This window comes from Lonchura striata, chromosome 3 (genome assembly GCF_050655825.1).
Source record: "Lonchura striata isolate lonStrDom1 chromosome 3, ASM5065582v1, whole genome shotgun sequence".
NCBI lineage: Eukaryota > Metazoa > Chordata > Aves > Passeriformes > Estrildidae > Lonchura > Lonchura striata.
Window position 1 is genome coordinate 35343397 of NC_140705.1, and position 58249 is coordinate 35401645.

Below are 58249 nucleotides of genomic sequence, written 5' to 3' on the forward strand. Positions count from 1 at the left end.
ACAGCTCTGGCCAGCTGGCCAATGTTCATAACTACCTAACATTTATCCCATCTAATTCCCAAAATGCAAGCAACTTTGCAGTTCATGCAGATCACTACCAGTTAATTTCTAGCAGAACAGCTCATCTAAGTGTTAATAGAAGCTGTCTTTGATTACCAGTATAGTCATGGAGATTTAGACTCCAGTTGAAGTAATTATTTCCTTGACTAGCATAGACAAAATGAAATGGTGCTAAAGATTAAAAATGCATGGAAGAATATTTTCATTAAAAACAGAATATAGACATTTACTAATTTTAATTAGAGTGGCATCATTTGCATTGCTCTAGTTAAATCTTTAATGGTATTTCTGGTATAAACAGACTTCCATTTATCATAAAATCTCCATATACATTTGCAGTGGTGAGATAAATCTTGACAGGATGCATTAGCTTGGTTTTAAATTTTTTTTAATGCTAATTTAATACATATTCAGTGTAAGTAGAAATTTAAACCCAGCTTTGTGGGGAATTAAATGTCCCTCCTCTAGAGCTGTTCTGTATTAGAGAATCTTTTTAACATTAACCAAAGGAGTTTCTTGCCCTGAAAAATATTTTCTGAGTTTTTAGGGTTTTCCCTACTTTCTATATTATGATGACATCAAGATCATGCCGAACTTATTGACAAAAACAAATATCAGCAGAAAAATTAGCTTTGCCTTAAACAAGCTGTAAATGCCAGCATCTGATTCTCTCTTTTGATAATGGCAAAAAACATATCTCTGATCCTCTGCATCTGTAGTCCATGGCTCACTACAGTATTTGGGGCTCTGTCCTCAGAACTTCTTGCCCTTGATGACTTCCATACCAATCCCCCCAGGGTCTCTTCTCCAGATATGTGCATAAATTTTGCCTGTGAACCGAGACCTTTTCCTGGCCCATGGGCATTTGCCACCAGCTATAATCCAGCTGCAGCAGCCATAGTCCACTCTCTTCACCAAGGAGCTCTTTACTTCATCACAGTCCTCTGCACACTCCTGGAGGTTCTCACATACACTTTTTGGGGAAACACCTCTCTCCAAGTGACCTTCCAAAGGGATAAACAAATTCCTATGGCACTGTCATTCTGCTTCTTTTTGTTCACTCACACATGCTGTCTTGGCATCTCTTTTACTTTTTACAAGCTCTAACAAGAGGTAGTAACTATTTCTGAGCACTGCTATGCCAGATCGTTTGGCAGTGTCCCAGGCTTCAGTGTGCTTGTGAGCAGAGGCTGTGCAGGTTCACCTATGAACTAAAGACCAAATTTTTTGTGCAAGCATGGTGATGGGCAACCCCATTTCTGCTGCACAAAGCTAGTGGCTGCACAGGTGTTGTCAGCTGCAGGTGGAGAGTAGAAACTGGTCTCCATGGAGTAAAACTACATGTGCCTTGTCTTCACTGAGCTTTGTGCAGAAGGATAGGAAGAGAGCTTGCAGAGAAACTGTCCCAGTGTAGAAACATTTCTGAGCTGAGGAAGGTGATGTTCAAGGAGAGACAGGAGAGAAAGATTGAAGAAGGGCAGGCTGGTCAGAAAAAAATATCTCTTCTTCCTTTCACACATCTTGGCAACCAGTATCTTCTGAGCTTGCATTTAAAGAACACCTTGTTTGAGATTTTTCTATATATTTATTAGGAAAAGAAAAAACTTCAGAATTATGGCAAAAGCTCTCCTTTCATCAGACACCATAGAGTGAATGAAAATATTTTGCTCAGCTCTCCCAGTTTCTTTTCTTTGCCAGTAGTAGTGAAATAACTCTCACAGACTCAAAAGGGATGCCTATGCTCGCCTGAAGATCTGAACCAGTTCCAGAGATTCCACTTAGATTTCATCTAGGTCCTCCCCTTTTTCTTGTAGATGAGAAAAAAGGTGATTAAGTACAGGTTCTGTGTGCACAGAACCCCAAAGGCAAGCAAATTTCACTACTTAGCTGTGTGCATCCCTTTCAGGCAGAGGGATGTTTCTGAATTTTAAAGTTTCTGAACTTTATCTCACTCCAGAGATACAGCTGTGACACTGCCAATACAGAGCAGCTTTCTCTTATCCATACTGTCAGAGAGACAAGCCTCACTTATTATCCATGTCCACACTATGGTTACATATTCCAGCACTAGGTGCTGGAAGATTATTGTGACATATTTTTGATTTCCTAAGTAGTACTGCATTAGTGATCCTAGAAAGTGCCCAATAGATAATTGTGGGACAACTGCCCTTCTGCCACCAACTCCAGGTACTTAAGCTATTTTTGCCTGACTACATTGCCAGACTTGTCAGCCCTGGACATCAGTGTGTCCTTGTGGTGGCAGCTGAATTTTGGGGGCTGCCATTTGCTGAGAATATCACCCAACAGGGGTGCAGGGAGGAGCCAGACAAGGCGGGCTTGGGTGTTGCTCACAATTTGTGACATCCCCCTTCCTTTTTGCTTCCTTAGGACTGACTCAACATCTCAGGAGGACCAAGGTCCTCCCAAAATAACATCTTCACCCACTGCTCAGCACTTTCCCAGAAGTGTTGTACCTGTTGTTCATGAGGCAGTAACAGCTAGACAAACAGCTCCTCTCTTTGTTGAAAAGTTCCCTCCTATGTTGCCATGGATATGATGATCTCTTTGCAAACTCTTTTTTTTTCCCTTTTAATGTGAGATCTCTACTATGATCCCTACATTTAGATCATACTAAATAATTTTTTTAATTAATTAATTACTATTCTGCATGTATCTTGTGATCACCAAACTGTTCTGCAATTTAGTTACTTCTGATTCACCTTCTGCCAGTCTTCCAACCAAATCATCACGTTAAAAGCAAGGAGAAGGAAAAGCTGATTTGGCTGAGTGGGTTTTTCACTTGTTTCCTGTTTCCTTGAGAGATATTTTGGGCTACAACAACAGAGTTGAAATGTATGTTGTGAACATAATTTACAAACATGTTCCCACATGCAAGTAAAAGAGATTCAGAACTTCATCAGCAATGCTGGAGAAAACGATCCATGTTAACTCTCCAACTTATTTATTCATCATCTGTGCTTGCTTACACAATGTATGGAAGGAACAAATTCTGAGAGCAATAAAAAATACATTCAGGTAAGAAAATGAAGCCTGAATTCCAAGTATCTAAGAAGAAGTCATTATGTGAGGGGATTATTTCTACTTTTTTGATGACTATGATAGGTGTGTATGTACAGACCTCCTTTAGATATTTTTCCTTTAGAAAATATCATCTAAGAGCAGTGTTCTCTCTCTGTTATTTGTTCTTGAGAGTCACTTTTCTCTGACAGACAGCTGCTTTTTAGGCAAGCAATATGTAACATCTGTGGGTGGATCTGAAGATTGAGCACATCTGCATTAGTGTCAGAGTGGCCAAAGACCACAGCAGAGCCACACTCACTTCTGCCTCTGTTGTGCTGCAGTCCCTGAAATGTTCTGCTTTGCTCTCACCCAAGGACTTGCTCCATTTCAAACTTTGCCTTTAAGATGCACCACACTGCAGTGGCAAACACCTTTACTCGTGACGTAAGGAGTAATTTGTTCACCATCTTCCTAGATAGAAGACTAAAGCTGGATTCCCTATTGTTCCTATCTGGTTGAGCAGGGAGAGAAGATAAACTTGGGTTTACAATACCTTTGTCATCAACAGGGAAGATGAGGAGAGACATATTTTATTTTAGAAATAGTTTGTGGGTTTGTACCCCAGATGCCGCCATCCACTCCCCCTGGGCTTTGGCACCAGGAGGAAACACCCCAGCCCGGCAGTCCTGTTGCTCTCCATGCAGGACAGGGCATCCAGAGGACATGGTGAGGGTCATTTGGCTCCAAACAAACACCAGGACATGGGAAGTCTGAGCTGAGCAGTCAGATGACTCAAATTGGTGTTTCTGTAACAAAAAACTGAACAAAGAGCAGAAGTGTGTGTGGGGGGGCAAGGGAGGGGGGCAGTTTTTAAAATACTGCTGTAACTTAAAAGAAAGTAAATGGTTACGGCGCTTTGTGCACTGCTATTTGCAGCATCATTAAACCTCCCCTGAAGCCTTGCTATTGGAAACTAAATTTAGCCAGGGCCCATTATGAACTCAGACAACTGTACAAAATTGCCTGCTTTTTTCATATAATGATGCCTAAAATATATAGACCTAGGTGCCTCAAATCAGGCATCTCCCTATTTACATTCCTAAATTAGAGTCCATGTGTTATTCATGGCTTGCTTACCTGTGACAAATAGATTAGGTTGTTCATACAACCCATCTTGTCCTTTCTCAAAGGAATTTATTGTCATTAAATATTCCTAATTCCCTTGCAGCACACTGAACTTTCTGGAATGTAAATCCATTCCAGAGGTTTTGACATTTCTACTTGTCTATCTCAGGTGGCACCTAAATATGAGAAAGGCAATAGCAAGAGTTGAGTTTTAAAAGTCCTACTAAATATTTATCCAAATTTAATCAATTGCTTTTCATGTTTCTATAAAAACTCAATATTGGAATCAGTAGGTGGTGTTAGCAGAAGGTCAAGTTATGAGTTTGCTGAGGGATTACCTGACTGCATCCAAAGAGCACAGTAAAGGAAAATGGGAAACATGTAAAAGTATTGGAAACACAGTGCAAGTATTTAAAATATATTTCAGAGATGAGGTGCCAGGATTTCTCCCTGCTACAGTCAGTCACCACTGAAAATGCACCTATAGCAAAATTTGATCTGCTTCAGCCACTTTGTTGGTAACTAAATTTTTGTTGTTCACTAAATAATGATGTAGCTTTGAGGTAGGAATACATGTTTTTTGGAAGAGAGGATATATTCTATCTTCCATGGTTTCTGGTGCTCCCCACTGTCCTGTGTGTCCCGGAGAACTCAGGTGAGCCATGCTGGTGGTCATCTGGATGCTTTTCCTTCACACCAGCATGGCTAAACAATGCACAACTGGGAAATGCATCTTTGGGCCCCCAGAGATAATAAGGGATGGAGGCTTTGCAGGGATAGCTCTACTGTGCTGCTTCTGGGATCTGCAAATTCCCTCCTTTGTGTTTGGATAGAATAAAATCCTTCCTAAATCTCAGTATTTCTTCCCTGACCTGTGATGTTGGACATTGGGACACAGATATGCTGATCATAAGGTCATGACCAGCTCCTATTGCTAGGGGCTTCCTGCCAGGTACATCTCTCCCTCTTTTTGGGATGGGATGTCTGCGTGCATTCTGTTCTGCAGGACTGGGGAAGCCTTCCATCTCCTCCCGGATGGACAACCCTATCTGAATTTCCTCCTCCCCATCAGTCCTCTCATTGCAACATCCATACCCAAATCTAGTATTTCTGATACAGTTGATGTAGGCAAGCTCAGCTTTATATACACTTACTGGTGGTGTGACTGAGGTGCTGTAGGGCTTCCAAGGCTGTGCTCCCAAAAAGTCCCCAGAATTCTCCTTTCACTTACCTGAGAATTTCAACCACTTCCCAGGTAATTCTCATCTCAACCACCTGCAAAACCCAGCCTTCTCTTGGGGCATCATCTGTGACTTGAGTCAGGTGCCTGTGCCACATCCACCATGTTCTCTGCCATTCCCAGCAGTGTCCCCAGTGCTGTTCACTCAGCCAGGACTGAGCTGGAACCCCATGGCTCCCTGCAGCACTGCAGGGAGAGGGTTAGATCTGTTCTTCCTTCCAGTTGGAGCAGGGCAGCAAAGCTTAGGGTGGGAAGGAAAAAAGAGATCATATAAATCCAGAAAAACATTACTATTCCATAAAATGAATGACACATTCCTTCACTTGCAACAGCTGACAGCAGCAGTTTGCACAGCAGGAGCAACTCCAGGCTGCAGCACACGACCAAACATAGAGGGCCAGTTGTTTCTCTTCTTGGTCAAGTACATGCTACTCTTCATACAGGAGGCTTGTTCTCCCCTCTTTGCAGCTACACACTGCTGAAACAGAAAGTATGGGCTTATAAATATTGTGTAATTGAACCTTACTCTGTGTACTGTATGCTGTCAGTGGCCTTTTCTCCCAGCCACACATCTTTCAGCACTTGCTGCTGTGATTCCACATTAATACCTCCAACTGCTGCTGGAATGTGCACTCACATCGGCAGCGCCTTCCAGCAATAGCACTATTAAAAATAATGAAATGTCAGGTTGTGCTACTGTGCATCTAGATCCATTATGGAAATGTGCTGCAGGACAGCAGCAGCCTGAGTTAGTCTTCCATTCAGCTTTCAGAGGGGAAGATTCAGAGAAAGACATCTGTGGTTTTAAACAGTGCCTGGTTCCTGTCCATGGCTGACCTTGCCTGAGCAGTGTTTCTCCCAAAAGATGTACAGGGCAACACTTTAGTGAAAGAGGTGCCAAACAAATCTTGCTTTTCTTACAGTCCTTCTGTTCTGTTGGTAGACAGAACCCCTGCTATTTTTATCCACCAGAAGTGTGTGAATTAAAATGAAATGAGAGGTTGTAGGCTCTAGAAGGAGCAGACTGGCATAAGATTTCAGGAGATTGGGATAAACAGAACTAATAATGTAGGAAATTAAAATGTAATGGACACTGTACAGTCAGTTTTAACTACTATTCACTATACTGCCAAACAGATCAATAATATTCTGTCATTACTGTTTTCCACTGCAGATAGATGGATTGTTGGGGAAGAAGCAACTAAATTATGTAAAAAATGCAAGGAGCACGAAGAGCCAGGTATCTGGAATTTCCATGCAACATATGTGCTTGAATTCTCTTAAAACAGACTAGCCTGATTGCACAGACAAGTTCATTTCCATCTATATTAATCCTCCCACTGGGAATTCTCCACCTGCTTCCTCTAAATAATCACAAGCTAAATGAGATGAGCCTCAAGGAATGCAGACTAGGCAAAGGAAACGCTGCTTGGTAGTGACGGGGTGTGAAATATCTCCAGAATTACATGCAGAAATGTTCTACCCATCCCATTTGATTTGAGTCGGTGCTGGTGTCACATGGAAAACAAACCTGGCTGTCCCTCTGCTATCCCGCAGCATCTCTTGTGACAAGGATGCCTGGGCTGTGTCACTTACCTGTGTGTTGCATCAATTACTCACACACACACACAGGTGGACAATAGGACCTAGCAGTGGCATATAAAAGACATAAATGGCATAAACAGTGGCACATAAAGTTATTTCTGAGCAATCTGGGATTCCAAAGAGAACCACCTTCAGATGTTTTTGTAGCTCCAGGACCATGACCCCCTTACTGAATAGGGCTGACTCATTGCCCATTCACTATGTCTGTGTGTGCAGAAGCAGAACATCAGAGCTGCATTGCTCTGCAAACACACTCTGTATTCCCTAGCCATAGCCATGAGCAAAACAAACTGATCACATGAGGGCCATGAGAAGGAAGCAAAGCTGTCAACTTGTCAGGGATTTTGACTGAGCAACGGCCCTCAGCAGCTGGGATGCACCTGGTAGCCCATGCAGATAATCAGGCAACCACCAGCAACAAACACAGCGCAAAGCAAACGTTCCCTGTGTGCTTGAGAAACTCGTGATCCATAAAAAGCCCCATTCCCAACAGTGATGTAGCTAAGCTGGGCTCTGTCATGTCAGAAAGTTTATAGAGGAGTCAGCTCAGCTAAGGGGGTCAGTGCTGTCATAAAGAACAGCAGAATTGCAGCAGGTAAGTAACTTCTTGCATTATCTGATGGTGATGGGAGTACTTATTTGCCCAACCCCACCTGGAAACATGAGAAGGATATAATTTCTTGATTACTTGCAGCTGCTGTTCTGAAAACAATTAGTACATATGTGTTCTCAAAAACTCTGTATATCTCCTTGGCCATACATTTTTCTACACTGTCAGGTCCTAATATATCTTCAAGTTTTGGTGACGAAACCCTGAAATACAGTAACCCTCTAACTGGGCATTGCCACCTTTGTTATGTTTTAGGTAATGTGAAACATTACATAAATATTTGTTACAGAAAAGACAGGAATAGAACACATGATGCCTGAATGGAAATGGTCTTTGCACAACTTGTTCCAAGTGTGTGATCCACAACCCCTCAAACTAAGCAAGTTTTTTTAAAAATTTCAGCAGGCTTTGGGTGCAACTTGCCATAAAAGCACATGAAATTAAATTAATTCAACTCAGGCAACTATATCAGATGTCAGATTGAAACATAATTATAGCCATTGAATGCCACCTTCATTTTATCTTTTAAACACATAGTGAAATACATCCCTATTGGAGGATCATATTATCCCTTCCTCTATGTATCACCCCTCAACATCACCAGTTAATCCTTTGATACTGGCAGTTTTCAAACAGCATCCCAAATCCCCATTACAATCAGCCTAAGAACCATGCAACATCCCTAGCTAACAGCAACCTAAGCTAAAGTTACAGCACCGACACAAAAACACACTGTCATAAAATTTACAGTGATCACAGGCACACCCCCAGGAAGCAGGATAGATATAATTAAAGAACTGCTGTGGGATATGATAGCAAAAATAAGTCAAAATTTGGGGAAGTTCTCTGGGGAAAGAGTAACACAATGACTTTACTCATAAGGATTTTATCAACAATAGCTATTGCCTGCAGACAACTTGAAATATGAGCTGCTTTGTGTTCTGAGTGTGAAACTGATTTTGCTTTTCACCACTTCAGACACATTTTTTCTTTTCTGTGTAATTTCTATGTGTTCCTATTTTGAATCATAACAGAATACTATTATTTGCTTGATGTCTCCACAAATATTTGTTATTTCCAAGGTTTTAAGATACTGTTTCAGTTATTTCTTATCTAGAAATATGAAAATGATTTATGTGCATTTCTTTGTGGTTTGTCAGAATAACACTAAATTACAGAAAAATAAAAGCAGGGGAGATCATCCAGTCACTGTACAATAAGGGACTAAATTGCATATTTCAGTGCACTCCTGTTTTAGCAGGGAAATTCTGAGTGTGTTCAGATATACTGACTGCTGTACTGGACTCTCCCCATACATACAAAATCACTAAATAACTGATAAATTTGAATGAATTCTTAACAAACTTGGAGTTTAAATATTGACTGGATAGTCATAAGCAAAGGGTTTGTCGGAGACATCCTCTTCTGTTCACTCTATTGTAAATAAAAAAAAAGATCCCGTAATTAATTTTGGGTGGCATCTAAACAAGAAGTACTTAGTTCTCTGTCAAGAACAGTCTGTGGTTTGTGTTTGATCACAGTTTAATCAACACTGGGGTCTTTTATCCAGTCCAAACAGGAGCCCACACAACTCCCGTGCCAATAGTGAGTATAATATTGAAAATCAAAATTACAGGTACATTTTATGAAAGTTTGAAACCCCTTTACCATATTTACATGTTTTAACATCTTCTTCCAAATATATATATGCCAGAAAAACTTACATAATGGTTCACCAACTTCCCATCTCTTTTAAGAAACACTCTAAAACAAACAGCAGAAGTGAACGCATCTTCACGCAGCCTCTTTGGGTAATCTGAACCCTCTGCCCTGTGAAAGAAGTGGGGTCCTCAGGCAGTGCCTGGCAAAGAGGCACTGCAGCACCATTGCCCCAGGGAAGCTGGGCTGAGGCAAGTTGTGACAGACGGCTTGCAGAGACCACATCTCAGAAGTGAGATTCAGGGGAGTTGAAGCTTGCATGCTGTAGAGCACAATACCAACCAGACAGGCTCTAATCAAGTCAAAAGCCTGTGACAAACACCAGCCTTGGTGGAGCATTGGTTGGGTTATATCATACTAAGATGCCGCTAAAGCATTAAGCAAAGCAGATTCCATACAAGCTGTGAGCAGTAAGAGAACTGCCTGTACAGGAACGAGCTACTGAAGTTTGGGAGGTGCTACAAGACAGCATCCTGCTAAATATGCCTGCAAAATAACCAAGGGAGAGTGATGGAGTAAGTGGGGCATTTGCTGAACACTTACTAGTGCCACTGAGAGAGATGGCAAGAACATACCCTAAGTAAGGCACACACATAGGATAATAGATTATTATTTTGAGCATTGTACAAATAAAAAAGTCACAAACAGACTTTGCTCCAGCACAGCAGAGCCAGAACGTGCTGTGCCCGTAGCATGCCACAGACATTAACACTTTGTCTGCTGGATGTGAGTGGGTTGGTGCTCTGTCCTCTGGCCTGTGCTCCCAGACTGGCCTTTGCTGCTGAGCTGAGGCTGCAGTTGCTCCGCTTGGAGCAAGAAGACATCACTGACAGCACCAAGCAGCACATCACAGCTCCAGGGTGTCTGAGGCTGCAGTACTGACATGTAGACAAGGAAGGACCAGAGAAAAACAGCAAACTAACGATCAATTGACACTTTCTCGCTGAGGAGTATGATTCTGCCAAGTTCTGAATTTCAGTAGATTCATTAGGACAGCATTTCTGAAAGGGCAGCTCTGCTTTTCCCTACAGAAATAGTATCTGTTTATACCTCAGGCTCCTACTAACAGCCAGGGACCACCCAAGAATAACATAAGCCTGAGAATATTTCTGAGAAGTTTAAATATAAAATTACACATTATTTACACTAGTATTTTTGGTATCATCTGTCAACTGTTAACTGCAGAAATTAATCCAAATAAATGAGGATGCTGTTTTGTTAATTTGCTTATGAGAAGTAATTGCAGTGCAGTGGATTACTGGTTACTGACAGCACAACAGATCATCTTTTCAGAGGGAATTATCTCCTTAGGAAGGCAACAGGGTGTCATGCAGGGCTCAGAAAAAGGCAGTTTTGAGAAAAGGACTAAAAATGACTATGGTGAATCTGCTGAGTCTCTCTTAGAGTATCTCATCATACCCAGCACAAGGTGCTTCAGAGAGAGCTGCAAGAGCCCTTAAAATTGGATTTGAATCACTCTAGTGCTGAACAAGAACCTGTTTTAGAGTGGTTCTGTTGACACCTGTTTCTGAGCAGTCAGCCACCACATAAAGATGGACAAGTGGGTGGGAGCAGCCACCTGCCAGTACAAAACAGCACCTCTGGAACCTGCTTGAACAACATTTCTCTATTCCCTCCTAGATTAGCATCATTCTGCTGCCCTGGGATTAAGCACTGCGTTTGTTTGCTAGAAAACTGCAAAACAACTCAGATTTGCCCCCAGCTAGGGTTGTATAGGTTAGGCAGGAAAGTCTCAAGAGGTTCTTGATCTCCACTAGGTCATGGCTACCAGAATTACTCAAAAGAAGTGAGATTCATTTCACTTCACTGTACATATCTAAACGTTAATCATCTTTACCTAAGCAAGTCACCCTGGGCTCCCTTCTGACTCAGTGGAGAGAAATGGGCCCCTCCAAAAGGCAGCTCATTTCATCTTCCCCTAGAGGATGCCTAAGATGGATGAGATGAGTTGCCTTCTGGAGGTGTCTATTTCTCTCCATTAGCTATACAGAAAGCCTGAGGTGGTGTGCTTGCACTCTGATGATTAACTCACAATGTCAGAAGCTAAAGGCAGATGAATCCCACGTGCACTGCATCAGCATTTGAGCAGCCAGCCCTGCAGACAGAAGGGATGGGGTTACAGAGCACACTGTTGATAGCCACTCTGGTGGCTCCTTCCAGCCCTGCAGAGACATGCCTGGTGACATGTCCAATGACCACCTAGGAAGGAAATAGCAACCTAAATGCAAAGAATGGATCAGGAAATGAGAAGGGCAATATATTAAAGAAAGAAAAAGACATGTGCAGATAGCAAACAGTCCGTTATTCCCTGCTGGGTGTCTCCTATCCAAAACATCATGGCTCAGCATGACCAGTTATATCTGAATGATCCAGAACTGAAGTATGACTGTCTTGTGGTTAGCCCACAAGATGGTCCACACTACTTTTCCCAGTACATCCACAGTTCTGCCATGATGGAAATTTGGTAGACTGAACAGATGTATGCACACATACCTCAATGCATATTGTCTTGTCTGAAAGGCACATTTCTTTCCATGGCAAGACATTTGTGATATCTGATAGGAAGCAACTCAGCAGGCTTTACATCTACCTAGAAACACACCCAAGAAATCACTGATCAGGTTGGAGGAGTATTGCTGGGATGCAGTAAGAGATGGTCCAGTTATGGTGATTTCTCCCCACCATGCAAGCTGAGTACTTGTCCCCAGTACCACTTAGTAGAAATTAAAGAGTCCTCTTATCACTGCTCAGAGCTGGGCAGATAAGACACAAAACTCTCTTGAGTACCAGCCTGGTGCCATAATTACTGACTAATGCTGTCTCTGTAGCCTGTCACAAGAACAGTTTTTGGCAGTCATTTCAGCTCCTTTCACAGTCACATGAAATTAATTTAATTAGTTTTTAAAATCTAAGGAATAATGGGATTTAATTGACTTAATGTGAAACTTTCTGGGCTGTCACTCCACCCAGCTTCCGATCAACTTGAAATCATTCAGCTGTGAGTGACTGATGTTTGTGCTTTTCATTGAGAACACTTTGTTTCAGTTAAAATCCTTCATTCCATGCTTAATTTTTGCATAAAATTATTTTTATTTTGCAGTCTGTGTTTTCATTGTCTGGTACCGTGGATGAAGGGCTCTCCATGTGGTATTGATACAGCCAGCTCCTACTGCTGGAAGTTTGTTTTACCAGTAGCTGCAGTATTTTAGGGGAAGATGGGTGAGATGTAGAGTTGCTGCCTGTGACACATGTCAGAGCAAGTTGTTTTACAGAACCATGCACATATCTAAATACATCCTAATCATGATGATGGCCCTGCTGAAGATTATGGCCCTGCTATGGCTGATGTATGAACACATATCAGCCTTATCATCCTCCTCTGACGCCCAAATAGAAGAGATGTCAGAAACTTTCTGAAAAGTCTGAGACAGAAACTTTATTCAGCACTGATGACCATAAAAAATGCTTGGGAATCTCATTCCTTTGTTGTTCAAAATTTGAGAAGCGTATTAGCACATCATTGATGAGATCCAGAGATTGCTCTTTATCTATGTCATCTTCCATTCTCATTTTAGATCATGGAGCCCTCCAGCAGTCTTGAATGCACTTCACGAGAAAGCACCAGTACAGAGTTCTTTAATTTTTCTGTCCCATTGGTAAAGTGGGAGAGACAGGAACAGAGAGTTAGATTTTTAAACCACCACTCCACATAAAAACACAGGTTTCTAAAGCTATACATAATAATACCATTTCTGATTAGGGACAATCTCATTAGAATAAAGCAGAGGTTCTTTTACTTCTTGTTTTCCTAGCGTCCCATGCATCCTTCCTTCCTTAGAAAAGCAGAAGCTTTTTAAGACTCTCCTGTGGGATTTTTATACTAATTATTTGGTATGTGAGGAAGCTTCCATCCTACCTATTTTGGTGGAAAATATAGCATCGAAGTTGCATCTGACAAAGTTAACATTACTAGTAGAAATTATGTCATTCTCAGAGGGAGCTACTTGATTTTTAGTCATTGATAACCTCTAAACTCTCTCTGTGGTACTTTCATAGGATATGCTTCGCTCTGTACAGCGTATACATGGCAAAACTGAGCCACTCCACTCCCGTGTGCTCAGACAGCGTGGACGCAGCGCTACAATCCCAAAACACGCTCGCAAGTCCACATGGTTCTCACTCCAGCTCCGCCTGTCCCAGGAGCCGTCTCCTGCATTGGTCAGCACCGGGTGATCAGGGACGGGCTGTGAAGAGCGGGCAAGCCCCAAGCAGGCTCTCCCGGTTCCCAGACAGTCCCCGCACCAGGTACCAGCCCTGGAAGCGCGCTGCCGCTGGCGCAGCTCTCTCCGTGCGGCTGAGCTCCAGCCAGGAGCGGGCTGAGCCACGCCGCAGCTGGGCTCCAGCCGGGGCGGCAGCCGCGGCCGCCCCCGCCCCGACAGGGCAGCGGCAGCGCCCCCGGCCCGGGCCGGGCGGCGGCCGCGGCCGTGCCTGGGCAGCGGCAGCAGCCGCGCCGGGCGGGAGCAGCGCCGGCGGCTTGGCCGCGGCGGCGGCACCGGGGCCGCTCGCTCCGCACGCCTCGGTGCCCGGAGGTGCCTCGGCGGGCGCGGCGGGGAGGGGCGGTGCCGTGTTGCCGCTGCCGCGGAACAGAACGGAGCTGCTGCGTCCTCATCCTCATCCTCATCCTCATCCCCATCCTCACCTCCCCTCCCCTCCCTCGGCGCGACCCCGCCGGCTCCCCCCGCCCAGGGGGGCGGGAAGGCAGCGGGCGCTGCCCGCGGTCGCGGCGCGCCCCGAAGCGGCTCCGCACGGCGTTTCCCCCACCCCGCCCGCTGCCGCCGATAAATCCCAGCGCCGGGAGCAGCGCGGCACTCGGCGGCTGCCGCGCTGCGGGGAGGCGGCGGAGCTCGGCCCCCTCCCCGCGGCGGACACCCCCAACAGGGGAGCAGGAGCCGCGGCATCGGAGCCCAGGTGAGCGCCCGGGGCCGGGGGCGGAGGAACGGGACGGCGCGGGGCTCGTAGGAGCTGCGGGAGTGTGCGGGGCGCTTCGTCTGATATTCCCCGCTGCTGCCTCGAGGCGACCGGCTGCGAGGGGAAACCCCGCTAGCACAGCGGCGGGCGGGCAGCAGGATGCTGCCCTTTGCTTTCTCTGTGAACCGTGAAGTTTTCCTTCGTGAGCTTTGAGGCGGGGTCCCGGAGGGCTCCTTGAGGGCTGTGGTACCGCGGGAAGCTCGGAGAGGGGTTCAGCGGCGGGCGTACCCCACCTAGAGCGGCTCCGCCGCGGCGCCCGGTGCTCCCGCGGTCCCGGTGAGCAGCGCGCTCTCTGGGGCTGTCCGGGCATCCCCAGTCTCTATTTGTGCTGCTGTGAGGTCCACTCTCAAGTACCCCTCAATAGGTACTTTCTTTCTCACATCGAAGTGGGGGCTGAATGGTGAAATGATGCACAGGATGTAAAAATAGTTATTCTCAGTACTGTACGAGGTAGATTATATTCCTTGCTTCAGGAATGGACCTCCGGGGGCATGAAATGCAGGTGTTGAACTGTTCATCAAGGACCTGAAAGTCCTTGTAACTCAAAACGAGCAGCAGGTGGAATCGAGACCTTCATTTGGCTACAGGCTGTACGGTCCTTCAGTATCTAGACAGGTGGCGAGCAGAGGGCTGGTTGATTTCATTGCTTGTAACAAACCTTACTAGTCAAGTTTGAGTCCACGGTGACTAAATGGCATGCTATTAACAGCATAAGGCATTTAATCTGTGTTTAGTTATTTCCTGGTGGCTGGGAATCTTACAGAAAAAATTCTGAAATGTCCCATTTCAAAGGATTGGAATTCCTTTCAAAAACTGGGGCTCTAATTTTAAAAAGGAAAAAAAAAAAAAAAGGAAAAACACATCGAATCTGCTCCTCTAATGATGCACTAATTTTCTATAGAGAGACCTGTAAAAACAACATCAACCCAGCAAAGTACTTGTTAAATTCAAGTGAGGGCTTACATACGATGAGCTTCAGTGGAATTACTCAGAAGCTAAAGGCAAGGCTGAAGGCAAACGTGCTTCTTTGATTCCCCAAACCAGGGCTTAAGTACTGTTCATTGAAGTATTCAGTTGCATGAATCACAGTCTTTCAAAAGTTCAAGGCAAATCAGGGAAAACATGGACTGAACAGCATTGTCAGCCTCTCTGCACAAGAACAAAGTAATCACCAGCCATGTGGATTTTTCCCGGGTTTTTTTAGGCAGTCTCTAAGTATAGAGTGAGCAGCTCTAGACTGTCTTGAAATGCGGATTACAATCTCCTAGGAGCCAGTAGCCCTCCATAATCATGGATTTGCTTCAACCTACCTTTGCATTTCAGTCATGTCTCAAACTTTGAGACTTGGAAGGGCACCTTTTATAGCATCTACCCAATTTTAAATATACAAGCACACAGAAAAGCTTTCTTAAAACCATGATCTCAAATTCATTTATAAGCACCAAAAGCATAGATTGTCGGGCACCAGATACATAGATAATTTTTGGGAACCAGAGCACTTGCCACCATGAAAAAAGGACAACATTATGTAATTAAGATGTCCGAAGAGTAAAATTTATTTCTAAATATCTTCATTCTTCTGTGAGATACTCTTGGATTCCTATGAAATTAGAGAAAATTGTACTTAACTGTTCCCTGTTTGTCCTCTATTGACAAAGTCCCGTGCATGCTGAAATAATCTGTATCCTTGGATATCTTCCCATTCCTTTCAGGATGCAGATAAACATGCCTGTCTTAAGAACTTTAATAAATTTAAGATGTATGTTTGCTTGTATTGTTATTTAACAACTTCAGGAGTGTACAGACAGAGGCAGTGTTGGTTTTGCTGTTCTGAGCTTCGGCCTGTTGCTGTTGATAATGTGCCTTTGTTACTGTTGGGGGCAGTTTTGGGGTTTCCTTTTCCTTTTTATTTTCTCTGTAAAACCCACCATCTTCACCAAATGGCCACCTAAAGACAGTTGATGTCAGCTTTAAAATTTGTGTTTCCCTGAACCTGGTATTTCTGCTGAAATCCTGGTGCCCCTTTCTGGCAATTGCATTAGTAAGTAAAGAGGAAAGTGGCAGCAGCCCCTTTCTGACTGAGGGGTTTGGATTTAGCATAACATCCCTGTAAGAATTATATGTTTAGGACGTAAGGGTCTCTTCCAGGACACAAAGGAAGCAGTCTCATATCTTAAAAAGGGAGAAAAAAAATCCCAACACAAACAGCAAGAAAAGCCTTATATCAGTTGAAAGTTGTTTGGAGAGTCATTGGTAAAACACATGGAGTACACCAGGAAAAAGAAAAAGGTCACCAGGCCAAACTCAACTCCATCTAATTAAGTCTGTCAAACTAATTCCTGGCACAACTTGACTGAAAATATTTCTCTGGATCTCCTTTGTAAAGTGACTAGTGTATTAAAAAGACAAGCACCTATTTCTCCACATGCTCATGTAAATATATCTGTCTACGAACAGCCCTGTCAACAGCATTTAGCCTGTGTAAAATGAAACACCTGCCCAAGATTTTACTTCTGCAAACAGCTGGTGGATTAGCCCTTCTAAACCTTTTTACACAGATGATTTTGTGCTCTTGACAGTCCTGGCAGTAATAAATGTGGGGTCTGTGGAGGTCACTATGGTGGGAAGTTCAGCAGGTACAGATGAGGTCAGAATTTTAATGTAGCTGAGGTGAAGTAGAGATGTGATCTGCAGAAGTGAGTTCAGGAAGGCCAGGTAGGGAGCATCATGCTGAGCTGGGAATTATCTGCTACACAAATGTAATATGGGAAGCAGCTTGCCTGGTAACACTTCTACTAGTAAAAAAAAGCAGTGCTGAGAGAAAGCCAGACCTTTAACAATGCTGCACAAGGAGGATTGCACCCTACAAAATATGTGGTGGGATTTGGTCCCACAGCTTGATGTTGATGGGGTCTTGGCTGAAGGAGTCCATCCACCACTTGGGACACAGCTGTCAATTACCTGGTGGGGGTGCAGGGAAGGACTTAAAAACATGGTCTGAGGGAGATTAATCAGGCTCTTTAACCTCAAGAGTGAACTGAAGCAGGACATGCTTGTAGGCCCAAGATTTATAAGTTTGCTCCAAAAGGAAGGGAGCTACCTGCTCCCTGTGCAGCCAATATGGACTCAAGCCCCTCTGTAACCATGGTGTTGGACCTGCTGAGAAACTTCCCATAGGGAAGCAGCAGCTGTACTCCTCTCCAGGCAAGGAAGCGCCCTGAAAGAGTGACAGGGTATATCCTTAGATCTGCTGGGCTTGGGTAGCACTTGGCAAAAGTGTGTTTGTAACAGGGAGCTATTCCTAAAAAGGGTTATTTTTCTTTAGTCCCACAGACAGCAAAGGCATCTTGGGCAAAACAAAGTTTGGGCCTCTACATTATTTAGAAACCGAATAAGCAAACTTGTCAGTCCCAACATCTAACTCCTCTGCTCATGTGGAACTATCCTTTTCCTTATTGTTTCCTCAAATCCAGAATGGGAACAAGGAGCCAAAATGCTGAAAGTAATGCTGTTGAAGACAAGGCTTAATCTTACAAATGGCAGTTGCCAAGGCTGTGGCTGATGCACAGGGCTTTCTAAATGCCAGTTTTCCCTCTGCTGTCTTTGCTGGCTGGATCCTTTTGCCCAGCTGGCAGACTCTTGGCAATACATCATCTGCCTGCTCTCCCTGGAACTGCAGGGAAACACCTCACCACATGACTGCTGGGGGCAGGGGACATGTCCTGCCTCTGCTCTGGACACCATCCACATTGCCAGAGCTTCCTTCTCCATGAACCCTAAGCACCCATTGCTGGGCATTTCCCTTCCCACAGGGCCTGTGGGACATGGGGTACAGCTTCTTCCTGCCCAGCCCCATTGCTGCAGAAAGACACAAAGGGACATCTCTTTTGGGAGCAGGCAAAGCAAGTATTTGTTGCAGAAGCTTATAACAAAATTGCCTTTCAGGGTCACCCGTGCTCTCCCAGGGGTCTGTTTGGGATCCTAAAAATTGAGTTTTTGGTAGCACCCAAACCATTATTCAGTCTCCCCGATAACTATCAAAATATATGCAGCGGTACCATATCAGCAGCTCATCAAATGCAATTTAAAATGTTTGGAGAGCAGTGTATTGCAAGTTCCCAGTATTGTCACTGGGTTGCTACCACTGGAAATCCTGTTCCTTTACACTTCTGGCCAAATGCCAAGGCTTCAGCCTGGCAGGGAACAGGATGCACTGAGACCTTTATCACTGCACTTGCCGAATTATCCCTTTTTCCCTGCAAGACTTTCCAAGTGCAGATATCCTGGAGGAATATCATGCTGACAGCTTCTAATTATGCTACTGGTTGATTTAACAATTTATGCTCTTTTAAGAGCTAGAAGTCAAGGAAGGCCAGGAATGATCCCTTCCCTGAGCCCACATCTCAGATGAAGTGGCATCTCTCTGGCAGAGCCTTTCAGGGGAGGGGAGTAACACACATCCTGTTCTCCAGGATGGATAGCCCCCAGTCCCAGCATGGGCTACATGAGCCTTTGGCTGTTTTCTGTCCCTCCAGATACCCTCTTTTTGCCTCTGGGTGGTTTTGCAGCTATCTCTGCTGTGGCAGTATCTCACAATTTGTGACAGGGCCTAAATACACTGACGAGCTCCAGATCCACCTCTTTTTTAATCTGCTTGAAAAGGTTTTGGTTTATATTTGTAGCATAAGCAGCACAAAAAGGCAAGATAGTTATAGACCGACACATTTATTTACTTTAATGTATTCCTCCCCACAAGCTAAATTAGACAGATTCTCCTATTAAGGTTTACTGGTTCTAGTTTACTTTGTTTCTTTTTTATAATCAAGCAGGCCACTATCTGCTACCCCAGACAGCGATTGTTACCTGCCCTGCTGTTCTGCTCTTTCCATTTTTTCTTTTATTTTTTTAAATACCATTACAAATACTCATAAATACCCATTTCAAACTAGGATAAGACTGTACAAATGGGGTCCCACATAGCAAAATACTCTCATGAACTGTGTCCCATGAGCTGGACCCTGTGCTGCTTCTGTCTTCCAGTGTCTTTCATGTAGGAGGCAAATTTGAAGCCAAGCATAAAAACTGAAAAGCACCATTCAGAAAGATTTATGATCCTGTTTCATTAGAGATGCATATGTGGAATTATTCCCTGCCTGAAAGCACTGACTCAGAGCTCACGTGTAAATTGCCAGGATAATTCCACTATTCTGTGTTTCACAGAATTGAATGTTCCATGCCTTGCTTCAAGTGTTTTGTTGATGAAAATCTTCCATTTTCTCTTGAGAGAGCTTTGTAGACCGTTGAGCTGTAAGTATATTGTCCTGACTCAAACACACAATGACTGCCAGTCAAATTAGTATCTTAATTTTAAACTGGACAGCTTTCTATCAACATCACTCTGATCTTGCAGTAATGCTTTTGAGTAGTAGCATTTCTCAGATGTGTGAAGTTCTGCATGAGGGGAAATACCTGGAACTTAGCAAAGCTGTGTCCATGCTGTGTCGTAGCTTCATATCCCAAAATATCCAAAGGTGCAAAACCTAAGTTGGCTGCCAAGCAAGAACCTGTCATGAAGTGTGGGTGATCATAATACCCAGGCACGACTCACATGTTTATACAGCAAATAACTTAATTTTGATCTATTTACAATGACATTTCATTAAAGGACATTAAAACAAAGTGCTTTTTAAATTGCTGAAATAGGTTAATAGTTAGCATCCAGTTTGGAAAGTGAGTGAGGTCTGAAATGGGTTACAAGCAGACACACAATATGTCTTATTTATTAGATATTTGCCAACTGATTATGCTAAACTTGTTAGGATCAGAACAGTCTGACCAGAGTGAAGTGGCCAACCTGGGTACATGCTGCACCCAGCTCTGTTTGACACAGCTTGCTGTGTTAGCTGTCTCTGCTGAGGTGGTTTTCCATACAATTCATCTTTCCCCGAGTTGTGACAGTTAAGTATCCACTTTTCCTGGTGAGATTAATGCCTTTCTAGCTGTTGTATTTCATAGGCCAGCATAAAGCAGGCATATGGTCTGGCAGAGCAGTAAATATTTGATAAAACTGCTTTGCACGGTGTGAGTGTGAACTTCACAGTGTGGAGACAGCTGAAAATCAAATTGTTCTGTGCACGATCTTCTTGAATTAAGAGCCCAGAGTATCACTGGTTTTGTTCACTGGACTGAAACAAAGGTCTGAAATTCCTGAATAATTGGACAAATTATACATTTGGGCTGGTATAAATAGGAACACTCACCTGAATTACAATTGAACTTTCCTGCTGCATGTGTATCTGAGCCTTTCTCTGGCTGAATCTCACACAGTAGCTGTTTGCTGAGCCTTACGAGAGTTTTCAAGGATATTAAAGCATACTGTGTTCCTCTGAAAACCAGCAATCATCCTGTCCATACTGGAATTACTCCCATGGGTCCTCGAAAAACTCAACCATTGAACACAAGGAAGGCCTGGGGGAGTTCTCATTAGCTAATTGAGCCTTTTGCTATTAGGGGGTCTCTGGTCTCCTTCTTTGGATATTTTCCAGTTGTCAGATAACACATGGACATAGAAGAAAAAGCCATCTCTTACAGGGGAGAACAAAACAAAGTTAGCAAGAAATAATAAACTCTTATTATAGTATGAGATATAGTATAGTGCTTCTTAGTTAGCTATCTAAGATCCTTACAATTTGTGCTTGAAGAAGACTTTCTGTGATGGGACTGTGCTGCCTGGCTGTACCTCTGTGGGATCTGTGGAGTCCAAAATGCTGTTTGGGCATAAGGACTACAGTCCTAGCTGCTCCTACTTGTGGAGAAGTTTGGAACAAGAAAGCAGAGAAATTCTTCACAGAATTTCTAGTATTATTATTGTTAAAGAAGTGAAGTCAGCCCTGTATTTAACCTTTTAGTTATGTTGATCTCTGTCCCATGGAGTTTGAAGCAGACATATACTTCCTCTTCTCCCTGGCAGCTGCAGAAGTGTCTGTGAAAGACACACAAAATGGAGAAATCTTCCATGAACAGCAATTGTGTCAAATATGCTCTGGAGCCTTCTCATATTAAATGGAAATTGACACTTCTTAATGACTTAATGTAGTCCAGTTGTCTCTTAGAAAAGGCTACAGTATTTAGCATCAAAATACCAGTTTTCAATCACTGTTGGTTTTAGGCTCTGACTTCTGATTAAACATACATACTAAGCTGCTAAGAGTAAACACATATCGTACAAAAGTAAAGCTTGCTTGTTCTCCAAGTGTTTGATAATAGAAGAAGTGTTTGCAGACACTTCACTAAAGAAAAAAACACACACACACAAAAAGAAAAAAGGGGAATACTTGTCATATTTCATAGAGTAGGAAAAAACATATAAAGAAAACTAGATACACTAGAGACTTGAGCACAGCTTGCTTTGAGACAAGTTTGATATGTGGGTGGGTGATAAATATACTGGGATTTACTGGTGGAGGTATTTGTAACTGTTTTCACTTGCTGTTAAAAAGCACAGCATGGATGTTTGGAAACTTACAATCCTGCAGTTTTTGCAAACTGTTCCTGTTAATAAGTGCTAGCAGAGAACTCTGCCCAGTGCTCATGAAGAGCAGCCAGAAGAACAAATGAGAACATCCTGGACGAGCCTTAGGGACATCCAAGCTCAGGGAGAGAGATGACCTTGAGGCTCGTGCTAAGGCACCACTTCACATTACCAGGAAAGCTTAAATCTAGAGCATGGGCAGGTCCAGACACCAGGGCCAGGGGAGGAGTAAGGACTTGGCCCAGTCACAGCAGTGTATTGGAAGAAAAAAATTGTGCCAATTTTCTTGAGTCCCTGCTATCTCTACAAACTCACTGCACATGCTTTGGAGTTTTGTCCATTCTACTGCAGCCAATAGAGGTCTGGGAACTGGTGAGCATGTAAAGGAATTTTTAATGTATATTCAGATAGGGAAGAAAAAGTTCCTTAAATGTCTTCCACAGCCTATTAAAACATTTAACTTTTCTTAAGCTCATTTACTTTATTCTTTGGTTGTGGAGGAAGTTTTCTAAGGTAAAATTCTATTGCCCTGGCTCCTTTATAGTTTAGGGAATTCAGAAGGTGTGACTAGATTCAAGCACAGGATCTTCCCCAAGATATTAATATGTGAAAGAGCTTTTGCATTACCTGTATATGAGATCCAGGCTTAAAATGATCCTGTAGCTTTTCATCATGGACAGAGTGAGCTGACAATCATCACCATCTGCTGGCCACACTCCACACCATTCAGTAAGGCTTGTGACCAGGGGACAAGTATCTCATTGTTCCCTGTCTGTATTCACCCTGGCCATCCCTTGGCAGTAATTCTGCTTGGGCATTAGAGGAGGATTGGGAAAAAAAATACAGATTGAAAGGGTGGTTCCAGAGAAGCCAGAATCAAGAGATGGAGTGAACCATGAGAGTTTGCCACCTTAACTAAAGCAGTTTCCAACAAGTGAATGACATTGAGTTGCATCCATCTCCCATGCTTTAGGAGTGCTCCAGGTGTGACCAGCTCCTGTGTCACTGATCAGCCCCATACAGGAATGTTCCTTTAAACACATGCAGGCATGTCCCTTAAAAGGCTCCTGGCTCTCCCTGCTGTGCAGCTGTGCCCTGGGACCTCCAGGTGCACCACGGCCAGAAGCAAGCAGTAGAGCTGTTACCACACAGGCTTTGTGTGGCAGCAGCTCTCTGGCCACAGAGAGCAGGCACAGACTTTCCCAGGCATTTTCCGGGGAAGGCTGTGAGAAGATCAGAGAAAAGAATGAGAAACAATTCTTATCTCCACTTGTTGCTCCTGCTGTTGTGCACAGGTGGAATATGTCATGGAGATTTGTTTACCAAAGGGAGATTACTTAATTGGACACTGGATGGTGTTTGGATGGATTGACCAATTAGGTCAAAGCTGTATCGGACTGGCTGTAAGGGTTACTGAGTTTCCTAATAAGTATAGTATAATATACTATAAGATGCTATAATAAAGCAATTGATCAGCCTTCTGCAATCATGGAGTCAGTGCTAATTTTTACCTGGCTGGGGGCCTATAGCAACAGCTTTGGAGCTTGAACTTAGAATGAAAAATGTAAAAGTAGGTTAAAAATGCAGAGGCTAGCATTTGTCTCATCTTGTACTTTAATTTTTACAGCACAGCTTAATTTGATGTTCTTTTTTTCATGTATAGCACATTCTAGTCAGCTGTTTAATAAGAAATTCACCTAACATTAAGAGCCACAGTAATATAGTCCTTATTTACTGATAGAGTTATAGCCCAGAACCTTGCAGACAGAGCTTTGTCAGCTATGGGATGATTTTAATGTGCAGGCAGCATTTTCATGGATAAAATTTCCATTATTCCATAACCAAGCTATTGCTTTCTAACCAGGCACACAATGGGCATTATTCAAGGGGCGGGGAGAAAATATCTTTCTTTCAGAAATTATGTTTTGGATGCATGTAATGTCTCTCTTCTCTGTGTGTTTAATTCATTATACTGACAATACCATGGTTTATTTTCAGAAATGTTTTTTCTCTGAAATTAGATTATAAAATAATGTTTTTTAAATATTGTCTTCATCAGAAAAGCATAGTAAATTCATTTTTAGTATTTTAGGCATTAAAAAATTTTGATTCAGCAACAAATAGCTTGATGGAATTTTTAATGTAACAACCTTTAAACAATTTCACTATCCAGTACAACAGTACCAACACTGATCTAATTTTAGGCCATTTTAGATAGTGTACTTTTAAGCTGTTCCATGAGGCATGAAATCCTGCATGTGTAGTTCAAACTGTGCAGAACAAGGCTGAGTGATTCTGCGTGATCATGAAAATCATTCTGAAAATCAACCAGTCTGAATTTTCACTTTTGCTAGAACAGTTTCTGGCAGATAAAGGGCGGGCGGAGGGGGAGAAATAAAAGGATGTTAGAGTTAAAGGCCACCTGAAGTGCACAATGCATGTAAAAGTAGACCTTGGGCAGTGATTAGCAGCCAGATGATGGTAAGAAAACCATCAACAGGTTATGTCCACTGATAATTGCCACATTCTGGTGATCTAGCAATGCCTAAAATAATGGAGTTAAATGATCAAAAATTCCTTGGCGTTTCCTTGCATTCCTGCACTGAACTGTCAATGGACAGAGATCTAAGTAGTCATTGGAAAGATCTAGATGGTCAGTGCTTCTTATGGAATCAACATTGCCTTCGGAAATGTCCCTGGACAACTGATTATTTATAGGTCTCAAAAATGATGTCTCTTTACCTAATACCATCATTCCCTCAAAAATTATATTCAATTTCTCTCACAAACCTGTCAGATGTGCTAAAAAATAGTGCCCTAAATTGCTGATTTTGTCAGCTTATTTAGGCATAAATTTCCCTTGAAGCCATTTCCAGTACACTTTCTATCCTTCAAATTCAATTTAAGCAGATGTGTTGATGCATCACCTACTTCCAGTTACCCTCCAGTGTTAACCTTTTTGTGTCAGCGTTTCTGCGTGGTTGCATTATCCTTTGCACTGAATTCACAAGTGTGCACATTCACATGTGGATGTAGCCAGCATCTTTGGAAAGAGTCAGAATATCTCTGATTATGTAGAGATCTCTACACATTCACCTGTAGACTCTTTTTTTAAATCAAAGTCATCCAGGCAAAGAAAACTACTTCCTATGACTCAAAAAACCCTTATGGTTTTCTGACATTTTGTGTTCCAAATATAACCTAGATAAGAAAAAAAACATGACTTATGGTTTAATGGGGGATGAAAAGTGAGTTCTATTCTTTTAATGGCCCCTGCAAACTCTGTTAATGTCCTCAGAAGTGAGTTATATTTAATACCAGCTATTTTTTTTAATGGCTGTTCCTTCAATTACTAGAAAGTATTGCTGTTGTTTATACTGCTTCTGGGATTACAAAAAGAAAAGGACTTCTGTTTGGTTGAAGGAGAAATTCTGCTGGTGTACTTCAGTTGGACTGATCCTCTGGTTCTACTTTTCTTGAGGTTTCTCAATGCATCACCTTTCCAGGATGCTCAGATAGATGGCAGGGAGCTCAACTCTGATTTTCTTCATCCTTTCCAGAATTCTGACTTTATTGGGACTTTCAACCACACCAGTATTCCTTAAATGTTGTTTTGGATTTTTTTGGGCTTTTTTTTTTTTTTTTTTTTCAATTTCCCTTAGTCCTGTGATGCCTGGTCATGCTTTGCAGACAATCAGCAACACCACTCATCCCCCAGGGGGAGGGAAGTGGTCCTGACAGCCCAGCCATGGTGAGAGGAGACACAAATAGCATTCTGACTGAAAACTGCTCATTCACTTTCTCTCTCGTTCTTTGCAACATAGCCAGGGAATACGCATACTACCTCAAAGAAACACTTGGGAATAGGGTAAAAATCCAGTGAGGGAATGTTGCTGGAACACTTCAGAGGTGCTGTAGTTGTGTAGATGATGTGCTAATGCCCTTCATTTCTAGCTGATGCTTTCTCTTGAAACACAAGGTGATATTACTGTTGATGTGCTCTCTCCAAGGCAGAGCATATGCACCTCTCTTGGACTTAACAGGCTGAGACACTCAAGGGAGGCAGTCAACTGCTTTCCTTTAGTCTTGGAGCCAGGACCAAACAGAAACATGGATAGAAGCCATATGAAGCTGGAGGGAGAGCACATTGCCCCAGTCATGAGCTAGAGACAGTGAGACAGGAGGGGAGAGAAATTTCCCACTAGCAAGCAGAGTCTCTGGGTTCCCCGTTTTTAGCCCAATGCATTTCCCCAGAGTCCCACACAGGAGTGTTGGGATAGGATCCCTTGTTCCCTGTCCCAGCAGTGAATAGCCGAACCAGCTACCACCATTATTCACCAGCTTCATGGATGCTTGCTTTCTTCATCCTGCGTGCTCCTTAGAACGAGCTATTAAAGACTGTGTAGAATGGTTTTACATACTCTTCTGATTTAAGGGCATCAAATTCAGCCACTGTTGCTTAGGTAGTGCTGGTTGTGCTATTTCCCAGCAGAAATTAGGCAGAGGATCTGGGATTCAGATGTTTGAGATTAATGGGATTGCTCAGTTGAAGCTGTGACAAAATAGAAAGTTATTCCTAGTAGAAAATGTAATTAGTCCCTTTCAGATCTTCAGTTTGACAGTAGCACTAACATCAATTATTCTCTGTTGGGAATATTCCATTTTAACAAGGTTCACTGTAATATCATCCTTTCTCAGTAGTAATCGGAAGAAAGAAGGCCTTTTCAAATCATTGTCTTGCTACCTTGAGATTTTTCACATCTAAGCCTCCCACTTATCAGCTGATGCCTTGCATTGACTTCAGCACCTGAACAATTCCAATACTCTCAAGTGTCTGGAAATGAACTCTTATTTTCCTCCCTCTTTTTTTTCTGGCAAGAGTCTGCAGAGAAAATCAACAGTGTTTCCAAGCTAAAAGGTATTGTCGAAAGTAAAGTTAAAATCCTCAGGGTGGAGAAAATATGTCAAAATAATCTGGCAAATTTATGAGTCTTGGTCTCAGGGAGAAAAGGTAGCTCTACTGTATTGGTTTCAGCTTAATCATGAAGCTCTGGGTCTCAACTCTGTTCCTGCAGGAGAGAGCAGTTCTTTCAAGCAGAGCATGCCATCTCCACTTTCTTCCAAAGGTATTAAATTATCAAACTCTGAGCTCCTAAGGTGCAAAATATGCTTTTTTAAGAGTGGCACTGCTGTCCTAGTGCACACATCTTGGGGAGTTTCACAGAGCCTGATGCAGTGTGTGCTGTTTGGTTTTCTCAGGCCAAGGAGATCCTTCCTGCAAGCCAGTATTCCTGATGAAACCTCGCAGCCCTATGCAGAAGCCACACTTTCACTTAGTTTCTAACCTTGGTGCTCCCTTTCCCATTTCACCATTCCTAATCCAAAAATCCCATCTCCAATTTAGCATCATGTATTTGAGACTGTGGAAACATGCTTAAGGAGATTTAAATGCACAGCTGTGTGACTCAATCCCCTAGATATGTTTTATAATGAGCCTTTATGCATAGCTCCAAGTTATTTTGAATAGAGGACTGCTGAAAATAACCAGAAAAAAATTAAAGAAATTAAATGATCTCTTTTCCCACACCTCCAGATTGAGATACTCTCTGGTTAAATATCTCTGAATAAAGCTGTTCTAAATTAAATACTGGCTTTGGTGGTGTATAAGATGAAGCTGGCAATAAAATGTACATAATATCCCATCAAGATATCAAGATGTTGAAGTCTTAATCCAGAACACAGTGGGAGCAGTGTGCACTGCTGCCAGCACACCTGGCCATGGTAGCTGTCTCACAGAGCGCTGTACCCTGATGTGGCCCATTTCTGCCTACCTGGATTTGCTGTTCAGATGTCCAGGGCAGATTGCCAGCTCCTTGCCCAAATGACACCTTGGGAGGCTGTGGGAAAAAATGAAATAATTTTTGTGACTCAAAAAAGAGCAGTGAGGGCATGATGAAACCAGTGAAAGGTCTGGAGCAAAAGAGTCTCATTAAAGGTCTTTTGTGGAGCAGTTGAGGGAGCTGGGGGTGTTTAGCCTGGAAAAGGGAAGGCTCAGGGGAGACCTTTTCAGGTCAGTTAGTACAACTAACTGAAAGGGGAACCTGAAAGGAAGGGAATGTCAGTTCCTTCTCCCAAGGAATAAGCTAGAGAAAAAGAGGAAAAAGGCCTCACATTTCATCAGGAGAAATTTAGATTGGATGCTGGGAACAATTTCTTGACTGAAAGGGTTGTCAAGCATTGGAATGGGCTGCCCAGGGAAGTTGTGGAATTACTGTCCCTTGAAGTGCTTAAAAGACATATAGATGTGGCACTTAGGGACATGGTTGAGTGTTGGACTTGGCAGTGATGGGTTAATTGTTGAAATGGATGACCTTAAAGGGCTTTTCTGTTTTCCAAGGGCTAAACCTTTCTGGGATTCTGTGACTGCCACAACTGGACAATATTCAGCTTCAGTCCCTGGGGTCTCCAGAAGGGTTACAAAGTTGGGTGTTCTTTAAGGGTTCCCAAAAACCTTTGGGTTCACTGGGGAAGCTGTTCTGCCTCTGGAAAAGCAGAGGGCTCCTGCAGAGATGTTTGCTCCTGGCTGCTATAGTGTGGAGGCAGTCCAGTTGTCCTAGGGCCTTAGATGAAAATGAATATGCATATTTGAATCCAGTTGTGCTGAATACTTCAACTTGATAATTTGAAACATTTATATGATTCTATTGAAACCCTCATTTTAGTTGATGGGGTTGCTTTTGCAAATTGTTACCAACTTCAGGTCACTTTTGAGATGGAAACATCTTAGAATTTGTTGTAAAAGCATTTTAGAAGTAATTTGTGTCTTATTTACTCTGTCACCAGATCATTTAATGTGCTAATGCACTGGGAATGTCAAGCTGTGCTAATAAGAGCAGTTTTCCTTCTATTTGTTGTAACTCCTATGTAAATATAATTAAGGCAAGAAGTGTCTGAGGGGTGCCTGATCACATGCATTAAGTCAGCTTCCTTTTTGGCTCCTAAGGCAAACACATGCAGAGCTGCAATGTCTCTGGGAAAGACCCAGGGCTTAGGGCAGCACCTTACCTGCTACCCCTGAGCCCATATCTGGTTCTATGCAGGAAATATTGAAGGGTGATAATCTGGGAATTAAATATGTGTCTCAACCTCAGCATGGCAACAGATCCAGCAACTGCCTTTGGAAGTACTATCACGTTTCACGTTAGGCTTTTGATGAAGGTTTGTGTTGCAGCAAGACTCCAGCAACCATGGAGTCTTGGGAAAGCTGGGATTGGAAGATTTGAGAGTGAGCATTCCAAAATTTGTGTGAAAATTGACATTTTCCCACTATCTGCCAAGAACTTTGTGTTAGTCTCATGAAAGAAAGGTATGGAGTGATATCAAAAGCACATGTCTGCATATCTGGAGAACATGAGCCAACACAACAGCAAAGCTTCCATGTAGTACAATGGTTAAGTATGGAAGAGCACACTGAAGACATCCAAGATGCAGAGGAGGACAATCTTTGAACACAATTATATCTTAAGGGTAAACTTTGAAATTTGCTCATCATTCTCTAAAGCACCATAGGGAACTTGCTGTATTCAGTGGGATTCTGGCTGGGCATGAGGCATCCCAAAGGTAACTTCATCCATCTGCTGGAGGCTTCAGTATGTCAGAGGCCAGGCACACAAAAGGGTGGCTTGAGCCCAGCCTACCAAGCAAGCAGTCATTTGAGGCACTCTCACCATACAGAGTCATTTAGGCACCAGTCTATGCATGCTGATGACCCCTAAAAATCAGACTGATTTTGATTAAGTACTCAAGAGTAGTTTCAGATGCCTGATATAAGACCTTTTTAGATAAGGAGCCTAGTGTGACTTGGGCAAACCACTCCATCACTACACCATATAATTTGAAGCATATAATTTGACGCTGTGTAATCCATCAGAGTTCATCTATCTCAACTAAAATTACTTTTGTACATGAATATATGAAACCCTAATGCTGTCCCATTTTCCACTTCCCATAAATTAAATGTGTTCAGTAGAAGATGGAGAATATATAAGTGAAAGGATCAACTCTCTGCCCTTTTACACTGGCAAAAGGTTGTAGCAGACTACAATTAAAAAGTAGTCATAACTTGTGCCACAAAAGAACCTTGGGTGAACACAATTAGAAAAAGAAATGATGGTATGTTGCCTCCATATGATGGAACTGCAGATGGACAGTGAAGTGTCAATAACTTGAAATGAGAGTGGCTGCTGTTGTTGCTATTTTTTTCTTCAAGCTACTCCAACATCCTGTGCCAAATAATTTCAACAGCTTCTAGCTATGAGGAAATACATAGGCAAAATTTATTGCTGTAAGCATATATTCAAGAGGAGGATGGAGTGATTCTCTGTGCTAATCACTGTGCTGTCAGCACACTGCTGAGTTGTGAGTGTTTACTGGATGATGAACATAGTGTTAGGGAAAAAAAAATTGGTTTTTTGTTTACATAGCTTTTTTTTTGTACTAGTTTCACCATCTTAACAAAATGTCAGATATAGTTGCCTTACATTGGTTTCAGCAGAGAGATCAACTGGAATAACCTGTCAGTACAATAATGCTCACAAAGATACAGGGATGAAGATAAGACAAACCATAGTAAGATTGGTAGCATAGCAGCATCGTTAACCTTTTTTTTTTCCCCTGCACTAAATTTTCCACAGACAAGAGCGTTAGTAATTTTAACTTTGATTGAGAACTGCTATTACCCACTCACAGCATGTGGGAGCAAACAGGCACTTGGATAAATCACAAAAAAGAAAACCACTTAGCATGTTGCTTCCCTCAACAACACCTTTTTGTGAAGGTGCAAGGCTGAGTGCTGCAGTGAGAGCACGTGTGAAGACAGAAAGCAAGGCTGCAACAGCCCCCTGAAGCTTGCTCAAGGTCAGCCCCTCTCAAAGAGCAGAAGGTGACACTTGACTTAAAAGGTATTCTGATATGCTTAAAAAATCTAAGTAATTAAATAATTCAGTGAATGAAAGCCATCAGGGTTCTAATGCAGTGTTAATGGGGGTCTTTCAGAAATCATGAAGATAAGTTTCATGAGTGACACAACTGGAGCCATTAGCAAACTCATCCAAGAGGAATCATTCATTAGAGATGAGTGCCTGCACCATCTCAGTGCAGAGGAGCATGAGGAGCAGCACAAGCATTCCTGTTTGTGACCACTGCAGAGAGACACCTACAAATAACTTCTGAACTGCCTCACTTTCCTCCTGCAGGCACTCAGCCCTCGGGTGTGTTTGTCACCTTCAGCAACAGATGAAGCAGACAGTGACTCCACCAGCATGAGTATACAGGAAGTCATCTTCTCTACAACCAGTGCTGCTCCAGCCGATCGCAAGGTGAGAAACAAATCAAACTGATTTGAAACATGGAGTACTTCACACATAGTCATTCAGAAGAACACAACTTGTTGGACAGTCTCCACAGAACTTCAACACTCTTTTGGAATGGAGTTTCCTAGCAAGTGTGCCAACTGTGTCAGCGTGTCAAAAGACAACTAGTCATAAGGGCTAAAGCTGCTCCTTTGACATGGTTGGGACAGCCTCTAGAATGAACTTTTAGCTCCTACTGGCTCTTACTGGATGTATCTTTGATGCCCAGGCCTCTGTAAAGCAACGAAATCAGAGGATGTTTGGAACTTTATCTGTGCTGTGTAGAATCCAGCAATAAATTATTCCAATACAAAGGTCTAATAGAGTTAATAGAACATATAAAACTGTCTACTGTGTTTCATCATATTTAATTTGCTGCAATAACCTGGAGATGTTCAGGTTTCAGCCTCTCTTTTGCAACCATCGGGTGCTCTGAGAATTGCTGTGCCAGCTGAGGAGTCTCTGTGTCACCAGCACCTCTGTATCAACAGGCAGTACAATGCTTCCAGAACATTTGGCTGCTTCTGATCTTCCATTGTGGTCCCAAGTGAAGCAGTGCCCTCACTACTATGGGGAGAGCCACAAGGAACCTATGGCCTGATCATCCTCACAAAGAGTGGGTGTGCAAGAGGGAAGACCCAGCCTTTGGCCACCCACAGATACAACCTCTTCTGGGGCACAAGCTTTGGGGTTGCTCAGGCTGCACGGAAGTTTGGTGCATCTCGCCAGGAATTTAGCCAGAGTTATCTCCCTGTTGTGTTTTGTAATTTGTGAGGAATATGATGCACTATCCAGTCCTGCTGCCTGTGCCCTGTAGTAGTGATTAGCCAGAGAACATCGTGGGTCCCCCAGCCCACAGGATGGTGGGACCTAGCTTCTCACAGGAGCTAGGGCATCACAGGATGCAGTCCATGTCTCTCAGTCTTTGGTCAGGTGGGCTTACGTGCCACTGCACATAGCAGGCAGCTGTGGCAAAACAGGCATATTGGGATGTAGGGAACAGACATATGTAGCTGAAGCTTACCTAAGAAAAGCCAATCACTTTGGCAGATGCTGCCCAGATGAGGTGTGGTACTGTTGTTATTAATTTAACATTATTCATTCTTGTCTAAAAAAAAATTCCTAGGTAGATATGCATTTTTATTTAAAGTAGAGTATGATTAGATGGCTGGTTCCCTCTTGTATTTTCTTGTGATAAGTGTGGCAGTGGCTGTAATCATAAAAGTCATGTAGGCTGGACCTCCAGAGGTCATGTAGTCCAACCTCCTTCTCCAAATGTAAAAGACAAGTTAGTCACCTGAAAGTATGTTGTGCCATGTGAAGAAATCACATAAAATGATTTTTTTGGAGATGAAAGGTCTCTTGGGAAGGGGCAGCTGAGACATTACCCCATCTCCTCATTGGGCAGGAGTGTTGATCTGCTGCAGGGTAGGAAGGGTCTGCAGCAGGATCTGGAGAGGCTGGATCACAAGGCCAAATACAGTTATAGGATATTCAACAAGGTCATGTGCCAGGTCCTGCCATTCAGATGCAACAACCCCACGCAGTGCTACAGGCTGGGCTAAGAGTGGATGGAAGCTTCCCAGTGGAAAAGAACCTTGGGGTGCTGGTCAATAGCAGCTGAACATGAATCAGTGTGTGCTCAGGTAGTCAAGAAAATCAATGGCACCTGGCCTGGATCAGCAAAAGTGTGGCCAGCAGGACCAGGACAGTGGCCATCCTCCATCCCCTGCACTCAGAACTGGTGAGGCTGCACCTCAACTGCTGTGTCCAGTTCTGGGTCCCTCACCTTAAAAAGAACATCTTGGTACTGGAGCAAGGTGGTGAAGGGTTGAGTCCTATAAGGAACAGCTGAGGGAGTAGGGTTATTCACCTTGGAGAAAAGGAGGCTCAGGGATGACCTTATCACTCTCTATAACCTCCTTTCAGGAAGCTGTAGCCTGGTGGGTTTTTGCTTTTTTTCCTAGGACAGGAGGATATAATCTCAAGCTGTTCTAGGAATGGTTCAGATTGGACATTAGAAGGAATTTCTTCACTGAAAGGGTTGTCAACTTTGGAACAGGCTTCCTAGGAAAGTGGTGGAGTCATTGTCTCTGGAACTGCTTAAGGAAAGACTGGACATGGCACTTCATTCCATGGTCTAGTTGATATGGTCTAGTCAAAAGTTGGACTTGATCTCAAAAGTCTCTTCTAACCTAATTATTTTGTGATTCAATGCCACCAAGGATGCTGCAGCTAGAGACAAAGGATAATAGGAGACAGCCACTACAAGTCAGAGTCTGCCTCTGAATCTCGCATCTCCTTCCTCAGTGTGTGAAGGTGGTGCAGGGCCTAAACCACCTCCCAGCAGAAAGTGCCTTGGACTCACTGATGAAGTCCTCAGCAGGACAGGACAAACAGAATGCCCTGAGCTCTGGAGCAGGTATGCTGATGAGATGTTCCAGCTGGGGTAGAGCACTCCTGCAAAGGCCAGTCAGAGTTCCACATTCCTTTGTACATATTTTCTGTTTTGGTGACTTCTGAATTCTAAATTCCATTTCATAAGTGGTACCACATACACCCAGAAATAAAGCAGTGACACAGAATCACAGCAGTTCCTTTTCTTAACCCATAGTCTGCTCTGTTTCATTAGTACAATGCCCTACAGACTTTGCTATGTAAAGGAAGAATACTTACTTTGCACAAGTTTTGACAGAGGAGATTTTTTTTTTGTCTGGTAGGGTCTTCAGGACCATCCTGTTCAGAATCCAATTCTGTCCAGTTAATGTTACCCAGGTTGGTATATGTTTGCTTCAGAGACAGAGAAGAAGTGCTGCCTAGTGAGGAATGTGCACATTTAACAAAGCAGGAGGGGTGTTGGGCCTGGCAGCCTGTTCAAAAAGGATTAGAGCCATTGTCTGTGTGGATGCTGCCCAGCATCTCTCACTGCAAGTAATGCTGGGCTGGGTATCAGCTGCAAAGTTGACAGAATCTAGGAAGTGAGACAGCGACTCTTCCTACATGGGATGAAGAAGTCTCAAATGCCGTGTAAGTGTTGTTCCAGCTCTTTCTGGGGTCAAGAGAGATCATGCAATGTTAGCTCCTTTCCTTTTGTTACCTGGGGGACAGATCAGTCAGCACAGCTGTGGCATTCATGATTAGAATTCAAATTCTCAAATTGATGAGGTTCTTCAGGTCCATGGACTTTCATTAAGTATTTAAGGAATAACATACTGGTTGTACAACCTCACAGTAATAGTGTATGTACAAAGCATATGCAATGCACACATTTTTAGTGCCTCTATGAGTTAGAGAATGTATGCTTCTTTAATTTTATAGAACTGATGAATTTTAAAACAATTTGCTGTATTTACCTTTGATTCCACAGTAAGTCCAAGCCTGTATCTACCCAAGCTTCCTGAAGCAGATGTCTGGTAAAGCAAAAGAGACAAACATCTATCTTTTCATCTTCCCCTTCATTTCTGAGGCAGAATAAATCAAGGCTTTGCTTGTGCTGCTGATTAAAGTATTCTGGTTTATTACAGAAATTAATATCCTTCTTAGTGAGAAAAAATATATTTGAAATTACACAGTAGGTGTGAAATATATTATGCCCTTAAAATTAGTCTTCTACCACTGAGAGAAGCACCTGGGGGAGCATTAAGGGGGAATTCTAGTTAATTCCTTTTTCCCATGACTCTGTCCCTGTTAGCATGATATTAATACAGCTTAATTGTTTTGAGTATGAACTGCTGCAGCAAAATCCAACCCAGGACAGGACAAATAGTCACATAAGCATCTTTTGGGTTAAAAAGGCTATGATGCGCTAGTCATCATAGAAAGTTATTAGCATGAACCACATTCTTCTGTATTCAGTATAATCAATTTACTACAGAAGGGGAGAGTATATGCAGTTTGTAGCTGAAGAACAGGGGCATTGCCCTTTTTCTTTCTGCATGACACACACCAACTCCTGCTATTTTAATGTATACTATTTTCAAGAGACTTTGATTAATCATATTTTATTGCACCTGCTAAAGGATAACAGTCTTTGTAGTCTTTTGTAATTACTCCATATGTGTGTTGTATCTGTGGGTTAATTTTAGTGTGCCTATGGTTTTGACAGCAAATTATCACTAATTCATATAATGACATGTCTGAAACAGTTGATACTGAATAGTTTTCTTTTTTTTTTTTTTTTTGCTTATTCTGTATTTACATGATGCTCCAGATAAGTAATTAAAGTGCCAGTCATGTGAGCTTATTTGCAACTAAAAGTCTCCAAAAGCAGACACATAATTTAGTTATTTCAAGCAATGCACAAAAGTAACCATTTTAGTGGTGTGCATTATAAGGTTTTCAGGGGAAAAGTATATCTTCATATGAAAGCTACAGTTAGACATAGCTATTGCTAAGGCCCTGAATAATACAACTGCAGTGGCTATTTTATTTGGGAAACCAAAAAATTGTTTGCATGTGCTATCAGCTCAGCTCATGGCTTCCACTACCAACAGCAAAGTTCTCAAAATAAAAGCAGGAACTCTTTTTCATGGGATTTTTCAGGATCTATTGACCACATTTAGGTGGAGAGTTTTGTTCAAATCATGGCTCAGGACCCAACCCCTGGAACATTTGCCCTAAGAATGTAATGGTAACGTGAGTTCTGTTCAAATACAAACTTATATTGCCATAAATGTACAGCAACAACTTTGGACCCTCTTCAACCAGAAAACTGAGAGTGCATTAGGCCATTATGGAAGTCAGAGAACTCAGGCAGTGTAATATCTGAATGCCTCTGCCTCAGCAGGATTTGCACCTAGGGCTTGTACAGGAAGTGTTTTCTCATTCTAAACAGGAATCTGTCCTTGACCTTTATGTTGCTGTACACCACATGTCAGTAATTAATTTCTCCTGTGCTTGCAGCAAGCACACTGCCCAGATGGAAATCCCACGCTCACAGTCCCAGGCAGCAGGCTCATGCCATCAGCCCTGTGCTTCTCACCAACATGAGACATGATTAAGGACCACAGCACCTTCTGCTACAGTAAAACTATGTGTTCAGTCACATAGAGTTTTCCTTTCAAAGCAGTCTAGAGCCATTGTGTGAGTCATCTCCTTTATTTTATCAGTGTGAAATAGGGTGTATATTCACTTCACTAAGATTTCACTTAATCTGAAATCTTTTTGTTTGCTGTCGTAACATTTCCATTGATTTCAAAGGATCTCAGATGAAGCTTCAAGAATTACTACATTTTAGTCTATCAGATTTCTTCATCTCAGGCCTTTATGAATTGCAGAGCAGTTGTGTACAGAACCAAGTCATGTGGAGATTAAACAAACTCCATTGACATCAGTCTCCTGACAGAGAATAGCAGCAAGAAACAAATATTGACTAGAAAAACAACGCATGTACAGTGACATTTAGCTTGTATAAAGTCATAGTCTCCACATAAATGCAAATAGCACCATTTCCCCAGAGCTGAATAAACGATATTCATCAGTAAATATTTGTGTGTCTTTGACATGTCTCTAAGCAGCAAGCTGAGAAATTGAGATGGAAAATACATTTGCAGGTGAGAATTCAGTGCAAATTTTTCTTGAAGTTTTTCTCTCAATGCATTTGGGAGACCTTGAAAAGCAGATGCTTCCCTTTCTAGTTAGTCACTTAAATGCAAAGTATCAGAACTACAACAGACCATAACACACTCAGCTCCTGTCAGTAGTTTCCCAACCCTGCCACTCATGCTGTGCTACATGGCAGGGGTCCAAGCCTGAGAATACTCCTCAGAAAGAAACCCTAAAGCAGCTAATTAATTTAGGAGCCTCATACCAATACTCAGAAGGGATTTATGCACCAGGAATCTAGAGTTTAACTATCTTTATATGAGTTGGAAATTTTATGGACCAGGGTTTCAGTGACCTAAGCATCTTTAATAATGTAACACCTGTATAAAGTATGTGCAGAGGCTTTTTCCTCTGTATGAGGAGCAACAGCACAGTTCATCAATATGAGAAATGAGTGCTCAGGCTCTTCCATTAAGAGAGAGAAGACTGGGAGCCCAAATCATTACAATAGAGGTCTTTAGAGCCACCAGTGACACAGGAAAGGTGGCTAGGTAGTAGCTCTTCACCATAGGGAACCCATGTTTCCTACAAAGTTACACTTTTAGAATCATATTTAGGTTTGCTTCAAACCATAAAACAATGAAGATTAAATAGGATTTCAGGCGTGTGCCTTCATGGGCACCTTACAGTGCTGCTGAATTTCTGGAACTGACTCAGCATTCAGGCAGCAGGAGCTGCAAAAAAAGTGAATCCCATTATCTCTACATGGTATCCCAGTAACAAATTGCATTTCCCTCCCTGGAGGTGCTAGCAAATGAGACAGTGAACTATGCTCCTGCCAGGCCTGTGTACAGTATGCGAAGTATTAGACTTGCAAACTGTTGGAATCTTCAACTCAATGAAGTAAAAATGAAGATTATCAGCATGTAAGAAAACCCAACTGTTTCCACAGCAACTCTTTCAAGTTATATTGGACATAGTCCTCTTATTCTTCTCCTCCTCAATTTTTAAGATGTTCCAGTGAGGTACTTTAATCGTTTGCAAATGAAACAGATTTCTTTCTAATGAAAGATTCTTTTTAAAAAATAGTTTTCCCACGTGGGATTTTGCTCCAGTAAAATAGTCATGGTTTACAACAATTTCACAAGCTCTGCATGATTTTTTTTTCCAAAAGACCATGGGAGAAGAGTCACTGCAAGACACTTTTGTTTCTAATTACAAAACAAACAGAACATCATTAGTTCAAAGGATACTAAACCTCAAAATAATTCATATTCTTTTTAAAGTTACACAGAGGTCTATGGACCTCGAATTACCTGGAGGTCTGGAGGTCTGTGGACATTTCTTCCATTCTCCACATAAATGCAACCAGGGGAAGCTAAGAAATTTTTTTAGGAGTAAACATTATTCAAAATGAGCTTCAATAATGGGTTTTCTCTTTATAAGCCTATTCAAAAGGAGAAACAAATATTTTTTACTTAGAGAGATTACACTGTTAGTGACCAAGGGGACACTGAAACATTTTTTCCCTGGTTCCAGTTCTTAAAGACTTTTTTCAGAAGAAATAGAGTGAACCCCTTTCTTTATGAGTCCTCCAGCACCTTTTCTGTGATTCTGTATTTCCTTCAAACACCAAGATGCCATCTCTACTCTTCCTAGCTAAGAAACAGGGGGTCACTTCAGCACCAGTCTTCCAGTGCCATGGCAGCATGGTTTCTACAGTTGGAATTACTGTGGGTTTTTTGGGGGTTTTTTAAGGTGAATGTGGCTGCCGTTTATTTTGCTTTGGCAAAATGTTTCTGGGAGCTGTTATGGATGGATCTTCATTTTAGTTGCTGCCTGGCAGACTGAGTTGTGGCTGCAGGAAGAATTGCAGGTTTTGGGGATGGACTTGCCAGCTCAGGACCTTTCAGATGTTGTGTGCCTTCGTTTTACCATTAAGCCATACCAACCAGCTTAATGAATATCTGTCCCTGGGCTGCTCATCAGTGAAGCACCATCCCAAGTGCTGCTTTTCTAGGAGGGCTGTAAGTGCTGGTGATGGCACACTTCTCTGCCCTCTCCCCTTAGGAATTACAAGGAGCGATCTCACACAGCTAAGCTGCCAATGTCTGATAGCATATCTCATTATCCAAGCTGTCCTCCCACCTGTATTATCTGATTGCAGGTTTTAGTCATACAGTCAATGAATAGTCTGAATGGAAGGTTGAGCAGTAGGAGGAAGGATTTTGAAGGGCTGCAGGACCTGCCAATATCCAGCGTCTATGCCCTTTGCTTTTGTGCCTGTGTGCCCCTTGCTGAACCATTCAGTGGAGCAAAAGGGAAGAGCAGAGCAAAACAGCCAGGCCAAAAGCAGCAGTGGGTACTGGCAGCAGCACAAAACCCCAGACAACTGCCTTCCCTTGCCGTAACTCCCTGTTCCTTAGCCAGTGATTTGGGTCTGTCACCAGGTCTTTGAAATTTTCATGTTTTCCTGATGCATGAAAACATCCATAGCAGGGAATTGGTGACATGGTCAACTTCATAAGACAACATAGGCTAAAAAAAATGTTAAAGCTTAAAAAATTTGCTGAGGAGAGGGATTTTTGGTGACAGAGCATGTTGTAATGATGCATGTACAAAGTGAGGTAGGACCTAAAATACAGAGGAAAAGTCTTTAGTCATGAAAAACATTTAGAAATAGGAAGAAACACGATCTTAACCAGAAGTTTTCTGAAACAAAAGATTCATCAGAGAAAAATGTCTCTGTGAGAATGCTAAGCATGAAAGTTGCAAGGGTCAGTAACAGGTACAGATTTGTATTTTTATTTCCAGATAAGAGGTTAAGTGTGTAGGTTGCATGTCCTCTGGTACTGGCTATTTACTAAACTAGGATATCACTGGGGATTGACAGCATCTTTGCACTGAGAAAAGATCAGGTGAGAAGCACAGCTCTGGAGTTGTTAAATGCTGCTCTGGGGTAATCAAACAAGCTTGCTGCCTCTGTTAATATAGATGTCATGAGCGTGCCAGGGGAGAGCATGTCAGCTAACTTTAATCAGGTTAACTCAGGTAACAAGGCTGTCTAGCTGTGGGAATCAGGAACTCCATGACTGAGAATTTACAGATTCTTGGCTGGGTGAATTAACCCATTCAGTACTCCATGCTAATGTAACATGATGTTTCTGTGCACAAGCTAGCTCATTTCAGCACTTCTACAAATGCCATCTGCAAAACCAAATGGAGAGAAATCGAAACATCTTTTCATTTTCTGTTCTCTCAGGCACAGATTTATAGTGAAAGAAGGTTTTTATCTCCATAAATAATCTCTGGAGGAAGAATAGGTACAGGGAGAAGTTATTTCTGCTACAACATGGTGGAAAAGGCAGCACTTACATGTTTTGACAGTGTAGGGTTATACAACTGATTACTACAAATTCTACCCCAAAAGATTTTGCAAGATCCAGATGCCCATGTCTCTTGGCTCTAAGGTATGGGAAATTAGGGCCTCTGGTGTCCATAAGTTAAATATCTCAGGATATAAGGTAGGGCATGAAAAGGGTATAGTGAAATGAACTACCAGGAATGAGCTGAAGTTTACATGGGTGTTTTGTGTAGTGTAAAACAAGAGACTTTTTACAAGTATGGTGCTAAGGGTCTAAAGGGATGTGATGATGAGTTTTAAAGTTATTTTTTCATTTGATTGTCTCTTGAAAGCAAATTATTATAAATTTAGAGTGTTATTTATTACAAAATATTGCTACTAGAGTAGGGTGCTACTGTAGTTTCGCTACCCCAGAGAATTTTATTTATGTCTGACGAAAACCGGGATTCAATCCGTATTGAGTCCTAGTTTGTATCAGATTGCAGTTCAACAGTATCTTGTGAGCTTTCAAAGCCTAAGATTTACTAACTTTCATATTGAAAATAGATAAAAATGAGTAATCATCTGTGAATGATAATTACACCACTGCTTGTGGGAGGGAGCATGGTTTGAAGATCATCACTAATTATTGTTTATCATTTGCATGTGCCAAGATCTGCACCACAAAAGTTTACCTCTATAGTATAATGCTGGTGGAATTATTTTTTTAAAAACCTGCAAAGCTGCTCCAAGGGTTTTTGGAGGCAGCACTTCCCCTCTCCCATCAGTTTTCCCTGAGGCTTCTAACTTGGGAAGCAAATCCTCCAGGCTGGCAAGGTTCACTGGGAAGGAAGGTAGAGTCTTCCTGATATGCAAGCAGACATCCCCTTTCTGATGCTGAGGGAGTTGAAACATCATGGTCACTCTGGCATTTATCCTGGACTCTTCAGCAAAAGAGACAGAGGGTAACATCACAATGTACAGTGACAAGACACAAATAACAGTGCCTAAGCACTGCTTTGCAGCATGACATTTTAGCAACCTCCTAGACATAATTTGGTTTTCAATGGAAAATAAGCAGAGCCATGAGGGTTCCTGCACACACACACAGCTGGCCTACATGAACAATGGGCTTTGCTCTTGCAAGAGGACAAGAGGACACAGACTCACCTCTTTGCCCTGAGGAGGTGATGGGTAGCTTCCAAAACCATCAGCCACCAACACAGCAGCACCAGAGTGCTGTGTCCCTCTGTCCCCTGGGTTTTATGAAATAACCCAGACCTCCCAGCTTCCCAACAATGGTGTCAGGTTTGACTCATGCTCTGGTCTGAGCAAAAAGTTGGGTTATTGTCCTGATTTTGGCTGAGCAAGGCATACTCACTTTTTCCCTTGTTATCTCTTGTTCCACTTCTTGTCCTTTTCACCGGACTTGACACTCCCTTTCTCCATCTCAGCTTCCTCCCAGGAGAACAATTCTGGACAAATCAACTCCTCCCCATCAGTCCCAGTTTTGCAGCAACCAGTGAAATCTGGTTTCTGATAGATTTGATATAGGCATACTCAGCTTTATATGTGATTACTGTTGGAGCGACTGGAGTTCTGGGGGTTTTGTAAGCCTGTGCTCCCAAAAAGTCCCAGTGCTTCCCTCAACTATTCTGTGAATTTCAACCACTTCTCATGTAACTCCACCTGCAAAACCCAGCCATCCCTCAGGGCTTCATCATCACCAGACTTGTGTCTGGTACCTGTCACACCCAGCCTGTTCTCTGTTGTGCCCAGCAGTGTCCCCAGTGCTGTCCACTCAGCCCATCCTCTCTGGCCAGGACTGAGTTGAAGCACAGATATCCCTGTATCCCTAGAAATCTATATTACACAAAGATAGGCTGCAGGCCACTATATCCTTGATTACAACATACTGTGCTTTGGCTATTTATGGTAGGGTCACTACATGTATGAGTGTTAGTAGGATGCCCACAGATGCACACAGCTATGCCTCCACACACTTTGCTTGCTGCTGAGTGATTCCAACCTACCTTTCCATCATGCTGCTTGTTTCAGTGATGTGCACAGGGTGAATCTTAACTTGAAGGTCAATTTTATAGGTCAGCTTGTACAAATTTCAAAGTAATTTCACTCCTGGCCTCATTCAGTCTGTGTAGGAAAAGGTTGCATCCCTAAATCTATGGTCCCATAATGCAGCTACAAATTCCTCAGACATGTTCTTGTAAAATTTTGGGTTTCACACAAAAATAGTGATTTCCATTATTGTGCTACCCCAGTTTAGGCTTCTCTCAGGCAACCCCAATGCACCTTCTAATAGTTTGCTTTCATTTTGCCTACAACCAGCATCAAAATCTCATGCTGTGAATGTGAATATGAGCTGCCTGGTGACAACAAGATTTTGTTTTGCTGACAATTTTGCCATAGGTTGGTGTGATTCTGACCATCTCCACTTTCTCAGCTTTTGTATGCTGCTTTTCCAAATACGACATGTTACAAACAGCATCTGTGCCTATATAAATCCATAACGTGACCTCTGCGGACTGACATCCTTAGAAACCCAAAGCAATACCAGAGTACAAACTTAGTATTTGGAAACCTATAATCTTCAGTTAAACTCATCTGCATTATTTGATTACCAAGGAGCCAAGAAGTCCAGGGTTTTTTGACTTTACAAAAGCAACACTAGAAAGTTGTGAAAGGCCTGAATTTCAGGGCTTTGTACATAAAGTTGGAAGAGAAAACCTCTTTGAAGGAAGAGGAAGAGCACTGAAAGTTTAGCTTCTTTTTGTAGCTTGAAATATTAGCATTATCATAGATTGCTAAGTCATATTTTCCATAAACTGTCTCACAAATCATGGCACAGATTCTTGCCCTTCAGAGCTCCAATCTTGAAAATATTGAAAGTGAAAAGCACTCAGACCAATTCAGAGTTTAACAGAATCAAACTGATTTATTGCTATCAAGGGCACAAAGATCTAGCAGTCATACAGTGCAATAATTGCTTAGAGGAAATGTAAAACCATGGATGTAAAGGAACTAATCTGCCCTGTACATACATATTTGCAATGCCAGTTCAACTTCTTTGCTCCAAGTGATATTATTCCATTTGTTATGAAATGGTTCAATGGCCAAGGAGTGGGAGTCAATCTGTTCAACAGAAATCCAGAGTACTCTGCTACGCGTGGTCCTCTGCTGAGGAGACATGGACATTGCCATTTCATAGCCTCAAGTTGTCCAGTTCCTTTTAAAGAACAATTAATCAAACTCTTTCCCCTTTCTTCCTCCTAAACAGCACTCAAAGCCATTACCAATAATCAGCTAATATGAAACATGATTGATTCCCATTTGGAGGAAGCCAAATGAGTTTCTTGCACCAAATGTGGGAAATTAGTCTGTGTGTGTAAAATCCTCTCTGTAGGAAATGACTGACAGCCTGAAGCGATACAGCTGCAAAACATAAACACAGCAGTGCTTTTAGTGAGAGCACTTTAAATAAATGTTATTAATGTCCCTTCCAAGATGTTACTTAGAAAACCACAATCAATTACTATAGTGATAGCAATACTATATATAGGAATTGTATGCAAGTGATGGAGATGCTGGAAACCAGCTATTATTGCTTCAATATAGTAAAATTCTCCTTGTTAACTCTCATGTTATGTCCACAAACACACCTGCATTTTTAAAAGATTGATGATAAGTAGCATTTAAATTCTGCCCTCTATTAATAAGCAAGGTCAATCACTGGCATCTCTTTGTAAATCACTTCCCAGTTTAAAACATAATTTCTTTCCTGGGCCAAAGTACTCTCTGTCTGTGTCTTCTAAAGTAGAGAGAAGACAGTTGGACAAGCAAGGACAATGGGAGAGTGGCGGGGCAGGAGGCACTGCAGGAGAGTGGACATGAGTCCTGGAGGCAGTGCTGAGATGGCACCAGCAGCTCAGGAGAATCTCAGGCTTGGAGGTGAGATGGGAGGTGAACAGCCAGGGCTACAGTCAACTAATTATAACTCACTAGTTCTAATGGCAGTGTGTATCCTCATCATGTGGGTAAGGGAGGACAAGAGGCACAAACTTAAGCTGTAGAAGAAACCTTCAGCTCTCAAAAGCTGAAATTACTTTTCAGCATTTAAATATATTTCCTTAATAATACTGGCTTAGTGCTCTTATGTGGTGTTTATATTGTCTGAATTGTGAAGCGCTCACTTCCTATAAGGAACACAGGAATTAAAACTGAATTAACTCTCCAGTGATGGGTTTGGATTACAATGGGCTTGCAGGGTCTGAGGTGCCTGCAGGCAGGAATGATGGTGTGTTTATATTTTCCTTGTCTTCAATTATTGCACTGCTTTCCAGGCAAAAAAATTGTTGGCCCTCCTCAGCAGACTCGTAAAGCCCAACTCCCCTGTGTAATATGTTCTATCCTTTGTCCTAAAGGAAATTTGATGTTTGGATCTGATTAAGTTTATTTAAATACAAGATAATTAAGGAAAGCAAGAATTTATTTTTCATAGTATCCTTGAGGTACAGGGAACAGGTAGAGCTCAGAAAGGATTTTCCTTGGGATACATCAGTGTAGGCCATCTTGGGGGAGAACCACAGCAATTCAGGTCTTACTGCATTAAACATGTATATAGAGAATGCTCAGCAGAGAAAATGGTGGGGACGACACAGGGTGCGAATAATGAAACTTCTGGGCCCCAGAGGAGTGAAGGACAAGCAGGAAGGAGTGATGCTCACACCAAGAAGCATCACAAGACTTCCTGTGTGGGCAATGGACCAGCAAGTGTTTGTGGAGGAGATGTGAATTCCACAGTGTCTTCCACTCATCTTGAGTGTGCTTCTGGACTGGGGTACACTCACTAAATAATAGTGCTGAAGAAAGGCTATGAATTACAATAGCTTTTGGTCTGTGCTCCAGCAGTGCAGAGAGGGAGAGAAAGCCTCTTTGTTTTATCCTCTGATCAAAGCAGCAGACATAATAAGAGTACAAACTAAGGAAATCAGAATCTGGCTTGACAGAAAAGACTCTCATGAACAATTTCTGAAGATTTGAGCTGATATTTTGGCTTTAGCCCTAAACAATCAAATTGACACTTCCATGTGTGGTAACCACATGAAGACTGATGGGTGAATTTCCATCTGACTTCTCCAGTCAATATTCAATAAGCAGGCCTAATTTTTCCTCCAAGGCTCTTTGTAGTTTAAAGCTGCTTAAAGTAGTTTCTTAAGAGTAGAATATGCTTTGGGAGAAAGGCAGTTCTGCTATTCCTTGAGCAGAATTAAAACTCACATTTTGCTAACCCAGAGACTACAGCAGTCCGGATCTGCTTTCCTAGAGCCTATCCACAAATAGAAGTTTTTATCTAAAGTTTCTAATTTTAATTTTTCCTCATTCAGCTCATTCTGAAATGGCACTCCAGTTTCTGAAGAAGAGCATATGTACACAGAGCCAAGCAGTCAACTAGCTTTAAATGCATAATTCCTCATTCAATTTCTTAATTCCTCATTAGCTTGCATGTGCAAACCCAGAGCCTAATCCAAATCCCACTGGTGTCAGTGAGAATGGGTTTCACCTCTCAGATTTAGCCATCTAAAAATCAGGCATGTATTCTAAATGCAACTGTGGAGGAACCACTTGTAGTGAAAATAGAGAAAGATCAGCATTTCCAGGATATTATTCATAGCATCTTCCTCAAGGGCTTGTTTTGAGAGGGGACGAGTGTATTTCCAGCAGCCGCTATCTTTTTCCTCTGCTTGCAAAAGGAGCCTGTACAACTAACCTAGAAGCCTCCTTACTCTGATAAATGAAGTCAGGGGAAGGAATATTTCTGTTTATTTCAGTGGATAAGGATTCTGACTTTCAGTTTTCCACATCCTTTATGCCAAGATAAATTACAAATGGGTAAGCAAGGTCCCAGAGGTCATCCCAAGCTGCTTCTCATGGACTGTTAACTCTGGCTTCAGTTAACATTTGGGATGTAGACATGTGAACTTCTGAAATAAAACTAAACTTTTTTTAATTATTGTTCCTTGCATCACACCGGACTGCCTGACAGGGAACATAATTACATGAAAATCTCAAAGCAATGGCAGAAGCTTTTTGTCTGTCTCCTCTAAAGACACTCACAGTGGGATATGTGAAATGTCACGAATAATTAGACAAAACTATATGAGCTCCTAGCAACAATGATGTACTGTGTAAAACCAAGCATTTGCCATAAAGCTTTAAACATTGTTGAAAACCTGCATGACAAAAGTAACGAGTAATTTTTAAGTACCGTTTCTAATATATTAATACAGACATGGATATGAAAAAGCAGAATACAAAGGTATGAAATGCTGGCATGCCTTTGCTCAGATAGGCTGCTCTGCTGCTTTTTTTACAAAGATGATATATAAAAGTAATTGATGCCTCTCATATAGGCATTAAAATGAAGAGGCAAATTCCCTCAGCTCTTCATCTGCTGGAGAGTATTTTAACAAGCAGGAAAAGGGCTAGCTCCTGGTATCAGTATCACAAAGATCATAGACATGTTTGTGAAAAGGGACCTGTGGAGGTCCATTAGTCCAGCCTCCTGCTTTAAGTAAAATCTCCAAAATAAAGAGGAATAACCATGTCACATCAGCAGGAAATCTGGCCCAAATTGCCCTTTAGAGAAGAAAAAAATGAATGATGAATGCAGAGAAAAGGGGAGAGAAAAGGCAAGAGAAGAGAAAGGAAAACAGACCAACATTTTATTTGAGATTATAAAATTAGAAATGCAAAACTTTTTTACCAAAAGGGGGAATTATCCTAGTTTGACTAACAGATGTGTTTTTATCTTCTAGGAAAACAATGAACAATGAATTTCTTCTTTCCAGAAAGAAACCTGGAAGTTTTTTTTCTGCTCTGTTGAATATGGGATTATATTTTTTTTTTTTTAGTTGCATATAGAGCATCTCTTTCAAATGGATAACTTCTGAACCTGGAACTCTTCATTACCAACTTCTTGCATCCTGGAGGGGAAAATGAATTTCACAAATTGCACCACTGAAGCCAGTGAGGCTGCAAAGCCAAAGACAGTAACTGAGAAGATGCTCGTTACCCTGACCTTGGCCACAATCACAACCTTGACTATGCTGCTGAATTCTGCTGTAATTGCAGCAATCTCCACAACCAAGAAGCTCCACCAGCCGGCAAATTATCTCATATGTTCACTGGCTGTGACAGATCTCCTTGTTGCTGTTCTCGTCATGCCCTTGAGCATCACTTACATAATGATAGATAAATGGACTTTGGGGTACTTCATCTGTGAGATCTGGCTCAGCGTCGACATGACCTGTTGCACGTGTTCGATCCTTCATCTGTGCGTCATTGCGCTGGACAGGTACTGGGCCATCACAGACGCCATCGAATACGCCAGGAAAAGAACGGCAAAAAGGGCTGGGCTGATGATAGTCACTGTGTGGACTATCTCTGTTTTCATATCAATGCCCCCCTTGTTTTGGAGAAATCACCACAGCATCAGTATTCCCAGTGAGTGTCGCATTCAGCATGACCATGTCATCTACACTATTTATTCCACATTCGGGGCATTTTACATCCCCTTGACTTTGATCCTGATCCTGTACTACAGAATTTACCATGCTGCAAAGAGCCTTTACCAAAAGCGGGGTTCAAGCCGCCACCTCAGCAACAGGAGCACCGACAGCCAGAACTCTTTTGCCAGCTGCAAGCTCACACAGACATTCTGTGTCTCAGACTTCTCCACGTCTGACCCAACTACAGAGTTTGATAAAATCAACGCATCCGTGAGGATCCCTCCTTTCGAGAATGACTTGGACCCAGCTGGTGACCGGCAGCAGATCTCCACGACACGAGAACGAAAGGCTGCTCGCATTTTGGGGCTGATTTTAGGTGCTTTCATTTTGTCCTGGTTGCCCTTTTTCATCAAGGAACTGCTTGTGGGTCTCCATATTTGCACTGTCTCTCCAGAAGTAGCAGACTTCTTGACCTGGCTTGGGTATGTCAACTCGCTCATCAACCCTTTGCTGTACACGAGCTTTAATGAGGATTTCAAGCTGGCCTTTAGAAAGCTCATCAGGTGTCGAGAACATACTTAAAAGTACTGAGAGAAGATGCTGGCATGACTCCTGGCCTTAAAAATGAGCAAAACTATTTGACTCTGCCACTGTTTCCCTTGATAAAGGGGATTTTTGTGTTTGCCTATTTGCTTGACTGTTCTTCAGCCTGTAATTCATTATGCCATTTTTTTAATCTCTAGTGTTATTCATAGTAAAGGGTTTGAAATTTATTCTACAAAGGAAAAGATTTTTTAGCAATGAAACAACAAAAAAATATTATTAGTATTAGGTACTCATGTCTAAGACATTTGTGTAATTGACGATTCAAGAAGCAACAATATTCACTTTTATACTTTTTCCATTTAAGATTCAAACATCTAAATTATGTACTGTATAAACTAAACCTAATAAATACATATTTAAAAATTAATAAACAGTTCATGGCCATGACAGCTAAACAGCACCTCTTTACTATGGCATGGTGAAAAAGCTGTAACAGCCATTTAGGAGGAAAATTACCACCACTTCCATCTTGGGTTGAGGCAGAATAAACTATTCCTTTCTTCAAGAATACACTCCCAAAATAGAAAGCAAAGTTCAGTTTATTGTATCTAGAAATGATCCCATTTCACAACCCAAAGGAATTGTTTAAGTGGCTCTCTCTGTGTAATATTCCAGATTTACATTCAAGGCGTTGGGTAGACACCTGTGCAGGTTGTTTGGCAATTGAGAGGATGCAGCTGGCAAGTATCATACTTGTAAAACTAACTGCACATCTGAGTGGTCACACTTTTGATACCCCTCACCCTATTTCTTCAGGCCTTGTGCCTTAGTCAGTTATGGGGTGGTATTTTTCACTTGTGCCACACTTCACCTGCATGTTGTGGTGCACAACCCCAAGGATATGCGGATCCTACCCACACCAACTCAGACAACTGTATATCTTCTCAGCAGGCCAGCTATATATAGAAATTAAAAAACATCAATTAAACCTAATTATTTCTGAATATCAGGGAAAAAAATCAGTAAAATAATTTATTTTAAATAGCAGTCTGCATATATGCCTTGTTGTCATCTCACAATTTGCAATGGCAATCTTGCCCATTTAACATATGGTCAGATGCTCTGGTAGGATTTCTTGCTCTGGGAGTCCTTCACAGGCCTACTTCCCCTGTCCTGAGAGACAAAAAGTCCTTTGTACCCTACCTTTTGTGCTTATGGAGAAGTTAAAATTTTCTAATTCAAATACAGTGGAAATCAGTCTGGGAAGGGGTAAAATCAAACCCAAGAATTTGGTATTGTCCATTAGAAACTCCTAAGCACCATTTAAATATTTATTACCGCCTTGCACCCTAATTTTCTTCCCTGTCCATTTTTCTGGACAAATTCTTTTTGAATTACACCAATACACAACAAAGGTAACAGCACATATGTCAACCTGACATCCAATAACTGTGAAAACTATAGTATGGTGGCTCAAATCCATCAAAACAAATACTAAAGGTAGCAAAAGTGATGTAACAGCACTGGAAGCCATCTCTTAAAAATGTTTTGAAAATTTACAAGATGACAATCATTTTTCTTATCAAGAGTCAAGGAAGTGTAAGTAATATGTGAGTAATAAACTGCAAATGGAACTGAGAAATGACATGCTTATTGGTGAGAGAAAGCATTTGGCTGGAAAGATGCAGTGCCACAAGCTGAGCGTAAACCAAGTCTGAAGGTGACAAAAGCATGACCTGCTGCTTACCCACATGCACTGGGATTCTTCTTTCAGGACTCCCTGCCTGAGTTTGGGAGGTTCATCTCCAGCTGTGCTTCTGAATCTACTGTTGCAGTTGCCTCCACCAGATACCTTTAGATTCCCTGCTAGCAAATATTAATACCTAAAAAGAGAGGAAAATTACCTCAGCCACTGAAAATTTCTTTTAGTGAGGAAGCACAGACATCCATTATGGTTTTTCCTTTTTGCAGCTTGTTGGAGGTGGAAATTGTTCATTGAAAGCAAGGAAGTGTATCCTGACTCTGCCTATCAACAAAGCTTCCAAAGCAGCTCCCCACAGTTAATGTGCTATTAAGGAAAAAAACCAAAAATCCAACACAAAAATGAACTGGAAATTAAAATTAAAATGTGGTATTTGTAAGAAGTGCTGCAGAATATTTTTTTTCTTTCAGAAAATGCAACAGAATTTATTATTAAAGAACAAGGAGTCAGCACAATTTGTGAAACAAGTTGACTGTGGCAGAGAAAACAGGACACACAAGCAATTATGGCTAGAAGAGAGCAGATTTTGGTGTCCATTGGGTGCACAAGGGTGCCCAGCTGCTGTGGTGACCAGAAAGGGAAGAGTAAACGTGCAAGACTGCCCCAGCAGACTGTCTGAGCCACCCCAAGGAACTCAGCTGAGGCAGAAGCTGCACCCCAGTCAGGTTCCTTGGGGCTGCCTCTGGGGCTCTAGCTCAGCTGTGGGGTGGGCTTCACAGGGGTCTTTGCTAGGAGAAGGGAAGGGGTGGGAATGATAGTGCTGGTGCAAGCTGTTTCAGAGGGGAAAACCAACAAAATTAGAGATGCTTCCAGATCTGGCTGCTGCTCCTAAGGGTACATGGCACACAGAGTAATTTAGGTTGGACAGGTTCTCTGGAGGCCAGCTAATCCAAGCCCCCTACAAACAACCAACCTCAAAGTGGGACCAGCCTCACTGCTCAACACTGCTTGACATGCTGTGTGCAGTCATGTTTCTCCTGGAAAAACAGCACCTCAGTCAACTCTGCTGCCAAGACTGATGCTCATTGAAAGCCCTAAGTGTGGCTGAAGGGCTGGAAATGCTGAGTGTGACCTCCACGGCAGCTGTCATAGGTAGCAGTGCTTCAGAAACATGGATGAAAGCTGTAAAATAGAGGAGCTGCATCATCTTTATTTCTACTAAAGGCTTCCTTTTAGTATGTGAATACAGCTATTACCACTCAAACAACCAATCAGGTTGAAGGCTGTATTCAATTTTAATATTTAGAGGTAATTAACAGGAAAAAACAGATGGATGGCTAATTTCCGTGCTTTCCTCTTAAATAAAGACTCACCATTCGCTGCCAGCTGACTACTGATTTTCTAATTAAGTCATTATCTAAACACAGAGAATGTTTTCCAACAAATGCCACTAGATTGATGAAGATGTATGTTTTCCCCATGATCAGAATCAAAGTCAGGAACCATATAAAATAAAGGATTGGCTACTTAAAACAACTCAACTTGATCAGAAATTACCAGTCTTCTCGTGAAAATAAAAACTTTTGCTAGTCTGACACCACTGTTTGACAACATATTTTCTTTTTTTTTTTCTGCTGAGTTTTTGCTGCTTTTACAATGGGTTTGTAGATATTTCTTGACATGTCCATAGTAACACCTCATTCACATCTATCCACCCACACCATGTTGTGCAAGCTCTTAGTGATGTATTCAAGACCTACAGACTACCTCCATCTTCCTCAACCTCTCTAAACCATCCTACAACCTCAAAGCCTTATTTTTTCTAGTGGTGCCCTTGCAAAGGTGCCTTGTTTTACAGCCCTCACTTCCTGCCTGTCCTGCCTTTGGGTTTCTGACTCCCTCTAATCCCTAAATATATTGTGGTCTTACTGGAGCAAGCCCCTATTCTCTCCCCCTCTCTCTGCAGTTATCAGAATTCCCATTATTGTGGCTGCTCAAATCTGCAAGATTTTACTGTCTTACATGTATCCAGGCCATATCCAGAAGGTTTTTACTCAATGTAAGCAGTCAGTGCTTGGAGTGAATCCATACATCCCAACAACTTGTCCCTCGCAAAAAACAGACACTTAAAATGTTATTTTACCTATTTTTTAATCTTGTTGCCTTTATTCTGTACCCTATCCTTTTGTTTCCTTTCTTCCACATTAAAATTGACCTTCGTATTATTCTTTAATGTGTTGTTGTCGAGGCAGGACGGGAATGAGAAGACTTGACTCAGAAGGCTGCTGAGAGTAAAACTCCGATTTATTCAAAATACACTGCTCTTTTATATAGAGCTTCACAAGGACTAAATCTATTGGTTTTGAAGTGAAAACAATTCACAACATTGGTGCAAAGTGCTTGACACACAGTGATAGAACTTAACTATAAACAATGTGAAAAACATGAGAGATAAAGAATTATTTACATTCTCTCCAGCTCTTTCCCAGGTGTCTGCCTGGCTAGAAACTCTCAGTTTCTTTCTCTGACTGAATCTGAGTCCCACATTTATGGACCTGTATCTTTGCTTTTAGGGACCTGCACAAGTTACTCAGGTTTCACTCAGCTCCTGCTCTTTGCCTGTGGCAACCGCAACTCACTTCTCTGCAAGCTTTGTCCTCACCACCTCCATGATCTTTCCACATCTCTCCTGTTCCTTGCAGCTGATGGGTTTTTTTCCTTCTCAAAACCACTTCTGATATGGTAAAACTCCTGAAACAAAAGTAGTCACTGTGGAGGAATTTGTGTGTGTGTGTGTATTGCCTGTCTTTTTTTCTCCACGTTCCCCATACATCCTCTTCTGAGGTAAGCTATCTAGTGCATAGCATACACAGACACAGCAAAAACACATTAAGAGTTGCATATGCCCTTAACATGTAAGCCACTTGGATTTGGCTCATGCACAGTACTTTAAAGTTGTGGGATCCTCACCACAATGATGTACCAACTTGTTCACAACACAGGATTAATTTTGCTCATCTTCTTGTATGGAGAAAGATGATGGGATTGAACTTCCCAGAAGGTTTAAAACAAAGCCTTTGCCTCACCAACTTTATGTAAAAGGCTGTCACTATTCAGACTTCACTGCACCTGAGCTGTCCAGTTTTCTGTAGTTATTACTTCTTATTTCTTTGTCCTTTGCATGTCCTAGGAAAGAACAAAAAATAAACAAAAAAAAACCCTCAAAAACAAAACCAAAAAAACCCCAAACAAACAAAAAATTTGTGTTTTTCCAAAACAAGACATTAAAAGAATAAAGAAATCTTTTCTAAGGACTCCACTCCTCTGTTGTGAATTCCAATTATCAAAAAGTAAAGGGCATTAGAGTGTTGAGGGGAAATATAAGCTTCCAGCTTAAGTGCAGATATAGTCCTTGTGCCTGAGTATTGTTTAACCATTGCAAATATCAATAAGAGACAAGCTAGTTTATGTTCATCCTTTACACACCCAAATGATTTCTATGAAGAATTAACTCAAATTGCTTTATTGCTTAAGTAGACACAGTAAATCTTGTGATATCTTTTATTGTTCAAGTAGGATTTCATAAGAGTCCTATGCAATATATAGTCACCCTTTCTAATTACTGTCTGTTTTTCACTGGGGGCCAAATTTTTTTTTCTTTTAATTATCTGACTTTGGATAAATTCCAGGTTCATCAGCTGTAAAATTATTCTTCAACATTCTCTATTTTACTCTATGTACATTTGCAAACATTGTTCCCTTCCTCTCTTACACTGCCAGGGGATCTGTACTTCTTCATTATTCCCATGCAGGTGATCACCTATAGATGATGATATATGATTAAATTACTCCTTCCTACTCAGCTAATTTCTATGCTTCTATGAATCAGAGCTTAAATATAAATTTTTGATGTTTCTGCTGTAAGTAGAAGATGTAACTATGAATGAGCTGTGGGAAAAAAATCACGATTAGAAAATTATATGAACATCTCAAAGACCTAAGGGAGAGAGACTCATTTCAACTTTTTACCTTCTTAATCACTCTTCTTTCCTCCTCATTGCACTATTTCCTGCTCTGTGAATCATATTCATTAATTTTTCCCTGTGTTTATCTTTCTCTCCTTCTTTTCCTTGGCAGCCTTCCTCAGCACCACAGAGGCATCTAGTAACCTGTAGAAAGAAGCAAGGCCACATTTTGCTATGTTGATACACATCACTTAAGCATCTGCTCTTGGTTTTAGGAAATCAGGTTGCAGGCTCTGTTCTATGGCATTGTTCTGCACAGCCTCTACTTCAGCTTTACTGCAGTTTTACTATGTCATATTTCTAATGTGCATCAAGATTCTTCCCAGTGAAAGATGCTTATATTAAACCATGGTTTCTTCCCATGTGTCACAATTTTTGAAGACATCTTTTTAATAATTCCCCCTCTCCTCTCCTTACCAATGGGGCTTCTATCAACAAAAACTAAAGCCACAGCTAGCATAGTTTCCAGATGCAATAAGTGGTCCTGGAAATGCCCACTCCACTCTTCCCACTACCCCTCATATTTCACAGTCTTCCACTTGCTTCCACTGCATACTTAAAACACATTAGCATATAGAGCAGCTTTCTGACATTTTTGTGGGTTAATTTCCTGCATGACAAGTTCTGAGCCTTGTTTCTATCTGGTGCAAGATCCCTTGTCACTGGGGTACTCAAATCTTCTAATGTACTGCATCTTCCATATTCATTTTGTACACCACATGCAAATGGCACACACTTCTACGAGGTGAGGCATAAAGCACTGTCTCCTTGCAACTACACTTTATAAAAGATGCATGTTTTGTCAATTAAGAAATAAAACATAACTTTTGGGAAAAGGGGGGACAGAACTCCTGTTCATTTGTAAATTGCTGTGCGTACAATTTGAAATGGCTTCTGGATATTAGTTTTAAAAAAGAACACCAAGAAGCAAAACAAAATCACACGTACATGCCTGAACAACTTGCAATATGCAGAGTGACCCTCCGGTGGATTTTACAATAAAAATTTGTTTCTCTCCAAAGCTTTCTACAACAACCTTTCCAAGGGAATAGAAAGTTCCACACAAATGACTTTCTACCTTGTAATGCCACAAGAAATATTACCTCAGTCCTTTATAGGAAGAGCAGCCCGCCAAGCTGCTAGACTGCTGGGTTAAGCCTCAGCAAGCTTATTTCTTCAATAAATAGAAAATTAGGCTAACACCTCCAGCTTGAGAGTTTTAAATTGAATTGAACACTAACATAAAGTCTATCAGCTAGAGTTTTACTTTTGTTCATATTTCATACAATACATATTTTTACATATCATATGTACATATTATTTGTACATATTTCACTGCAATTCCTCATTTGTTTATTGTTAAGCCTGCATATGAGAAATTAAAATAATCACTTTAAATTCAGAGTAAGAAAATACTCTCATATTTTTCTGATTTTCAAAACATTTCTGTATTATGACTGGACAGTCATGTTGAAGCTGGCAGAAAGAAAAAATTAGTCCAATTAGATTCACAGAAATTAATCTAGTATTGCAAAATTAAGCGTGGTTGTCTTGGTCTGCTGCTTGCATATACCCTCAAGTCACAGATCAAAATCTTTTAATTTTTCAGTACAGCAGCTTCTCTACTTGCTGAAGAGCAGGTTATCTGTAGTTTTAATTAGGATCAGTAGGAGGCTGTGCCCTTTCCTACCATGCATGCAGATCCCACAGGCAGGAATGGGACTGAGACCTGGAGCTTTATGGCTGGCCTAGACTGTGCACTGGTGTCGGCACTGCTCCCTGTTGTCCTCAGAGTCCAGTCCTCCCCCACACAAACCATGGCTTCCACTTTCACCCAGAGGACTCAGGGCACCTCTGACCAACTAAAAGTGAGAAGTGTACGGACTGACCCACACTTCCTCAGGGCTGTGTGCTAAACACTTGGCTGGAATTGTGTTCCCCAACACCATCGAACCAGCAGGCACGTGACAGAGCAGGACAGGCATCTGGACAGTGACTGACTGCAAATTAGCCACCTGCATAATCACCACACCCTGGGCATCTCAGCAAGGCACTGCCCCAAAGCGGTCACTCTCCCTCTCCCTGCAACACAGACCAGCACACCAAATGTGCTCCACACCAGCAGCTCCCTTCAGACCTGCAGCAGGGACTCCCAGGAGAGCAAACCTGCCTGGGGCAAGCACACGCTGCCACGTTCATCAAGCCATTCTAGCACACTACAGCAAGGCACTGAGCAGCCAGGGCTTAGCATCGTCCCTCACTGGGTTGTGCTTGTGTGTCAGCCTTGCAAAACCTTGGGCTGCAGCATCCTGACCAGCAGTACCCTGGTTAATGCAGAAAGGACACATCACACATTACAGGGATGCCTTCACCTTGCTCAGCTGGGCTGCTTTCCACTGCCAAACCCTTCTTTGTATGGCAGGCAGGCACACACCCCGAGGGCAACACCAGACCAGCTCACGGGGTAAAACAGCCACATGAGGGACAGTTTCTAAACCTCCCCATTCCCTAAAGCAGACCAACAAGTTCTGACAGTCTGCAGATCAAAACATTCCCAAGCAGGAGATTCAACCCTCCTGTAAAAGGAAGCATTGCTGTCCTCCACATCCAGAGGTGCTGGCTGGAAAAGAGCCATGTCTCTCCTACAGACACTGCAGTGACTGCTCTGGCTGACAGTGCTGACAGTGTTACTGGGACCAAACCTAGCTCCCACACAAAGACAGCCAAGGCACACAAAGACATCAAGACACCTAAAAGGTTGTGTGGGAAAAGCCAAGGGAAGGGCTGATAAAACCCACCATCCAGCATATAACCCACAAACTCCACGGCTGGGATTCCTGACACCTCGCACATCAGCCACCAATGTTCCCAAAACCAACCACTGCCAAGGCCTTACTGGTGTTTAAGAGCCTGTTGAGGTGACAGCGTCCTCTTGGTTCAGTGCCAAGCTTGAGTAGCTGAGGAAATGCAATGGAAGACACCAAATGCCCTTTTTTTTTTTGCCCCAGGCTGAGGAGCAACAAGCTGCTGTCACTGCAGCCCCAGAGCAACCACAAACCTGTGGCTTTGCTGCTCTCTACCCTCAGGATGGGCACAAGTATGGAATAAGGCAGTTTTGGTCCCCAAAACTGATAGCTTAGCTTGCTCTTAAATGTGCCATGCAACAATCACCAAGGGAAGCCTTGGCACTCAGCAGCAGTCAGGCATGGAAAAGCTCATGGGGCACAGAGGGCACTGACTGAGCAGCTCCCACTGACTCTCCTGCCTGACATCCTCCTGCCTCCTTAACTTTGTTCCTTTTCCTCTCCCTCTTTTGAAAAGCAGTCATTATTGATAGATCCTGCTGGAGTCAGCACAGCCTGACATTGACACATAAGACTTAATATCAAACCCCTCAAGGTCTGAATTAAACTTTGCAGTATTTTTAAAGTAGCTATAGCGGGACAGTTGTGATTAAGCAACTGCATTGTGAACATTGTATGCTTGGCTAATCTTTTGTTTTAAGGAAGAGGGAAGACAATTCCAAGATGAATGGGCTGACTGTCTGGGAGCCACCAGGAGGGAAATCAGCAGAACTGAGCATTAACTGAGGGAAAGGTAATTCTGGCAGCAGGAGATTGCAATCACAGACTCATTGACCATCTACTCAAAACAGACCCCAGACTCAAATGGAGGGAAAAACTGCACAGGTAGTCTAATTAGCATGAGAAACAAGAGCTTTAACTAGCAAAAAGGAATTTGAGTACTGATTTTAAAAAAATTATGTAATCTCTAACCAATGAATGCTGATGCCTATGTTATCAAAACATAACAGTGTAAAGTTTTGATGCCCAGTAAGCCAGCCTTTTGCTCACTTAGCTCTCTACTTTCACAAATTAGAATGAAAAATGGAAATACCTCACCTTGGTGTGTGAATTGGTGCTGTGCATCAGGTAAGGAGCTTACATTTGGGACAACAGTCTGACACTGACACCCCAAGTCACTGGCAATGACTAACAGCGCACAAAGTGTGAAGGTCTTCTGGGCCAGCTGCACTCCCTTTGGAGATTAGTTATTTCCATACTAAAGAGACTGCTTGTAAAGTGTCTCCTAAAGGAGAATGCTTTTGAGAGGAAAAAGTACTGAGAACTTCTGGAGTGTGGTAATCTGTTCATCATGTTTATGTTTCATATATTGTGCACCCATAAACTTTT

The 58249-nt window shown here is 42.1% G+C and overlaps 1 protein-coding gene and 1 long non-coding RNA gene across 10 annotated transcripts; one reads left to right on the top strand and one right to left on the bottom strand.

Moving 5' to 3' along the window:
* Positions 1 to 12811: 12811 nt before the first annotated feature.
* Positions 12812 to 14140, bottom strand: LOC146767856 (uncharacterized). The gene is made up of 2 exons (XR_014953667.1): positions 14101 to 14140; positions 12812 to 13046 (listed from the first exon to the last, which is right to left on the bottom strand). It is a non-coding gene; the product is annotated as an uncharacterized LOC146767856 (long non-coding RNA).
* Positions 14060 to 48773, top strand: HTR1E (5-hydroxytryptamine receptor 1E). 9 transcript variants are annotated; one of them, XM_085574815.1, is made up of 4 exons: positions 14062 to 14369; positions 30797 to 30920; positions 31015 to 44223; positions 47091 to 48773. In XM_085574815.1, exon 4 carries the CDS (start codon positions 47271 to 47273, stop codon positions 48363 to 48365), a length of 1095 nt encoding a protein of 364 aa, XP_085430941.1. In that variant the 5' UTR covers positions 14062 to 14369; positions 30797 to 30920; positions 31015 to 44223; positions 47091 to 47270; the 3' UTR covers positions 48366 to 48773. The 9 variants fall into 9 exon arrangements, with proteins under 9 accessions (XP_085430944.1, XP_021401944.1, XP_085430941.1 ...); XM_085574818.1 differs by lacking the exon at positions 30797 to 30920 and having other exon boundaries at positions 14060 to 14369; positions 31215 to 31337; positions 47187 to 48773; XM_085574813.1 differs by having other exon boundaries at positions 30797 to 44223.
* Positions 48774 to 58249: the final 9476 nt, after the last annotated feature.

Excerpts from the sequence above, each read along its gene's own strand:
- HTR1E (XM_085574818.1), top strand. The coding sequence starts at position 47,271 with ATGAATTTCACAAATTGCACCACTGAAGCCAGTGAGGCTGCAAAGCCA.